The 72089-nt window shown below is 39.6% G+C and overlaps 2 protein-coding genes across 2 annotated transcripts; both read left to right on the plus strand.

Annotated features, from left to right (window-relative positions):
• The first annotated feature begins 10011 nt into the window (after positions 1 to 10011).
• Positions 10012 to 28649, plus strand: LOC122670032 (protein BONZAI 3-like). Its single transcript, XM_043866972.1, has 16 exons — positions 10012 to 10261; positions 13160 to 13207; positions 22279 to 22427; positions 22565 to 22613; positions 23316 to 23372; positions 23925 to 24110; positions 24874 to 25008; positions 25138 to 25199; positions 25335 to 25434; positions 25521 to 25635; positions 25734 to 25810; positions 26342 to 26479; positions 26781 to 26945; positions 27036 to 27149; positions 27302 to 27398; positions 28491 to 28649. Exons 1-16 carry the CDS (start codon positions 10100 to 10102, stop codon positions 28613 to 28615), a joined length of 1779 nt encoding a protein of 592 aa, XP_043722907.1. The 5' UTR covers positions 10012 to 10099; the 3' UTR covers positions 28616 to 28649.
• A 3604-nt stretch (positions 28650 to 32253) lies between these two features.
• Positions 32254 to 60267, plus strand: LOC122668427 (RNA-binding protein BRN1-like). The gene is made up of 7 exons (XM_043864992.1): positions 32254 to 32517; positions 32721 to 32803; positions 56345 to 56396; positions 56599 to 56724; positions 56855 to 56934; positions 59915 to 60097; positions 60211 to 60267. The coding sequence occupies exons 1-7, from the start codon at positions 32343 to 32345 to the stop codon at positions 60265 to 60267; spliced, it is 756 nt and encodes a 251-aa protein (XP_043720927.1). The 5' UTR covers positions 32254 to 32342.
• The last annotated feature ends 11822 nt before the right edge of the window (positions 60268 to 72089 follow it).

A 72089-nucleotide genomic window follows, 5' to 3' on the forward strand; every position in this document is an offset into this window, starting at 1 on the left:
AGCTGTGTCAAATTGAGATTGATCAAAGTTGATTTCGATTCGAATATTTTGAAACAGTGTTACGACCATGTTTAAAACAATAACAACTCAGCCTGATAACAACTAAATGGGGTCGACAACATTGATCCTTGCCCTTCAATCAGCTCTATTCGAGGTTATATCTGATTACAACACCTAAACTATGCATGGCAATCCTCACCACTTCTCCTAGGGTTATTTTAGGTTTGTTGCTGGCTCTTTTAATTCCTTCAATCTAAATCAAATCATTTCTCCATATTGGAGCATCCAAAGGTCTTTGTGGAACATGGTCATACCACCTCAAACGACTTTCTCATAGTTTATCATGTATCTGAGCCACTTTAAATCAGCTCTAATGTGATCATTGTTTACTTTATCATCCCTAGTTTTACCACACATTCATCGCAACATCATCATCTCTACTACATTAAGTTTATTTATGTGAGTCTTCTTAACTGCTCAACATTTCACACCATACATCATAGTCAATTGTATAATTGTCCTATAAAACTGTACTACGATCATGTTTGTTTGTCAATATTGAGGAAAGAATTTGAAAAATCGAATCGTTTGGTTGCCATGGAGTGGGATATCTTGCGAGAAAACCCTTGTTGGTTGCTTAATGGCTCAATGTCTTTCCCATCCTACGCTCTTCAAAAAATTGACGATAAGGGTCACAAAAGATGGGAGAGGGTTCTCTGAGCAAGTGGCATAAAGGACCGCACCTATAAGGTTTAGCAAAACAGTATCATATATTAGAGGGCAATGATGTCATTTAATGTGAGGGGGAGAGAAATAGAAACAAAAATCCTACTGTACCCTACCCCAATGCCTCAGAGAACTGTTTCCTTGAAAAAAAGGGGAAAAGGACTCTGTTCAGGAGTGTGGCCCTTGTGTCTAGACAAAAGATGGGAGAAATGATTGTTTTGACCCTCGTAGAAGTCCCTATTATTGGTGAAGCCTGATTTCTGTCCAGAAAGTGGTTCAAAGTATCTCCGGAGGGTCGTTTCGGCCTCGAAACGAGCTCGGATGGCCTAAAAAGTGCGTTCATTAGTGCCATAGACATTGAGTCGTGTAGAGGTCATTGAGACCTTCAAAACGATATGTATTTCGACATATATTCAGTTTTGGTCTAACCCTGACTGGGTGGTCATTTTTGGGTTCTAGGGGCATTTCTGTACTTTCTAGGTTAGGGTTTCTATATATATTGTTCTTTTCTTTGGGAGAGTAGTAAGTTGAGGGTTTCTAACATTTCAGAGATAGTGAAATTCATTTTGTTGCTCGGCCGTGGATGTAGCTTTCCATCTTGGGGGTGAACCACGTAAATCCTCTGTGTTGTGTGTTTGTGTGTTGCTTCTTCTCTTTCAATTTTTCGTTTTCCCCAGCAAATCACCACTTATGGGCGTTGTTTCTTAACAATCCCGCCCTTGTTGATGCTTCCATGTGTGCTTCCATAGGCTCGACACAAATGCAAGGACCACACTCCCAGATAGAGAGTGTGTTCCCCTAAAAAATTATTAAATTTTAGAACCTGGAACCAACAGTGGTTGAAGTACGTAGGGGGCAATGGTCTTGCATATGGTAAACATGGCGATGAGGCAAGAGATTGGATCACCTACCTGTACGTGGTAGGTAAGGACATTCGTTTACCTGCTACGATAAATGCCCCTCTATGCACTCTTACTGGCAATAGGTGGGATAGATGCCATCACCTAATTAACATGAAGCATACACATACGGGTAGGTGATCCAGACACTCCAAATGGGGTTAACAATAAAGAGAAAATGAAAATAAAAGTTACAAAGTGTACTCTTTCCTCTATGGCTGCTTTGAACAATTGAATCAGGCAACCACACAATTACTATCTAATCTATTTTGTTCTGCTTCCACCAAAAAACAAAAACAAAAACAAAAAACAAAACTATTTTGTTATCTTGTACTGGATGTCACTCCAGTGATTGGCCTAACCAAAGTTGCTTTTGATTTTTTATTCTTTTTAAGGGAAGTAGATCAGGGAGTGTGGCCTATGCCAACACTCCCATGTGTCTATTTCTCTCCTCCTCAAAATAAGGGGCAAAGGTGTCTTTTCAAATGGGGAGGAGAGAGATAGACTCAAGGGAGTGCTGGCATAGGCCACACTCCCGGACAGAGAACTTTCTCCCTTTTTTAATATCTCCACGCCATTAGTGTGGTGAGGCTTTACCACACCCTCTCACATCCATGACTCTCTCTCTTTCATGATCATGTGGTCCCCCTATTGATGAAACTAGTTCCTACGCCATGATTGGTGTGGGCATGAGAGGTTTCCCCCACACTAGCAATATTGGAAACTCTCTCCCAAAAAATAATATGCATGAAATTTCATCCTCAAGTTGGTTTGTCACTTTACCTTAAGGGTGTCAGTTGGTCTGGTTACAATTCGGTATACATTTTGACAAGGTGCAAATCAAAACTAGATAGGAATCAACCAAAACCAGAATCGTTTTGTATTCAATCCGGTTTTTGCAGTTTCTATTTGGTTTTCTTTATCATGTTCACATCCAGTTTACATGCTTTGCAATGCCGGTTTTGGAAAAGGTTTGCAATTCCGATTTGTAGTGTGTTTGATTCTAGTTCACATTCGGTTTACATACGGTTTGTTGTGCTGGTTCACATAGAGTTTCACCTTTGTACCCTTTCATTTGATTCCTTTTACACCTAATTTGAGAGCATGAACAAATAAGTTTAGAATAATTAAAGCTAACCATCTCAATATACATTGTAGATTCTCATACTAGACATTCTAGCTAACATCATAAAATGCCACGTTAGAAATACAGTCTCTTAGAAACACAAAACTAGTCTTTGCTTGAACATAAGATAGTACAAAAAATTGAGTTTATTCATTTCAGTTTTATTGGCTCCTATTCAGTTTAGATTTGTCGGTTTTTTGATGCAAATCAAAACAAAAACTGGGAGGTGAACTTATGAAATTAGAATCAAATAATTTCTCTTAGTCCGCTCAGTTCGATTGTAAAATAGTTGATCGGTTTCGGTTTCGATTCGGTATTCGGTTCAGTTCCATCTTGACACCCTTACTTTATCTGCATTATTAAGCTATTTTTTATGGGAAAATGATGGACATGTTGTCGTCGGTGTCATACACCCTTTCACACTCTCTCTTCTTCTTGACATGTGGCCCCTTTGTATATGAACCATGCAGCACCCTTCCTACACTCCCATTTGCTTAGTGTAGGAGATTCCATTCTATGCTAGTAACATGGCCATCTCCTGCCCATTTTTTATTATTGTAATAATTTTGGAAAAAGATCCCCACATTGTATCCTAAACACACACCCTCTCAAAGGTTTTTTTATATTTATTTTTCTCTTCTGTTTGACCATTGTCGGGCCCTACTAACAATACTGTCACATGTGCTGCCATTAACAATCCATCGGTTGGAGAGGATTCTAAGTAGGGGTTTGTCAGGAACCTTATCGACATACAATACGCTTTGTCGGATGTTGATTGGGGTTTTATTGTCATCGGATTAGCGTTGTCTGATGTGTCACTGATATTGCAAATCTTGTGTTGCACACCATTCATATCGCATTGAATGTCAGCAACAACTAGTTTTTCCATATTTTCTCTCTTAGAGAGACATATATTTTGAGTCAATTTGGATACGTGTTTCCAAGGGGTATATTTCCTCTATAAATAGAGGACGTCCCTAACACTTAGGGTATGATTCTAAGTGCTATTCTTCCTCTCTTTCTCTCTCTCTCTCTCTCTTCATGTGTGTGCGTACATCCAAGGAACACACTTCTATTTTTTCTCTATTTTACCGATTCTTTTTTGAAAGTCTTCTTTGAGTTGGAGCACACCTTTGTAAAACTCGAAAGAATGCAAAAGGAGAGTGCACTACTATGCAGAGAAGCTAAGGGTTGTTTAATCTTGGAGATCAATTAACAGTTGTTATAGTTGCATCATTGGGGGTGTCTATGGTCTTTAGGACAACATAAAGTGACATAATTCAACCAACATCCACCATTGACAAAGTAATGGTTGTAACACCATCGAGTTTGTAGTTTTTTTTTTTTTTGGTAATAAAAATTTAATAACAAAGGAACAAAGTTCCTGAGGAATCCGCAAACAAAGGAAGGAAAATACAAAAAGGAGGGGAATCACCCCATACAATATGATGTTGTAAATGGAAACCCTGAGAGGCAAGACGATCAGCAACAACATTGGCCTTGCGAAGTGCATGCAAGAAGATAACTCTATCAAACTTGAGGGAGAGCTCCCAACAGTTTGAAATAATGGTTGAGATTCTCCAGGGGATTGATTTTGTAGACTTGTTGAGAATGTTAATAACCAGAGGATCATCTCCTTCAATGATCAGGTTCTTGACATGCATGCTTGATGCCATTAGAGGGCAAACCTTACGACAGAGCTTCCGCAACTAAAGCATAGTTCCATCCAATCCCGATAGAGAAACACGTAATGAAAGATGCATTAGGAGATCTGCAAACATCACCTATTGCCGCTTTCCCTAGATTACCAAGACTAGCCCCATCCATGTTGGATTTACAAAGTTGCTTAGGGGAGGAATCTACTTAACAAGGCAACGAATAGGGGCTCTTGGTTGAATGAAACCTTGAACATGATCCCTAGCCGACGCCATAGCTCTGAGGATAATCGCATTGCAGCTGAACCTACCTTGCCTAAAGATCATGTCCCAATAGTTGTTCCAAATATGCCAAATCACATTGTAGAAAAAGGACACCCAAAAGCTTTCTTCTTGACTACTCACATGTTGAGAATTGATTATAGAAATAACTCCAACAATCAAGTTGTGAGTGGAAAAATTGTCATGGAAACCAACCTGATTGCACAAGTCTTTAATAACCGAGCATTCTAAAAATAAATGATTTGCAGATTGATTCGAGTGGTGGCAAATGTTGTATAGAGGGTCAAGGTTGGAACCTCTAGAGTTTAAAAGATCTGGAAGGGGAAGTTTTTGATGCAACATCTTCTAAAAAAGATGTTGGATTTTTGGGGTAGTAGGGAGGTACCAAACCTTAAGCCATAGGAGATTTGAGGAAGGGGGACAACCAGTGATAGCAAGGTTGTAAGCTGAGGCAACGGTGAACTCACCATTAGAGGTGGGTCCCCAAACAAAGCGATCATCTTGGGGAAAAGTAGGAAGAGGGCTTGAGAGGATAATAAATGCTATGTCAAGAGGCCACCATTGAAAAACCTCCTCTCTATGCCAAGACCAAGATTGGGGATCAATGAAATAATCCATTGAATTAGGAGCATTGAGCGGTAGAGGGAAGGGACCAGCGAGAGGGGGATGGTTAGGAATCCAATGATCTAACCAGGGGTTGATGAGGCAACCGTTTCCAACTTGAAAGAAAATTCACTTACGAAGAAGATCTTTGGTGAAACTGACTGACTTCCAGCCCCAAGATGAATTGGTTGGACACTTTGCATGGAGAAAGGATGTAGAGGGGAAATATTTTGTTTTCATGAGAGTGGACCAGAAAGAACGGGGAGAGTGAAGGAGTTCCCAATTCTTTTGAGCAAGAAGGGTTTGATTCATTGGAGCGGATAGTTTGATATTTAAACCTCCGCACCTCTTGGGAAGACAAATGGTATTCCAAGAAATGGTAGGAACAAGAGAGCGGTTACCGCTTGACCAAAAGAAGGATCTACTTGCAGAATCCAAAGCTTTTTTAACAGAAACTAGGATCTTAAAACAAGGCATCGTGTAAAGGGGCATAGAAGATAAAGTGGATTAGACAAGGACAAGCTTACCTGTCGGGCTAAGGAATTGGGATTTCCAATGCTGAAGCTTGGAATTAACCCTGTTGATGAGATTGTTGCAAAGATTCTTTGTCAGTTTACCTCATGTGTACAGAATACCCAAATAGATGTCTAGTGCTGAAGTAGGGATGATCTGAAAATAATCTCTAAGCTGTCTTTTGATAGAGGACTCCACATTCAAACTGAATTGAGCTCTTGATTTATTCAAGTTAATTGCCTGACCTGAAAATTTACCATAAGATGCTAGAACTTCATTAACAACTCTTGCTTCAGTCATCGAGGCATCTCCAAACATAATCAAATCATTCACAAAGGCCATATGGGAAATCCTCTCACCACCTCTGTTAAGTTGAATCCCTTTAATTTTTCTCTCTTGTAGAGGTATAGCAAGCTTGGTAGAAAGAACCTCAGCACACAGCACAAAAAGATAAGAGGATAAAGGGTCTTCTTGTCTTAAGCCTCTAGTAGGTTTGATGAAAGGAAGGGGTGATCCATTCACTGTCAAAATCCATGCTTTCAAGAGTACCTTTTAAGAAACCCCATTCAAGTCTATCATAAGCTTTGTTCATATCCAACTTGAGTGAAAAGAAACCTTTATTGCCTCTCTTGGTGCTCTTAATCTTATGAAGGAATATCCTAGATTTGTCTACCTTTGATGTACCCATTTTGATTGAAAGAAATGATCCGATTAAGGATGAGATGAAGATGATTGAAAATGATACGAGAGACAATCTTATAGATAAAAATGCAAAGACTTACGGGTCTGTATTCCGAGATGGACGAGGGATTATCAACCTTAGGAATTAAAGCAATGAAAGTGTGATTTAGAGATAAACTGAACGAACCAGAAGTGAAGAAATTCTTTATACAAAAACGAGATCTCATGACTAATGGAGGCCTAAGAGCTTTGAAAGAACATGCCTGAGAACCCATCAGGCCAGGAGCTTTGTTGGCCGACATGGATTTCACAGTGCACCATATCTCCTCATCTGTCACGGGGCTAGTCAAAATGATGTTATCTTCATGAGAGACCCTCGCACACACAGCTAAAAAGTAAGAATCATCAATTCTTCGAGCACTCGTTTGGTATAGGTCTTTATAGAAATCCAAAATCACCCTGCCCATCTCTTGATCTTCAAAAAGGTGATCCCATTAGCATTGATGAACCTGATCTTATTCCTAGCTCTTCTTTTGAGGGTAGAATGATGGAAGAACTTTGTATTTCGATCTCCTTCCATACACCAATTAGCTCTCGACTTCTATTGCCACAATAATTCCTCCTGGTGGGTTAGCCTTCGCAAGATAGCAATATGATGTTTTTTTGCTAAACCACTGGTCATCCCTCAAAGATAGTTGAATATCATAAAGAGAGGAGAGAAATTGTTTTTTTAGATTCAATCCTTTGAAAAATATTCCCAACATGATGCTTATTCCAAAATTTGAGTGAGCTTTGCAGCTATTTAAGCTTATTGCTAACAATATAGGAAGAGGAACCTCGAATGTCAGAAGAAGACCATGTCAATGAAACAACCTCATGAAATCCTGTGGCTTTCCAATTGGAAATTTGATCAGTGACAAGAATCAGGGCTTTGTGATCAGAGGATGCTATTGGTTTAATAATTGCTCTTGCATTTGGGTGAAGATTGAACCATCGAGTTTGTAGTTCCAACATTCCTAGCAAGGCTTTGGAGTGACTATTTGGACAATAAGTTTTGGTTATCTTACGTCATTATCATTGTTGCTTTACAACAACAAATATTCTACTTTTTGGTTGTTTTTGTGTCTGTCAACTGTCATTATCATTAATTATTACTTTACAACAACAAATATTTTACTTTTGGTTGTTTGATTGTCTGTCATTATCATTATTACTTTACCATTACAAATATTCTACTGTTGATTGTTTATTACTCGATGAAAAAGAAAAGAAATGAAGGAAAATTTTCTTTCAATTTTAAAATCATATTGAGAATTGTGAATTTTGCCTTATTCTATTCTCACAAAACTTCTTTACAAAAGTGTAAGATTTAGAATATATTTTTGTAGGAAAAATATCCACACTTGTGGCTGTGTGGGGATGCTTTCCCACACCCTCTCACTCTCCATGATACACTGATATTCTTTTTCCTCTTAAGCAACGTGAGGCACAATGAGATATGGAGTGGATAGGGTGTGGGGTTGGGCGAGTTACAAAACAGACGGGGATGGGGTCCGCTGGGCTGGGCTGGGCTGGGCATGTACGGTTGGGTTGTGGTGGTAGAGGGAGGTTGACAGCGAGGAGGAGGAGCATGGGGTGTGGCAGACTTGCAGTGGTGTTCCGATTTGCCCAGTTTGCGATTTTGAGTTTTCTCGTTGTTCTGAACAAAGCTTCAATGCTTAAGGGTTGGGGTCATTTTACCTAAATCTATCAAATGCAAACAAAAAATCAATTTAAAAAAAAAACAGAGGAATTCATCCATCGTCAGTCGATTTTGGAAACCCTTGCAACGTCAAAATCAAAATCAAAATCGGACACATGGGTGGAAAGGATGGGGGTGGGGTTGCGTTGGGAGGAAGTGGGGCAGTGGTGTTTGTTGCTTTTGTGAATGAAAAGAGGATTATTATTTTCTCTAATTCTTAAAGTGTGATAATATGACGATATTAGGTGGAGATATCAATACTTGGCAACTGTTGCATCCAATCATCTGAATTCATTGATAAGGACCGTTGGATGTGGCACTTGCCACCATCCACTTTAAGGAATTGAAGAGGATCATTTTCTGTTGGGTGAGGTGTGGGACTCAAAATAAGAAGATACTGAAGAAATTAAAAAAAATTGAGGATAAAAAAAAGGGTAAACATCAATAATGGAAAGATTTGATCACGAGACCTCACTTCTTAAAGCGGAATCTCATTTGAAAACCCAAGCAAAGGTAAAACGGTAAAAACGCCTTATCAATCCAAGGCGCTGCACATTGTTGCACGCTGCCCGGATTAACAGTATTTTTTTCCGCTTTCATAGGGGGAGACCTCTCTCCTCGTACGAGGAGCTGAGCAGGACTCTGCTCAACCGTCCCTACCTAAAAAGTACTACTTTTATTAAAACAAAACTGATGTGATCATGGCTCTCGAAAAAGGGTCTCCTTTTGCAAGTCTGTCTCACACTCTCACTTGGGTGACCCATTTCATTTTCATATTACCTCCATAGTTTTTCAGGTCAGTAGAATTTGATGATTTGGATGAAAAATGGAAATCAACCATGTCCAATCCCAATTCTGAATACTCCAGGGCAACGAATTTTAGAGATTTTGGGACTGAATCGCTGATTTGGTTTTTTGAACTGATTCTAGATCAGATCAGATCAAATTCGCAGAGATTTCATTTTAGATCGTAAAGCTTTCCGAGAAGAATACCTGTTATGACTAATAAGGTGTCTCTTGGATGATGACACGAACTGGTGGCTTTTTGGCTCATACCATACTATACCAGGTGGCTTGCAATCCTTGTTCCAAATGTCAATGGCTTCCGTATGCTCCAGCGCACTAAGGAGGTTAACCATGTAGAAAGACTTGCAGTTTAAATTGATTCTCCACCAACCGCTCACCCTTTCCAGCCGTCCAGGCCCCACTCGAGAGATTTTTCAAAATTTTCGGTCGTCTCCGGTTATTCTGAATATCTGATGGGTGGGGGGGGGGGGGAAATTGAAGTTTGGAACAAGTTACACAGGAAGAGATTCAATAATTCTTCATTTGATTATGTCCATTACCATTCAATACAGTAGGTTTATCCGTTCATGTTTGTTGGTTTTTTTTTTTTTTTTTTTTTTTTTTTTATGGTTTAAATTTAAAAGTCGAACCGTCTCTTTTAAATTTTGAACCGAGGGAAAGCAGATAACAGCACAACATCTCCATTGGTGCTTTGGTTGGTTGGTTTTACTGGTTTTTAGTAAGAAATTGAAGAAAGTGGAGCGAGCCCTAGATTAGACAAGGAAGTGAAATTATTGCTTCCTTTATTTGGAAAGAATTGAAGAAAGTTGAGCGTTTGGTTGCCGAAGATTAGAAATTCTCTACAAGGAAGTGAAATTATTTCTTCCTTTATTTGGAAAGAATTGAAGAAAGTTGAGTGGTTGGTTGCCGAAGATTAGAAATTCTCTACAAGGAAGTGAAATTATTTCTTCAACTCAGTATCAGTTGCAAGAAACCGATTTTCAGGAAACCCTTTTTGTTCACAGACACAGAGAGAGTTTTCAGGAAGCCCTTCTTGTTCGCAAACTCACTGCGAGAGAGAGGGGGTATGGGTGGGTGCTTCTCAGACAGAAAGGGGGGGCAACAGGCTATAGGAGGGGTACAGCAAAGGCCCATCACCGCGAGCGACGCCGGAGCTACTGGACCCAATGATGCTGTTGACTTCTTCTTCAGGACTCGCGGGCTTCATGGTCTCTTCACTCAACTGGAGGTATATTAGTATATATTTATAGATATATGTATACCATTTGTTCGAATCTTTTACCCAACAAGAAAGAGAAAACGAAGACACAACAAAGTTATACCGTCTACCCTTTCACCCGTGGCCCCCTTTGAACAATTGAAGCGAGCGTTACCACACAATTGCCATCTAATCTGTTTTGTTTCTGTCGAAAGGAATCTTGTCCTGGATAGTCACTCCAGCTTTTGCCCTAATTAAAGTAGCTTTGGATCTTTATTTTTTTAAATAAAGATAATATGCAAGAAATTTCATCCTCACCTTTGTTAATCAATTCATCCGTACAATATATTTAAATTATATAACGTTTTCATGTTGTTTGAAATCTTGTGGCTGTGTTTTCTCCATGTAAAATCTTTTGTGGTCCTCGTTAATTTTCTGCTCTGCTTGGGAACAGTAGTAAAAGAAAAGTGGAGGGGAGAAGTAATAGGAGCCAGTTATAATTCAATATGCTTGTTTGCTTGCACATGTTGCCTTGACTTCCTTTGCAATGATTATGCTTAGAACTAGATGCGATTATTCGTCAGGGGATCCTCTCCAGCGTGCATCCGACGGCTGGTAGCACCGGACACGTGTCCCAAGTGCTGCCCAGCCGTCGGATGCATGCTGGGTGCACTGGCACGCTGGAGTGGATCCGGGTCCGGATTATTCATGCTCTTGTCAGGTTGGGTATGGCTATGAGATAAGTTTCATGCCCATCATGTAGAAAAGGACATATGAACTACATGAGATCTTCTCCTAATTGGGAAGCAGAGACGAATGGTCAATGTATGAGAGGTCACTTTCTGCATGTGTGGCCTCACTCTCACATACGTTGGAGATTTGAAACATATTTCTCTATGTTTAGAGGCTGACAATTCTATTGAATTGTACTATATGGTTCTTTTTGCATTAAGCATCTCTAGAAGTAAGACAGAGAAGGCTGATGTGAAGAAAAGAATCCTTCTTTGTCCATGATGATAACTATCTTATTTTTGGCAAATGTTGTGTATTTTTGTATTGCTTGTGGATAGGTGGTGAAAATCTTTGTTCTGGCCAGATAAGCCTGCAAAGGTTCAGCTTGACCTTTTGTGCTTGCTTAACAAACAAATTGTATTTCCAACATTTTTCCTTAGAGACTAGTCCGACCCACAGTTATCAAGGTGGGAAAACGACCATGGTGTTTTAGAGGGGCAAAATTCAAGGCGACACCGCCATGGCGACAAGGTGCCCGCCATGGCGCCCAAGGCGTCCAAGGCGACCAAGGAGCATGGACGTCATGGCAACGCCTTGATAACTATGGTCCGACCCCGTGAGTACTTGTCTAGTGTAGTGCATGCTTGACCCCAGTTAAATCACAACATTTTCAGAATTTTTCTCATCTGGATGAACATTTGTACCAATGATGTGAAATTCTCGTGTTTAGAGTCGGTGGCAGTTTTTTCCTTTTTTTTTTTTTTTTTTTGATAGATAACAAGAGATTTAATTGTTGAAGTACAGAACATAGGATACAACAACAATGAAATACCAAAGCCTAGGACCCAAAGGAACAGACTAAACAATGGATAATGGCCCAAAAAATAGCCTTTCCACCTCCCAACCTAACTGATCGGAAGGAGAGTTAGCTTCTCTCATCATCAAGAGAATAAGAATCCCCTTGAGCACATAAACAACTAGCTTTTCCAATAAGAGACAAAGTATTTCCATGCAGGGTAGTTCTCTGGCTTCCACTTTTTGTACCATGGACTGTTCGATGGTTATAGAGCTGCGTACAAGGAGATCACGTTATTGAGCTACCATACAAGACACTGATAGTATGATATCCTAACCATCAATCTGGCATATTTACTAGATTTTGTACTTCTGCTATAGGCTAACAGCCAATGACTAGGATGCTGAAGCTATTGGTTTGTCTAAGAGGAAGCATGCTTTTGTTTCTATTGCATGGATGCTGGATGGTATGACTCACCCATGCATTGTTTGGCTTCAACCTGGAACAGAACCATTTCATTTTGAATTTCTCCACCATTTGAATGCTCTGGGTAAAAGTTTAAGTTATACTTACTTGAGGCTAATGGATTTGTTGATTAAAAAAAAAAGAAGCCTCTATCATTTATCATTTGGTGATAATTGAATGAGAATGTTTTTTTGCTATAAACAGTATGCAGTCAGTTGTTATGGTGAACCAGAATGAAACCATGTCCCTTACTTATTCATATTTTGGTGATGAATGGAAATGAATCCATTTTTGCATGCATTCAGTTGCTGTAGCAAAACAAAATTAAATAATTTCATACAAGATGGAAATCAATCATGAAATCAATCACGGCCTTTCTTTGTTTAATCTTCTTTTCCATTCCTCCTATGGTTGTATCGTGTTTACTGCAGCCTTTGCTTAACCTGATTTTCTTGTTATTTAGTTTGTTCTATTGAAACCTATTTAGAATTTTAAACAATAACATATCTTGCCCCCTTTAGGGCTTACAATCGCATTTCGTAAAAAAGTATGGGATCTTCTGTGACAATATCTAAGATGATTAGAACTGTAAGGGGAATATTAAACTGCTGGAACATATTTCAAGCTGGTTGATATCACTACAAGTGAGTGTGAAGGTGGTGTTTCTTGATGCTACAATAACAACATGTTTTAGAAGGAACTTCCCCCGCCCCACCTTTCATAGGTAATCTTGCACCCATAGAACAGATTTATATTGGTGGATGTGGGTATGGATTTAGTTTAAATATTGATTTTGTATATCTTTCTGTACCTTCTATTTGTTACCATTGGTTATTTTTTTCCTTTTATCCTCTTTTATACCATTTTCCATGCATTTGGTTTTGCCTTGTTGATTACTGTGCAACAATGGACTTAGTTTCAAACATTCACTGCAGTTATCATTATCTGCTGCAAACTTACTTGATCGGGACATCTTTTCAAAGGTAAACGTTTCCTAACAATGAAATTTTTGGCTAACATTAAATTAAGAGAAACTCCTTAGCTACTATTTTTATCAATTGTTGCAATGTTCCTGTACCATTGGAGGAATGATAGTTTTCTTAATGTATCGTGTTATCTATTATTGGACAACAACAACAACAACTCTGCCTTATCCCAACTTAATGGGATCGGCTACATGGGTCCAGAAGAGGCAAACTATTAAGAATATATAGTAAAGGGAAGTGGCAATCAACATTGACACAAACTATAGGGTATCGGCCCTTATTAGCTACATACCGCATCTTAACTGCCCAACATTCAGCTCTAGGCCTCGAAAAAGGAGTGTAAACCAACAGCATCACAACTAAATGGGGTCGACCTCATGGATCTTTGTTCTCCAATCAGCTCTATTTGAAGACATACTAGAAACAAGGCCTAAGATAAGCATGTCTTTCTTCACCACTTCTCCAATGGTTAACTTAGGTCTGACCCTGGCCCTTTTGGTTCCCTCAATCTGAATAAGGTCACTCCTCCGAACTGGGGCCTTTGGAGGCCTTCGTTGAACATGGACAAACCACCTCAAACGGCTCTCTAAGTTTGTAATGGATCAGAGCTACACTCAACCCAGCTCTAATATGGTCATTCCTTACTTTATCCTTCATAGTTTTCCCACACATCCACCTCAACATCTTCATCTCAGCAACACAAAGTTTATCCAGAAGACACTTCTTCATAGCCCAGCATTCCGCACCGTACATCATAGCTGGTCTAATGACAGTCCTATAGAATTTTTCTTTAAGCTTTAAAGGGATACACCTATCACATAGAACTCCAAACGTACCTCTCCACTTCATCTATCCTATATTTTAATCTTCTAGGTAACGTCATCTTCTATGTTGCCCTCTTATTTACGATTGATCCCAAATATCTAAAGTGCTTACTTTGCGGGATCTCCCTCTCACCGATACTCCTTGAATGAAATTTTCAGCATAGTCCTTTCTAATGAAATAAACTAACTTCTTAGTGCAACCCCAGGTTCCAAAACCTGCTTTAGGGTTGCTATGGGCCCACTAAAATGATGAAATTCTCAAATAGGAGAGCGAGTGGCAATTTTGTAATTTTTGGAGCTGTTCGGCACTTAGATTAAAAGTTTTTATCAATGAAAGGACCAAACTGTAAAAGAAATTTGAAAAAAGGGTTTCTGGTATTTAAAATGAAGTAGGGCTAAACATAATTAAAGTTCTAAATTAGGGGCTTTTGAGTAGTATAGGAAGAAAAGAGTCTTAATTGTGAATAAGAAGACTCTTCTTGATGTAGATTCATCACCCAAATGGGCTTATTTTATTAGGAATAAGTAGGTTGGGATATATATATGTTGGGCCTTTGATCCAAAGGGTTTTCTATATATTAGGCCACTTTAATGAGCCTAAACTAGGGGTATATATGTTGCATACGGGATTAGCCCAATACTTAGTTTATTTTTATGTTTTTTAGTTGAACCGGTTTAAATTGGTTGCATCCAATTGGTTCAATTTAAGTGATCATGTGACTTGGTTAAGTGGTCATGTGATGTAAGTTGGGTTGGATTAGGACTCTATAAGTCCAGCCATGTTTTGAGTCTATTTCTTTTAGTATTTTAGTTTCCTAGTTAGTCTAAGTTGTCTAATAGGTTAAGGATTGGGTTAGGCCTTTCCTTTTTAGTGTAGGAGTCTAATTTTGAGTCTTTTATATAAGGTTGTAAGAGGGCCAAGTATTGAACACGAATTGTGATTAATAAAAAACTCAGCTTTATGCTTGCTGCCTTTGTTGCTGCCTTTGCTCCATCGTGAGTGTGCCTTGTGAGTAATATCAAGGTTGCCTTGTGAGTAATATCAAGGTGAAGGGATTGGTGGATCTCCAATTGACTTCTTGCATCGTGAAGATCGGGAGGACTGCTACTTATCTCCTTGCATCTGGTAGATCGGGAGACCCCATTGTTCATCTTCAAAGCTGCTACCATTGAAGATCTCTTCAAATCCAGTAAGTTTGAATTTGAACTTTGTTTAAACCTTCTTCTTCTCACTCCTACCCTAACTAGGATTCCTCCATAACTTCAAATTTGTCCATCAGTTTCAAACCAAACTTTCAGCATACATCCCTTACATCATTATTGACACTCGATCCAAGTTTCATTAGACCCCCACCACCCTAAACCCTAGAATCCCCTTCTCCTACCTCCATTAGGAATTGTCTCAAATAACCTTATCTTGCTGCCCATCTCACCTAACCTACTTCCATTCACTCAAACATCATAAAACCTATACCATTAGACTTCCCTACACTTGCCTATCATTACCATATAAGGCAACCTAACCTAAACTTAACTTAACCCTAATTTTGACTTAAAATTCAATTCTGCCCAAAATTGCAGAGTTTCAAAACTCATCCAAACCCTAACCTATAAACCACTTTCCCAATATCCAACCCTAATCCTAGTTTTACCTTAAACAGCCCACATCTGTAAACAGTTACAGAATTTTGATCTTACCTGGCTCCTATTAGGCCTTGCCTATATAGGACTACATTACTTCTTCTTCCTCCCATGATAAGAACAATAAACCAGCGATGACTTCCTTAGTCTGCAGCTGAGAGAGCTCACTCGATATAAACCCATTCGATCTGAAATTTTCGGAGGTGATTCCCCACTCATAACCCCCTGTTGAATCCGTCAAGTATAAAGATAAATAAAACTCCTCGAAAATTGATCCGGGCAGTAGGGTAGAAGTCAGCCCTGGCTACAGAATAATAACTCAACCCGCAGAAGTATTGACACCAGATTCACAGGCTGGGTTGCCATTGGGGTAGGTATTAACACACCAATTTTGGAGATGAACAAACTAGGGATGAGGGAAATTGATCAAATCCCTCTGAGTCCTGTGGTTCAGTAGTAGCAGGAGGAGGAAACAGAATGTTAATAAGAACAGGAAAGAAGGATAAAAGAAGAAGAAAAGAAGAAGGATAACAGTGGGATAGAAACAAGGGAATCGTACCTGATCGGAAAGAAAGCTTGATGTTTTGGGGGAATTGAGCTTGTGTCAATGAGACACCAGCCCAGCTTTATTTATAATTGAATGATATGAGGTACAAGTACAATAATGGCCCTAGGGCAACACTAATAAACCCTAATGGACAATTATACCCTTTTACCCATATTACAACACTCCCCCTCAAGTTGGTGCATAGATATTAAGCATTCCCAACTTGCTAACAAAAGGATTAAAACTCTTAACACCAACTCCCTTAGTAAAGACATCAACTAACTGTACATTTGACTGAACAAATGGAACACAAATAACTCCTTATTCCAGCTTCTTCTCAATAAAGTGACGATCAATCTCAACATGCTTAATTCAATCGTACTGGACTGGATTATATGCAATGCTGATTGCTGATTGCTGATTTACTATCACAGTATAGGTACATAGGCAGCTCAATTTGGACACAGATTTTGAAGTAGACCTTGAAGCCAAAGTAGTTCACATATGTCATGAGCCATAGCCCGAAATTCAGCTTCTGTACTGGACCGAGCAACTACAGTTTGTTTCTTTTGCTCTGCCAAGTAACAAAGTTGGCACCAACAAAGGTGCAGTACCCTAAGGTAGATCTTCTATCATCTGGACAGCCGGCCCAATCTGCATCAGTGAAGGCCTCAATATGCAAATGATTGTGAGAAGAGAAGAAAACACCTGAGCGGATTTCGAGTATCTCAAAATTCTATATACTGCCTCCAGGTGTGATGAGTGAGGATCATGCATGTATTGACTCACCACACGAACATGCTCTGATACCATGTTTGCTATCGTTTCACCTAAAAGCTCGAACTGTTGGGAAGGGCAGCGTAAAATGTATACATCAACACTCCCCCGCACATGCAGGCCAAGATCCCATGGTCCTTACACGTGGAGCTCACGCGGTACCGAGGAAGAAGAAATGTCGGGAAAAGTTTTTTGATGCACTTCCTAGGAGTCGAATACTCGACCTCCCTGCTCTGATACCATGTTGTTTTTGGGTAATTGATCTTATGTCAATGAGACACGAGCCCAGCTTTATTTATAGTTGAATGATATGAGGTACAAGTACAATAATGCCCTAATAAAGTAATAAACCCTATATATATAAGATAAAAAATCATAATCCCAACCTAAAACAGATATAAAAACTGAATCAAACTAGGAAACTACTACTAATAAAACTCAAATTACACGAATAACCAAAATTCCCTACCAATATCTATTGGCAAGAATCTTGGTTTGGATCCGACTCCTCTTGGTTGGGTTTCCAGATCGGATCATGCTGGTCCTGCCACGCACATGCAATTGCATCACCTTCCACTCATTTGAATTGCATCTTTCTCTTGTAGGACTTTGGGTCAAGGACATCACAGTGAAAAGATGAAGGAGAAAAGAGATTGGGTAAATTACTCCCTCCCTCCCCTCAATGATGCCCGAATGACAAACCCCACCCCTGGGTATTGGGTAATAACTCTCCCCTACTATGAACTCAAAAGATTCTCTCAACCGTACCCATTCAGTGAAAATTGGCTGTTAAGTGTTAAAAAAGCAATGGAAAAGACTATATTACCCTCTGAGACTCTCTTAAAACATTCAAGACGAAGACCATCTCTCTCCTCATCTATCATCTCCATCGTCTCCACTCCACTGGAAAAGAGGAGCTGAAATCACCATTGCTGCTTCACAAGTACCTGCAATTGCTTCCGACTTGGACCTGCAACGATTCCAATACCAGTTCCACAACTCCGTAGATAGATTGTGTAGTGTTTCAATTGCGAAGGTCGTTATGAGTTATCAGGGAGCAACGCAGTTTCTTATCCTCTTGTCTGCATCTCCTAACTCCAAAATAAGCCCCAAAATGGCATTGGCTCACCCCATTTCTCTCCCATAACACACACCCACCTCCCTCCTACACTCCAACTTCATTCCTCCTCCACCTTCTTCTCTTAAACCCTTCTAAAAAAAAACAGAAACCAGAGCCCAACCCCTTATTGGGCTCTTATTGGGCTCTCATGTCAAATAGGGTCGTTTCAATATTACCCTTCTTGCCCCATACTGTAATCCTCACCATTCACTGTTCTGCAAATGTTTTTTTTTTTGGGTGAATAAATAAATTCATTACCAAAGGGGAAAGAAAGAAAAACAAGGGGCTCCGAAGGGGAGAAAGAAAAATAAAACAGCAAGCCCAAGCCTTAGCTAAAGGTGGCTAGAGCAACTAAAGAAATATTGGAGAGACCCCAGGAATCAACAATGAGCCTGTTCTGCAAATGTTGAATCACATGAAAGAAGAAAAAGGAACAAAAAAACCAGAAACAAGGAAGAAAAAAGGCCCTAAAAATATGCACCGATTTGGGAATGGATTAATGGAGAGACATAGAGAGGGGGAAGGAAACAACTGACTCCTTGTTCTATCCCTTGAACGTTGAGACTCGAAGTCGAGTAGACTCTTTGTCAGAGCAGCTCTGTAATCGAAAGCTCGAGCGGTGGAAGAGATCACCAAGACCAGGATTAGAAGGTACCATTGCTGCACATATCTCGGAATTCTCAAGAGTTCTTGGAGTTGGAGTTGCTTTTTCTTCAGGGAACCACAGTCTCTCTCTCTCTCTCTGAAACCCACTACCTTCTTCATCACCATCTCCTGCTCATCACCCAAAGTTAAAATCGTCCGAATTTTATCACTGGACAGAAGCATTGTGAAGCAGAACAAGATCCGTTTTGTCCAGAAACTCAAAACCCTACTTCTCTCCAAACCCAAACACTACTTCAGAGAAATGTCAAATCTAACTGATCTCTATCTTAATGTCAATAACCTCTCTGGAGTTTTTTATCAAAAAAAAAAACCTCTGGAGCATTCCGCCTGAAATAGGAAATATGACTTGTCTCCAAGGTTAGTTATATTCCAAAACTTCTTAGGAAAAATAGTCATTCTTGGTTTGACTGTAATTTCCTTGTTAGCTTTTTTTTTAGAACGATTAAGCGTCCATGGTTAGTTGCAAAGCTTAATGTCATGATTAGGAAGCTTCAGTCCTGCCAATAGTCTAGTGCCGGCATGAAATGGAACAGTTTCAAATTTCTTTTCTCTTCTTCTTGCAGGCATTATGGTTATGAACTAACCATTGATGTTTTCGCCTTTCGGTAGAAGCTAAACTTGATAATCGGTAGCTTTGATCTTGCTTAGGAATTTCCGCTGACCTTCATAATCGGTAGAAGATAGACGTCAAAAGGGGCTGAATTTGAAGCGTTTCTGCAGAGTCGATGGAGGCTGAGAACTAAGAAGAGGGGCGAGGTGAAGGAGCTTAGACGAGAGGCCATTTTGGGGTTTAAATGAAAATATTTTGGGTGATGTCATCCCTTAACAGCCATTTTTTGACTGAATGGGTACGGTTGATAGAATCTTTTGAGTTCAGGATAGGGGAGAGTTATTACCCAATACCCAGGGGTGGGGTTTGTCATTCGGGCATCATCGAGGGGAGGGGGGAGTAATCTACCCAAAGAGATTTTGGGAGGGGACTTATTCAATCACCTTTTGCCCTTCCACCTCTTTGATTGCATTGGAGCAACATTTAGAACTTGAAGGGATTAGGTTTGAGTGTCGCTATTATATCTATACCCGATTGGATCCAGTTTTCGGAATACTGCTTCTACGATAGTGTCGACAGTTCCAGTTCTAGTCCTAACTTTAGTTTCAGTTCTTCTAGTTCCAGTTCAGAGTATGAGTGAGTCCGAGTCCAGTTCTTCTTCTAATTCTTCTGAGTCTGATGTAGACGATGAATTTGATTCCAATGAATTACTTTTTTCCGGTTACATTGTGCCTCTTACTTTCTTACATTAATGAGGACAAAATGTTTAATGATCCTTCCCGATCTCTTAAAAATAATACAACAAACTGAAGAGAAAAGATCTCAACCTATCCCTGAGAGCTTTAAAAACATCAATTTGGGATCATCAGAATTGAGGAGGGAAGTAATAAGCTAGGGTCTGATAATGTTCTTAACGGTGGTATGGATGCTGGCTGATTGGTATAGCTCTAGGGCTAAAGGTGTTAACAGGTTATGTGAAAGAGAATGATAGTAGGAAGGTTCATAGATGGTTAGTAGGAGGTTGGCAATGATTTTTATGTCAGAGTTTGAAATTATATTATGGGAGGTTAGGGTTTTAAAACTGGGGAGGAACTGGTTGTTTTGTGTTATGAAAGGCAGTTGTGAACAGAGAAATAAGAAAAGAAGTAGAAGAAGAAGAGGAAATTAGAATTACTCGCTAGAACCACTCCTTCAGCACTCTTGGCACCACACCTAGCACCATGAAGGCATCTCAGTGTTGTCAAAGTTTGAAATAAATTTAAAATCAACAACAAATTAAAGATGTTCTTCAATAGAGGTTTAAAACCGAAGGATATGCTTTAATGTCAAGCTCCATTTTGTTCTCCTTCATTGACTCAAAGTTGATATAAAGAAAACAGAAATAATATTAAAAAATCCGAGGACATCTCATTGGGCTCAAACTGACAATGCAGAATGAATCTAACGTAGGATGAAGAAAACAAAATAGACAAATAAAAACTTGAAATTCAAGTTTCTTGAAACATCCATATCAATCTAGCAGTACATTAAAAAGCTCAACTTATATTTTTCTAAATAACAGGAGAGCTTTATTAAAGAGATGGCCAAGATACTATTCAAGGGTCGGTTCATATTAAATAATTTAAAATTCAGCAACCAGAGAGGTCAGACATCCCTGCTGCCCTACCTCATGTTTGACTTGTTTTGATCCATGTGACACAAATGTATTTCACCTTTGTCTAAGGGGCTTTATAGAATTGCTGTTCTAGCAGCTTATCTCTATCATCTACCATCCAATATTATTTGGTTGCTCATTTTTGCAGAGATGTTTGAAACCTAAATGGATTCCATTGCAGTTGTCATCTTCATCCTTAGAACTAAAAAGTCTAGTGTGTTATATATATGAAAAAAATATGTTCAAATTATATACCACTGCCATGATTTTGAGTTTGTTTCATATGCAAATGGAGCATCAATCTCTTAAAGAATCACATATCGTTTGCACAAACTACTTTGAACTAAGTAGATGAGCCTTCTTATCACCAACTCTATAAAGTAAGTTTTGAACAAGGTATAGTTGTATACAAACCATATCATGATCTAAAAGCTCCAACCTCTTAAAACAAGCTTTCAGCTTCTTCAGTGAATGATGGATTTGCTACAGCCAACCACTAGTTTCATCCTTGACAGCACATTTCATCGTAATCTCTCTAATTTCCCTTTCTTTCTCATATGAAAAGTCTTTATTGATTTGTATATCCGCTTACTTTCCACTAGTTGCTTTCCTGTGTCTCATTGATCTGGATTTATGTAAGGTAGATACCATTTTACGTTAATTGATGACAAGTACAGATTTGAGATTCAGTTTTTAGTTCAAGTGATTGTTGGAACATTTCATAAAAATATATCAATTCATGTCTAAATGCCATAAATAAATAAAAAATATGGTTCATAGTTTTAATTGGAACATTGAAACTCATTTCATCTTAAATACGAAGGTTTGATAGGATAATGATGCAGATAATAATAAGAATTGAATGGTGTAAGTCTGATGCTTGCAAAAGGGATCTGGACCTTGGATTCATTGTTCAACCGAAGATCCAAACTGGATTGCAGGATCGAAACTGTACTTAGTAAGATTTTCACAATAACAATTCTCAGATACACAGTCCAATTTTATATTTCTTATGTTCAGGATAATACTCATTGCTTATATATAACTGTCAGTCGTGCAAGCTTCTATAGCTAATGTTTCATCTTATTGTGTCATTATTCCTTTCTATCTGTAGCTGTATATAATTTAGTCCAATTGAATTGTGCGTGGTTTATCTTTGAAGTATATTTCATGTTTCTTTACTCCTCTTTCAGACTGTCACTACTAAAGTGCACATGTTTGGACAGTTGCTTGATTGTCATCCAGTTCCTATTGATACATCTCCCTCTCTCTCTCTCTCTCTCTCACAGAGTGACCCCATTGCCATAGTGTATGCAAAGAAAAGGGATGGAGCACTTGAGGAACTCGGTCGTACGGAAGTAATTATGAACACACTTGACCCTGTTTGGATCAAAAAAATTTCTATCGCTTATCAGTTTGAGATTGTTCAAACATTAGTGTAAATTTCTCATCATCCTCGAAATCGCTTATTATTTGTTCAGATTCATTCATATGGTTTTGGTATTCCATTTTATCCGACACTTTATCCTTTTACTCAAAATTTCCCCTTTTTTATGTACGCATCTCATGTTTCAGGTTTCATGTGTATGATGTTGACACCAAATACCACAATTTACCTGTGAAGGTATCTTATGTTTTAGTTTTGATATAATATTTTACTTGAGTCTGAAGTGAACTGAAATTTTCTCAAGGTGAGAGTATTCACTGTGTATGGAAGAATTTAGACCAATTTGTTTGAAGTTGATTGATGGAAATTCCTTTGTTGTCAGGCATTAAGTTCAATATTTGAAACATGATATACAAGTAAGAAATATTTATGTGTGAACAAATTCTTAAAACTTACTTCACTTACACAACACCAAAGTTTAGCTGATTTTCTTTTAAAATTTAATAATTAAGTGTCATAGATTTTAAATAAATTTGGATAAGTATAAATATTTTAACCAGTACTAGAATTCTGGCAGTCAAGAAGGATATGGCAGAGTTGTGGTTGCAAGATTTGCAAAGTTGAAGCATATCTGCATGCAAATGAAATTTCATTTCAAGAGACACTCTCTCTCTCTCTCTGTCTGAAAAAATATATGTTTTTTTCCCCGGAAGGAAACACATTTTCTTATCTTCTAAACTAAAACATCCTGGGAAATTAATAAGTATGGGAATTACATATATTGACCACAAAGAACTGTTCTGTTTTAAAAGCAGTGCATAGCAGTTGTAACTATAGATATTCTTTTATCTTGCTAAAGTCAAGATTTTATCCTTGGTAATAGATTACTAATGTTTCATAGGGTGAAGTTTGGACTTATTGCATTTTGTTTTCCTGCAGATGCTGAGGTTGAATGAGCAAGAATTCCTTGGAGAAGCTAGTTGTGTTCTATCAGAGGTAAGTTGTCGTATATTCTTATGGTTTGACTTGAAAATTCATGAATGATATTGCAAATAGTTCACTCTGTAGAATTGCTCTTACATGATGACATGTTGTGCTCGGAAGAATTTAGACTGTTGTGAACTTCAGAGCGGGTAATAGGCTTATAGAAAAAAATTGTTTTTGTAGTCAGCCCTCATTGGTTGAAAGAGTGCTGCATTACCTCAATGTCAGTAAGTGGTTTTGCAACATTTCACCTATAGTAGCGTGTTGTAAACATGTTTTGTTTCTGTAGCACGCAAAAGAAGATTTCATCTAATTGTTAATTCATACAATAATTGTATGTATGCAATAGTAGTGTCATTAATTGAAAACTACGTTTAGTTTTTGAAGTAGTATTTGTTCCAGCACTGGATTCTGGCATTCTTATTTATACCCATGCAGCATTGTATGTGTGTACATACTATGTAGTAACAAATGCAAATTATTTGTGTTTCGCTGACATCCTTGAATTAGAACTAGTGGATATGTTCATATTTACATTTTTATTTTTTTTCTTCCTAATGGCAGATAGTGACTAAACAGAGTAGGAGTTTGACGCTTCATCTTCATAATAGAAATGGACATGGAGCCGGAGGCATGAAAAGATTGGGGACACTTACTGTCCATGCAGAGGAAACAAATGCTTCGAGGGAAGCTGTTGAGATGATACTCCGTTGTTCTCACTTGGATAACAAGGATCTCTTCTCCAAAAGTGTATGACCGACTCCTTTTAAGATTTTTGTATTTTTCAGTGGTTTATAGGCATTTTATTCTTACAACTATTGTCAACAACATCATTATTACTGTAACTATTGTTGTTATTAAATTAAGGAGGCAGTTTTCCAGAGCAGCACATCCAGTATGGAATCCATGCAGGGCACAAATGGGGCTGATATTTTGTGACAGATAGACGGATAGACCCCAAAGGCCCAAAGTCATGAAGTTGACCAAGTGGCAAAATAAAGCTTTGAAAATCCAATGGAAAAGTGAGAGTTATTGAAAATAATGGATGGTTGAAAATACACAGGAAATTTGCCACTGCATTTGAGGATGTAGGATTGATTTGAGCCTGAAATTTTAAACGTGGCCAATCCAGACCATTTCCTACATATCGCATAATTGGATTTGCCACATCACCTTTCCACGTAGCACAACTAGGTTTGCTGTGAAGAGATACCCTCTTGATTGCACAGTCCAGAGAAACTTTTGCCTTGGAATAATAATTATGATTATTTCTCTAAGAAGTGTATGACTATTATCCTTTTAAGATTTTACATTATTCAGTGGTTTATACGAATTCCTTTCTTTTAACTGACACCATCATTATTTTCATTGTTATTATCAAATAAATTTTTATTGTTGCTTTGCAAAGTCTCTATAGGGGACACCAATTTGGCCCCCTAGAGAACCTTCCCGCCTATCATTGTCATTCATTCTTGTTATCATCATCATTATCTTTTCTTTTTTTTTCATGTAGGACCCATTCTTAAGAATTTCTAGAATCGTTGAGAGTGGCGGTGCTATTCCAATTTGCAAGACAGAAGTGGTTAATAATAACTTAAATCCGACTTGGAAGCCTCTCCGGCTCACTATGCAGCAATTTGGAAGCAAGGCAAGCTTCTTGTTTTTCTTGTCACTCCAATAGATAATAAGATGGGTGTTTGTGTTATGTATCCTTGAAAATCTGGAAGTACTCTTCTGTTGTGCAACTTACCCATGGCAATGTGTCAATTCTGTGTAGGATACCCCATTGGTTATAGAGTGCTTTGATTTCAATGACAGTGGCAACCATGAACTTATAGGGTAACTGATGAATGCTTTGTACTTATTACTCTAACTCTAATTTTCTGCCTTACTTTTTGCGCGCTAATTTTCTGCTTCCTTTTTGTGCATCACCTCAAACATAAATTACCTTGTTTTGATTTGACCTTTCATCAGAATACTTCAAAAATCAGTGGCTGACTTAGAGAAACTCTATGAGGAAAAAACTGGATTGAACTTTCATTTACCGTCTTCTTTTCGCCATGGCCATGAGAAGGTTGTTGTTTGATCTTGGAAGGTTAACTAACCACATCTTAAATTAAGTTGTCATGTTTAACCAGTTTTGCAACTATTTGTCTACAGATTCTGAAGGGCCAAATATTTGTGGATGGGTTTTCTGAAAAAATGATGTACAGTTTTCTGGATTACATTTCTAGTGGATTTGAGCTTAACTTTATGGTTGCTATTGACTTCACAGGTAGATAACTTCCAATTGTGTCACAACATATTTTCCTTTTGTTACTTCTTGTTTGTAAACTTGTTCTGTTGATGATTTTAATATTTTTCTTTCTCTAGCTTCAAATAGAAATCCTCGGGACCCACAATCTTTGCACTACATTGATCCTGAAGGTCGATTAAATGCTTACCAACAGGTGAGAGATCAGATCTTGTTTCATCTGTGTTTACAAAATGAGGGTCCTATGGGACCCCTACTTGGTGAGATCCCCTAGCAGATTTCCGATTGAAAGATTTAGTTATTAAAACATTGATAAAATTAACAAATAGATATGTTCACAAAATATTTGCAGTAATTTTATATTTATTTCAGAATTTTCTTTTAGACATTATGAATTCTGGATTTTTTTGTTTTTGCATTGCATATGTCATTTTATGTAAGTTTTTGCATGATTTTGATCTTAAATGAATAGGATAGTTAGGTCATGGTTAGAATATTAATCATGTTTTCTATATTTTAAATATTTTATTTTACATTATTAACATTGTTGTGCAATACTCTTGGTTAGCTAGCTCAATTCCTTTAGCCTGGCGCCGTTGCCTTTGTGATATGATCACTTTGTTTTGTTATAGGGCTATAGATTCATTTTATAGGATTCCAGTTTTTCATTGACCCTATGCATCAATGTTGTAATTATGTTTCTAATTGTTAACCGACTTCAACACAGGCTATATTGGAGGTTGGAGATGTCATCCAATTTTATGATTCTGATCGTCGTTTTCCTGCTTGGGGTTTTGGTGGAAGATTAAGTGATGGTGCAGTCTCTCATTGTTTTAATTTAAATGGGAACGCTAGAGATAGTGAGGTGAGCCGTCACATTTTGATTCATTTGCCCATTCTACTTTTGGAGCTGTTGAAGCTGAGATGCTAGAGATTGTGGACCTGTGCAGTGTTTAGTTCTTGTGTGGGTCCAATAATCCTGTGTTACAAATATTACTTTCTTAGTAACTCAGCTCTGCAAATTGTTTTTTTTTTCTTATTGCACGAATATTTGTGGTAGTGGCATTTTGCAACCCCACCCTACACTCTCTCTGCGTTTAAATTGTCTAGTTTGGATGAATCTGGATAAAATTTTGATTAGCCAGTTGTTGCAATTCACTTGACAGGTTGAAGGGGTTAATGGAATCATGTCTGTCTATGCAAACACACTACGCACTGTTGCTCTTGCGGGGCCCACATTATTTGGACAAGTTATCAATAGAGCTGCACAAATTGCTAGCCAGTCTCTCTCCTATAACCAGAGCAAGTACTTTGTTTTGCTCATCATTACGGTAAAGAATGAAACAGCATCTAGTTACATTTCTATTTTGACTTCCCTTATTTTGTATATGGGTAATAAAATAGGCCATGATCTTTTTCAGGATGGAGTGCTTACAGATCTTCAAGAAACTAAAGATGCTCTTGTAAGGGCATCTGATTTACCATTGTCCATTCTTATAGTTGGAGTGGGTGGTGCTGATTTTAAGGAAATGGAGGTACCAATAGCATTCTTATTGAACTTCTAGCCTCCAAGTAATATCCTATTTCCATGTGTTCCATTGGTTGATGGTCATGGAATTTCCAACCATTTAATGGTTTAGTGGACAGAATCAATGTAAATTATATTAAGTTTATTGTATTTTGGCAGATACTTGATGCTGATAAGGGAGAAAGGTTAGAAAGTTCTACAGGACGGATAGCCACACGTGACATTGTACAGTTTGTTCCAATGCGTGAAGTGTACGGTGGGTATTTAAGTATTTATTTCTCTACTACCCTTTTCTGGTTTGTTGTTAATGCCCATGTTCAGATCATAATGTGTGCTTGAATCTGGGATCAAATCCAATCTTGCGTTTATTAGAAGTGAAAAAGAAAACCAACTTTCAATGTTGAAGTTTATTTCTCAGACAATTCTGCATGATATCTTTTAAATTTCTAGCGAACTGGATGAATAATTGTCAAAGAGCAAGATCAATGTACCTGTCTGCATAATGACATCAAGGTATAATAGTAGAATATTTACAACACCGTTGCTTCTTCGTTTAATACTAACTACAGGAGCCCAAATTTTGGTGTCAAGGACCTTCATGACTTGTACATAGGGGAGCGGTAAACTAGCTCCAGCTCATGGTCCAAGGAGGTTAATGGGGCTAGTATTTGTGATCTAAGGAGTGATGTGGTTCATGTGACTTATTAAGTGTTTACTGAATTACCATTTCAATTATTCCCTTGGACATTAATGGAAATCATGCTGATTACTGAAAAAGGGGAAAGAAAAGGTTGGGGGGATTGTCGGAGGAGAGAGAAAACTAACATCCTGGTACAGGGTAGGATGGTATGGGTACTAGGCAACTTAGTTTGATGTTTGCTTTAATGGAATTGTTTTATTATCTGAGATTCTTCCATATTTACACAGTTATTATCTTGAAATCTTTTATTTTAGGGAACAACTTCTTGTCACCAAAGTGGTGAATTAAGATGTTGCAACCTTCTTTGAAATGCCTCTTGTCTTATTCCCAGAAGTTATTTAATGCATTATTTAATATAGTTTTTATTTATGTGAAATGGTTGGATTTACCTTCATTGAAAGGAAGTGTTATACTAGTAAGGTTAAAAAAATAAAGTTACAATGTTATTGTAACCAACCTTCGTTATAACAAGATTTTCCCTTTATTTTAATATAACCCAACTTCGTACAAAGACCTGAGTACTAGGCGATGTAATTTGATGCATGTGCTTTAATAGGGTTCACCTATACTTAAGTAGGTATACTGCAATTTTATTTTATTTTATTTTTATTTATACCCTCTTTGTAATGAGTTTTTTCTTATGTATAGGTGGACAGATTTCTACTGTCCAAGCTCTCTTGGAAGAACTGCCTGAGCAGTTTTTGACGTACATGCGGTGCAGAGACATCAAACCGCGAATTGCTGATGAAGCCCACACTTCAATCTCAGTATAAAGTTGATAAATCATCAAATGGTTGTATATAAAAACATGAATAGATGGGAAAAAAAAATGCTTTGAGGACAGTAACCAACCAAGAGAATTGGTGGGTTTGGTTAGATTGAATTTCAAATTTAAATTTAATCATGGATTAAAAGATTAGAATTGTTGGCTGATGATTAATTCTGATTTCAAAACCCTTTTTTGAATAGGCAATGAATGCATTTATATCTTTCTTTTTGACAATTTTCCTTTTTTTTAGTCAGTAAAATAGGAGAAAATCAATGAAATTTACCTCTTGTAATTAAATCTACAAGGTGTAAAGATATGTGGAAATGTTTGTTTCTTCTTCTCGTATTTATTATTTAGGGTTCCAGCGATTCGTAACCAATTTTAATCCGATTCAAATTGGAATTATTGGAGAATGATCTTGTATCTGGTTGTGGGTTTCAAACCATGAATTCAATCATTTACCATGTCATCTAATGGCATACCTTCCCAAGAATGTCCAGGCATCCCCTTTATAGTGTTATGTGTTCTCTTGGTAGTTTTGGATAATTGAGAATCTCTTCACGTAGAGATTGAACTCTTTTATTAGCATGGGGAAAGGCATTTTTGACCCGTACTGGTGATACAGGAGTTCAGGGTCACTTCACGGTCAAGGTATTCTTCCTTCGACAAGTGCTTAACGCTTTTGTAAAAAATAAAGAGTATAGAAGGGGAAAAAGGACTAAGTTTCCCTCAACCACGTTGAATGGGATCCCATCCAACACGGGGCGGGAGAGGGTATTATGAGGATATTTTGGAACGTACAAAAATCCTAGGAGGGGTTTGTGAATCCTATGATGGTGGGTGAACCGTCCTCTATGGTTGGAGGGAAACTTAGTCCAGGGAAAAATATTCAGGGAATGTTATTTTGATTTCACTTAATTGCGAGGTATCTTTAGTGGAAATTAGCCTTGTAATTCGGTCTGGCCTGTAATGGTGAGCACAAATCATACACCTGAACTTAATTCATTTGCTTGGGTACCTCATCAGTTTTGCCGTTAGGGCTTGAGTTTGGTCTAGTTGCAAGGGAAATAGAGGGAAGGAAAACACAATTAAATAAAAACTAAAATAAAAAATTTTTGGTAAAAAGAACTCTGTCTGGGAGTGTGACCTACGCTAGCATTCCCATGAGCCTATTTCTCTCCTCCCCATATGAAAAGACAACTCTAACCTCTTGTTTTAAAGAGGAGAGAGATAGACACATGGGAGTACTCGCATAGGCCACACTCCTGGACAGAAAACTGCTTCCCAAAAATTTTATAATCACACCTATTATTGTTGTGTTATAAGCTCCAAAGATTTGTTACCAAAAAAAAAAAGTAATTAACTCCAAAGATTATTAAATTTTACGGTAAAATTAATTAAATTTAAGAATAAAAACAATTTTATTTGATCATTTTAATTACTATATTTAATAAAAGTTGAACACAATTATAATTATAAAAAATATATATATATATCATTATCATTTTTATTCTGAACTCACTTCCCTTCCCTTTCTCTTCCCCTCTCCCAACCCCGCCTTTCCCCCACCCCCAAAAAAAATGGTATGTACTTCATGTTTAGGGGAGAGCAAACACTAAAGTGGTCCCGCACAGGAATCTTGTTTGGATAAGCCAATTCCGATCCTCTTGACCAGTTTGGCCAATCTTGTTTGGAAAAACCCTAGGTGCTTTGAATATGTCAATCTGGAGGCCAATTCAGTTCGAAATTGGGACTGAACTGAATCCTAATTCCGGGTTTTTAAACCTTGATCTGCTTCCCGGCCCTCCTTTACTTTGTTTTTCCACTCTCTCTCATTTTTTTTTTCTTGGGGTACAGCCTATGATGTTTTAATTACTCTAAAGATTATTAGTTTTGTATGCTCATACGAATTATGGGAAGGAGGAAGCAAGCCCCCTCCAAAAAAAAAAATCATGGTGGCAATGAATTGAAAAATTAAGCTGTGACCAAATAAAACCGATTGTTAAACTAATAATACCGAGTCAAATGAATAAAATTGATTAAGCTGAATAACGGAACCGATTAAACCAATTACGAACTGTATACCAAACCGAAACAAACTGGTAATAAACACATGAGTACATGACCGGAACCGATTGCAAACCAAATAACCAAAACCAGTTATCAATCGGTTTCGATTTGGGAACTAAAAATCTATTTATAATTGGTTCTGTTTCTATCAATTTGAAAACAATTTGAATTCAAATTGAACAAACCAAACCGTTTAAACTAGAAACTAACTAATTAATACCCTTATGGTGCACATTAAGGGTATCAATTGGGATGGTTCCCGGTATTTGAGACGTGTGATATGTGTCCATACCAATACCGGTACTAAAGGTGCCAATCCCAGTATTTAGTAAATGGGACCAAACATAGGTCCGAGTTCCAAATATTAGTAGGATGGGATAGTATCAATTCCTAAAGGGTTCTAGGCTCGATAAAAAAGGGAGAAGATCTTCAATGGTTCCAAATGGTTTCATTATTCGAAAACAACTTAGAATACGAAATTAATACAATTTACATGGTTTTACTTCTTCAAACTCCCTAAAATTATATGTAAGTTTTTCAACGTCTAAGAAATTTTTTTTTTGGATGAATTACATCTAAAAATTAATGAGGCTGAAATAAATAAAACAAGTTTATAGAAATATAACTAAAGGTCCATTAATTGAAACTCAAAAATAAAAAAAATACTCAAGATAAAATACCACTAAAATACATCAAATTATGCGATACAAGAATATTATGAAATATACCTTTGGAAGGGTACTGAAAGTTTTAAAAGTTCTGATATCTAAATGGTATTTCGGTATTGGTACCATTGGGAATTCCATCCCAAAACCGTCCTGTCCCATTTATTATTCGGTATCAAAATCAGATTTCAATATCGTCTCGTTTATTAATGGGACAGTTGGACGATCTAATATAGGGTTGTAGCGGGGCGGTTCTTGATAGTGGTCCCAAATAGACTACACAAGGAATTTTTATCGTATGCGGTTCCCTGACCGATGTCGTTCCCTAGTGCGTCTCACAAGAGGGGGGTGAATCCCACCCGGGTAGAGTGTTCTATCAAGTGCCCCAGGTGGGTCCCACTCCTCCTCTTGTGAGAGGCACTAGGGAACCGCACCGGTCAAGGAACCATAGATGATAACGATTCACTTCCCAAGTCCAATTTCTCTGCTTGTACATGCTGGTGTACATACATGTGAGAGGCAACCAATTATCCTATTTTTGCCATTTACAAGGGGAGGAAGGGTATTTATGAGAATAAAATAAATATATGATTGACTCTCAAATGTACGATCACCTACACGTACGGATGATCCATGTTTAGACTGCAGAGTCTTTAAAAATTAAAAGTCAGGTCGCTTGCACAAAGTCGTTCAACGTTCTAACGTAACAGGCAAAGATTGAGATTAACGACAGGGCATTTACGTCATTTAAGGAAAAAAAATTCCAAACATGAATTTATTATGTCTTATCAGGGCAAATTTGGAGGTTGTTTTCGTAGTTATGGTCAAGTCCCGGGGCATTTAGAAGATTCAAAATTATAAATAAAACTTGTACAGACCCAACTTTACCCTCCTGAAAGGTTTCATTTCCAAGTTTTCCAACGAGCGAAGACTGCTTGTGAGGATCGATCCAAAAGAGTTGCAGAGAGTACTGGAAACTGAACACTCTCGGCATTAATGGCGGAAGAAGAGAAAACTCCAAAATCTAGTGGAGAGAGAGAGAGAGTGAAGCTCTTCGTCGGTCAGGTCCCAAAGCACATGACCGAAGCTCAGCTTCTCGCAATGTTCAAGGAAGTTGCTCTGGTGGACGAGGTCAACATCCTCAAAGACAAGTCTACTCGTGATTCCAGAGGTTGAGAAAACTCTGCCTTCAACTCTTGTTCTTCAAATTGTTTCTGCATTTTGTTATCATATGTTCACTCTGGACGAATTGCGAATGCCTGTTCTGAGCGATTTATGCGTGTGTGATTTTGAATGGGTACTCGCGGTTGTTTAAACCCTAGATTGACATTTTAGTTTATTTCTATGTTTTTATATCTGGTTTTCGTTTTACAGGTTGTTGTTTCTTGACATGTCCGTCCAGGCAGGAAGCAGATAAGGCAGTCGATGCGTGTCATAACAAGCGAACGCTTCCAGGGGTGAGTTGAAGTCTCATCCGTTTTCATAGGTGATGTGGTTTTAGTCGTTATGTTGACAGTCTCATTGTTTTTTGATCACTTGAGAGTACTGACACTGTATTTAAAATTTTTTTTGGCGGGGGGGGGGGGGGACTACACTGATCTGTTTGCTATGAGCCGATATTGTAAGGTTTGAGGTTTTCCTATGGGAGTATGGGTTGAGCTTAGGGTTTGATTGTTGTTTAGTTGAATGTTGACTTTATGTTCTGATACTTGTGGCTCGAATTCTTGTACCCTTTTCGAAGCTTGCCCCACTCCAACATTTTTTTGTGGCTACCCGAAAGGGATTTGGTGTGAGGTCTGTGATGGTAGCATAGGGCTTGGACCGATAGGTATGACACGACCCGATGGATCGACCCAACTTGGAGGAGTATTCGTTTTGTTTTATTATCTTATTGTGTGTAAGCAAGTGAAAAAGTAAGATTTGGGGGTTTCCGAGTTAGGGTTTTCTGGGGAGAGTTCTTGTTGCGATTTTTGGTGTTCTTGAGAGGTCTCCACTGTACTTCTCTTCCATTACACAGTGAATCATCTTCAGCTTCGCTCGTTGATGTAGCACATCGTGTTGGTTTGCGAACCACGTTAAATTTCTATGTCATCTTTGCTCTGTTTTTGTTTCTTTGTATTTCTTGGTGTTTGTGTTAACATGTTCCTTTCAGCTGCAGTTTGTTGAAGTATGAGAAGTGTTGGGGGAATATTCCCACATCGGTTATCCCTGGGGCCTGTCCTCTCATATACTTGAGTCCCTCCACCCAATAGTTCAAGCTTTTGGGTTGGATGTTTACATGGTATCAATGCTGGTTTCTCTAGTCCTGGTGCAATGTTTCCAGACTTGCTTTTATTCATTTGTGCATGTGTAGGCAGCACGACGGTTCCATCTTGCCTACACGTGGGGGAGTGTAGGGAGAATAGTCCCACATTGATCACCCTTGAGACCTTCCAACCTCTCATATACCTAAGGTTCCAGGTTTCAGTTTCGAGCCTGGTTACAGCCAAGCTCGAAACTGAAATGTTTTTACTGAAACCAAAGTTTCGCTTGAAACTTGTACTTTATTCCCCCTGCAAATTATGATTGTTGGTTTTGAGGGCCAAATGGCCAAATTAGGTCATGAAACTTCTAGGACACCCTATTTTAGGCCTTCTGAACATAGCGGAACCATTACAAACTCCTACCCAAAATAGTTGTTTGACTTCGGACCTAGATTCCAAAACAGTCCCAAGTTTCTAAAACAATGTAGCGAATCCCGCATTTTAGTGGTTTTGATCCGGGCCGGAGCTAGTTTTGGAATCTTGGGTCTTCAACTTTGAATCTGGCACAGATCTTCCAACTACATAGCAGATAAAGTTCGCTTGCCCAGTGGAAAGCTTGCTAATTTGTTGATTGATGAAAGGCAAAGCAACAATTTCCTCTCGTGATCTGTGGTCGAGATGCTATCAAAGACCAACCAGATCATTATTCAGTTTGAGGATTTCGTATTCATTGAATTTCTGTTTCTCATATTGTGATGATGATTCTTGTGAAGTGTTCAAATCTTCTCAACACATTATTAACTTGGGTCTAGAGTGGTTAGAAGAATGAAAAAGGCGTTGTTGATTGTGATAGAAATTTGCACCCTACAACCTTCTCACATGTGCTAGGCATTCATTTTTCAAGGATTGATTGACAAAATATGCTTGTAGTCAAAGACAGTGATATCGACAGTGCAGCCTTAGGACGAGCCGAATGGATCTACACAAGAGTAGGATAGTTCGGATGTGGGACAACAAGTACTGGCCAAGGAAGATGAAACGATTATTATGGGTGAAGATACAATAGACTCTACTGCAATACATTGAGTTCATTCTTTCGCACAATTTTCCAGACGTGGATGCTGCCCCAAAGCTTTATTTTTGGATTTTTTTCAAGTTGCAAACAAGGAGTCGATAGCCTCTATTCAAGTATTTTTATTCTTGCCCTTCTACAAAACTCGTGGTTGAGTTTTTCTCAACACTGGGGGAATTGATTTAAGATCGGTTTCATGGGTCGGTCTAAACCCATTCGAGAACCCAGATCGAGAATCGGGTAATGTAGACCAATCACAAGTGATAACTATTCTACAAGAGGATCGCACACTTCTGTTCCAGCAACAGAAAATACTTCGATCGGTTCTCAGATTTGTAGAAATTTTAGACCAATAAAATTAAAAAAAAAGAAGGAAAGAAGAAGATAGGGTAGTTTATCTTAGATTCAGGCCTCTCACCCATGGCCTCTCATCGTATTTTGGTCTCTCACTAATGGTATCCATAGTTCGAGAACTTGCAAGATCTCGGCGAGTTTCTTGGTTTTTTGAGAAACCAAGACGAGATAGGATACGATACAAAATTGTGGAATTCCGTGAATATTGGCTTGATCAATGTGACCATAGCCGTGCTTTATTTATAATATGATAGTGAACATTCTAGAATAGGTATAAGGATATAATTACCCCTAGGACAATTTTACCCTTGAACCTATATTACAACACTCCCCCTCAAGTTGGTGCATACATATCAAACATGCCCAACTTGCTAACTATAGGAAAAAATAACTTAGGACTGATTCCTTTGGTAAGGATATCAGCCAACTGATTACTAGATTGAATAAATGGAATACAAATTAGCCCTTGTTCCAACTTCTCTTTGATGAAGTGCAGGTCAATCTCAACATGTTTGGTACGATCATGTTGAACCGAATTGTGCGCAATGCTGATTGCGGACTTGCTACCACAGTAGAGCCACATAAGAAGATCAATAAACATCCCCAAATCTTGAAGAAGCCTCTTGAGCCAATGAACTTCACAAATCCCCTAGGCCATAGCTCGGAACTCAGCTTCAGCACTAGATCGAGCTATAACAGCTTGCTTTTTGCTTCTCGAAGTAGTTAGGTTTCCTCCAACAAATGTGCAATACCCAGATGTGGACTTCCTATCATCAGGACTACTGGCCCAATTTGCATCAGTGTATGCTTCTATCCGAAGGTGGTTATGAGGAGAGAACAAGACTCCTTTTCCAGGAGATGACTTAAGGTAACGGAGAATTCTATATGCTGCTTCCAAGTGAGAAGAGTGAGGATCATGCATGTATTGACTGACAGGCTTACAACAAATGTGATATCCGGCCGGGTATGTGAGAGGTAGATCAATCGGCCAAATAGCCTCTGATACCTTTTGGAGTGGGCTGATGTGGGACGGTGAATTAACACGTCGTGACACCTTATCTAGAATTATGTTAAAAACTATTTATCCACCCGTGTCCCCTTTTAGATAGTCCTTTGTGTTAGAGCTCCTGTATGATATACATATTGTTTCCTCACTTTACTACAAGGCCGGCCTTTTAGAGGAAGCGGTTCCAACATGGCATCAAAGCCAATTCTCTGATCTAGGTTATACAGAACTTCTTTCCATCACTTTCTCCCTTCTTTTTTTTTGGATGAATAAATAATTCAATTACCAAAGGGAGAAGAAAGGAGGGGGGGGAGAGGATACAAGCAAAAGCTGACCCCACCCCTACCAAAAAGCAGGGACAACCCAAAAAAACGCTAAAAAATAATAAGCCAGATAAACCAAAGAACCAAAGAACCAAGCCCGGCTCGAAAAAGGCTGACTAACCTGGGTCAATAGGCTCACCGCTTTGAGCAATGAATCTATAATCTAAATGGAAAGGCGAATTCAATTCAGGGGCGGCCAAGGAGTAGGAAAGGTAGGGACGCTTCTTAGGGAAAGGAGGGGAATTGAGGTTACGGCGACGGAAAAGGCGAAGAGAAGGGGAGGCGGCAAGGAGAAGAAAGCTGGTAGGGGAGGGATCTGGGCCATTTAAACCGGATGGGCCAGAAGGGCCAGACAAAGAGGCGCAAGGGGAGGGATCTTGGCCACTTTCTCCCTTCTTTTCTCTCTCAATCTCTCTTCTTCTTCTCTCCTTGGTTCTTCAAGGGCAGCACTAATGAGGTGATCATATTATGATCTGGATGCTGCCCTCCATCCCACCTCAACATAGATGATCTGAATATATATTTTTTCTTCGATAGCTGCTGCCTCCCCTCTTCTGCGATTTTTTGGATTGCTTCTATCTCTTGAAAATCAATCCTATATCAGTTTGGGGGATTGATTGTTTACTTTGGAGCTCAACTAGCAGGCTTCGGACAACATCTATTAAGTTACTTCATCTACAATTGAAGACCTTCCTTTTATCGATCTCAACTGTCATGGTTTTTTGGAAACCCTGACACTATATCGATCTTAGGGTTTCAGCCATCTGATTGGGGAGATTTTTTTAGGGAAGCCTTCCCTATCCTATTGGTGCACTCGACCTTCATTCCAGCCCCTTTTGTTGTAGATTTTTGAAGATATCAAGTTCCCAAAATTTTTGATCGATTTTGCCTATATCGATCTGTTATTTGCTTGGCTGGCTGCATTATGTCTGATCTTACCACGGCTACCTTTAGAGGTGATGGTCAGTCCAGGACTGAGTTCCTTCCTTAAGCTGCTGCTATTAAACTTGATGGTACAAATTACTTAATATGGGCCAGATCTCTCTCTTTGACTGTGGCTGGAAGAGGACTCACTGGCCATCTTATTGGCACCTCTACACAACCACCTGATGAGGGTCCTCTTCAGGATCGATGGACTGCTAATGTTGCTATGGTTATGTCATTCTTATTGAATTCCATGCAACCTGACCTCTCTAGTCAGTATCTTCTCCTTGAAACAGCCACACAAGTATGAACTGCTGCCAAGGAAACCTATGGACAATTAGGAAATGACGCTTAAGTTTATGAGATCCGTATGATATTCCATGCCACTACACAGAAGGAGTTGTCTGTCTCTAAATATTATGCTGCCCTCAAGAGCTTATGGCAACAATTGGATTACTACTCTCGTTTCCAGCCTTCTACTGCTGCGGACATTGCTGCCTATCGAAAATATGTGGACCAGATTCGTGTTTATGATTTCTTAGCTGGTCTTAATGCTGAATACAATCCAATTCGTGAGCAAGGTCTTGGTCGGGTTCCTTTCCCAACATTGGAGTAGGCTTTTTCTTTTGTTCACACTGAGGAGACCTATCGGGCTGCTATGTTCACTCCTACGGTTGAGAGATCAGATTTACAAGCTGCTGGTTCCAGCCTTATTCCTAAATCTAAGAGTAATGCTTCGGCTGCTTCAGCAAAAGAGCCTGTAAAGTGTGAACATTGCAACAAACCATATCACACTAAGGCTAATTGCTGGAAATTATATGGGAAGCCTACTGATTTTGAGGCCAAACGTGGTCGTGGTAAAACTAAAAACAAGGCTAATCACATTGAAAGTGTAGCTATAGCCCCCACTGCTGAACATGGTCTCTCCCAAGAAGAATTATTGGCTTTCAGGCGTATGTTACAGACTTCCGCTGCCTTTACTACATCTCTTCCTGCTAGTTACTCCACTCCATCAGGTTTCCACTTTGCTCGTTCAGGTTTTTCTTTTCTGGTCATGGTGCATTGGTTGTCTCCACTCCATGGATCATAGACTTTGGTGCCACTGATTACATGACAGGTTCTTTTAGCCTTTTTCATACCTATTCTCCTACTTCTGGCAAGGATAAAGTCAGAGTGGCTGACGGCTCCCTCTCATCGGTTTCTGGGAAAGGATCCATTAGCTGCTCACCTTCTCTTACCTTGTCTTCTGTTTTGCATATTCCCAATTTCACTACTAATCTTCTTTCTATTAGTGGTCTTACTAAAAATCTAAATTGCAAAGTGAGCGTTTTTAGCATTTTCATAAGATGGTTCAGACCCAATTTAATGCCACTCTCAAAGTCTTGAGAAGTGACAATGGGACAGAGTATATGGACGGTCAGTTCCAAAAATACCTTGCTGCCCATGGGATTTTACATTAGACCAGCTGTGTTGATACTCCAGCCCAAAATGGTGTGGTTGAGAGGAAAAATTGCCATCTCTTGGAGGTGGCTAGAGTACTTATGTTTGCTTAACATGTTCCCTCCTTTTATTAAGGGGATACTATCCTCACTGTGGCCTATTTAATTAATAGGCTACCCACTCGGGTTCTTGGTTCTAAGTCCCCTGTTGAGCTATTACATGGCTCCTCTTCTTTTATTGTTCCCCCTAGGGTGTTTGGTTGTGTTTGTTATGCTAGGGATACTAGATCCCCTGGTAAACTTGAGCCCCGTGGTCTCCGCTGCATTTTTGTAGTTTACTCTGCTACCCAAAAGGGGTACAAGTGTTATTATCCTCCTGCCCGATGTACCATGGTAAGTATGGATGTTGTCTTTCATGTGACTCTCCTATTATTCGTCCCCACTTCTTCAGGGGGAGAGTTCTAGTGAAGATGTGTTGACCATAGACCCCCCTTAGGTATGTGCATGATGAGTCTGCCCTTATTTCTGCTCCTGTTCCTCCCTCTTCTTCAGGGGGAGATGTTCCTATACAGGGGGAGGTTCCTGCTCCTGTTCCTCCCTCTTCTTCAGGGGGAGATGTTCCTACACAGGGGGAGATTACCGAAATTCCTACTGAAGGGGAGATCACTCCAGTCCCGAAAACCATTGGTGAATTTCAGCGGAGGATTGATGCATCCAATTTGAAGGTTTATACAAAGAGCAGAACCAGACATAAGCAGCTTCGATCCACTACAACACAAGTACCCATCCAACTCCGGATCCAGAACCTACTTCTCCACCTGGTAATACTTCTTCTCTTGACCTACCTATTGCCATTCGCAAAAGTGTTAGGGCTTGCACTCAACACCCTATATCTAATGTTTCTTATGATTCCCTTTCTCCATCTTTTCGTGCTTTTGTTTCTTATCTTTCTTCTGTTCGTATTCCTCAAAGTTGGCAGGAAGCTCTTTCAGATGGAAAGTGGAAGGCAACCATGATGGAAGAAATGGATGCCTTGAAAAAAAATGACATATGGGAGCTTGTGGTTCTTCCACCAGGGAAAAGGACTGTTGGATGCAAGTGGGTGTTTGTAGTGAAACAGAAGGTGGGTGGCACTGTGGATGGATATAAGGCACGACTCATGGCAAAAGGGTTCACTCAGACTGTAGAAACAGATTTGAATTAGGTTAATGCTTGGATGATTAGTTCATCCCAAGCACATTGTATTTATAACTATAATGAAATAGTAAAAATAATTACATAAGCAATGTGGGATTAAACCACATAAGAAACTAACAAATAATAAAGGAAAAAAGTCCAGAATACCCCCACGGTATTCTGGCCCAATATAACTAACACTCCCCCTCAAGTTGGAGCATATATATCATGCATGCCCAACTTGACTAAGATAGGATGAAACAGCTTGCTACTCTATCCCTTAGTGAACACATCAGCTAGCTAATCAGAAGACTTCACAAAGGGAACACAAACGAGGCCAGCTTCAATCTTCTCCTTGATGAACTGTTTGTCAACCTCCACATGTTTCGTGCGATCATGCTGGATAGGGTTATGAGCAATACTAATAGCCGCTTTATTGTCACTTGACAATAAAGCATCATTGGAAGATGGACAGCAACACCAATATCCTGCAATAACCCTCTAAGCCATAGAAGTTCACAAATTCCTTGTGCCATTGCGCGGAATTCGGCTTCAGCACTAGACCTTGCTACAACATTTCGCTTTTTGCTCCGCCTCGAAAGGTTTCCACCCACAAAGGAACATTAGCCAGAGATAGATTTCTGTCGGAGAACCAGCCCAATCGGCATCAGTATAGGCTTTAACCTTCAAGTGACCATTGGCAGATAGAAGAATTCCCTTTCCTGGAGCAGACTTCAAGTACCTCAAAATACGACGGACCACATCCATATGAGAGGAATATAGATCGTGCATGAACGACTCACCAAACTCACAAAGAATCGCAATGTCGGGCGTGTGTGGGAAAGGTAGATTAGTTTGCCTACTAACCGATAGCACCCTTGTCAACCAGCTCACCCTCTTTCTCCTAAGTTTTGTAGTAGCTTCCATAGGAGTATCTGAAGGATGACAGCCAAGTAGCCCTGTCTCAGTCAATAGATCAAGGACATATTTTCTTTGAGAAAGAAAGATGCCCTTTGAAGATCGAGCAACTTCTATCCCTAGAAAATATTTTAGGGGACCAAGGTCTTTGACCTCAAACTCACGGCCAAGAAGAATTTTCAAATCCCTGATTGCAGCATCATCATTACCAGTGATCACAATATCATCCACATAGACTACGAGAAGAGTAACCTTGTCACCAAGTCGTCTGATAAACAAAGTGTGATCAGCATTGCTCTGCGTGTAACCTGCTGAAATCATAGCCTTATGAAATCTACCAAACCAGGCCCTGGGTGACTGCTTCAAGCCATAAAGGGCACGCTTCAATTTACAAACCTTGCCCTTAGTCCTGTCATCAAAGAAACCAGGTGGAATGTCCATATATACCTCCTCCTCAAGCTCCCCATGGAGAAAGGCATTGACATCTAATCGTCAAGACCCCACCCAAGATTTGCAAGACAAGATAATAACACCGACAAAGTGTTGAGCTTTGCCACATCGGTGCAAAGGTCTCCTGATAGTCAACTCCATAAGTCTGAGTAAACCCCTTTGCAACCAAACGTGTCTTGTACCTATCCACCAAACCATCAGCCTTCTGTTTTAACTACGAAGACCCATGTACAGCCCACTGGTTTTTTCCCTGGAGGAAGAGCCACAAGATCCCACGTATTATTTTTGTGTAGTCTTCTCATTTCTTCCAACATTGCTGTCTTCCACTTTCCATCTGTAGATGCTTCCTGCCAATTTCTAGGAACCGAAACAGAGGAAAGAGAAGATACAAATGCACGAAAAGAGGGAGAAAGAGAGTTATACGAAACAAAATGAGATATGGGATGTAAAGTGCAAGTCCTAGTACCTTTGCGAAGTGTAATAGGTAGGTCGGAAGGAGAAGGATTACCAGGAGATGTAGGATCTGTGTTTGGAGCCGGCAATTGGATGGGTACTAGTACTATAGTGGGATGCAACTGCCCTCTTGTGGACCTTCCCCTTGTATAGGTGATCATGTTGGAGTTGTCAATTCTCTTCTGAAATTCACCAATAGTTCTCTGGACCAGAGTCTGCTCCCCCTGAGTAGGAATATGAACAACCCTATTTTCTATGGTCTCCCCCTGTAAAGGATTCCCATTAGATGAGGGAGGAACAGCCAGAGGTTGTTGGGAGGTCTCCAAAGTAGGATGGGCAGCATCCAAGGGTGGATGGGAAGCATCCAAAAAGCGCTGGACAGCAGCCGTGGGTGGTAAAGAGGGCTGGGCAGCCAGAGGCTCCTCAGGTAGAGGAATCTCGAAAGCCACATCTTCACCAGCACTCTCCCCTGAAGAGGTGGCGAAGAATAATAAGAAAGGGACTCATGGAAAACAACATCCATGCTAACCATGGTACGGCGGGAAGGGAGATGGTAACATTTATTGCCTTTCTGGGTTGGAGAATAACCCAAGAAAATACAACGGAGTCCTCGAGGTTCAAGTTTGGTGGGAGATTTAGTGTCTCGAGCATAACACACACAACCAAACACCTTAGGAGGCACAATAAAGGAGGAATTACCAATTAAAACATCAGAGGGGCTACGGGAGTAAAGTACCCGAGATGGCAGCCTATTGATGAGATAGGCTCCCGTGATAACCGTATCCCCCCCATATCGAGACGGGACATTCCTCGCAAACATTAAGGCTCTGGCCATTTCTAACAAGTGGCGGTTTTTCCTTTCTGCCACACCATTCTGGGCAGGGGTATCAACACAACTAGTCTGATGAATGATGCCATGGTCAGCCAAATATTTTTGAAATTGTGATTCTTTATACTCTGTTCCATTATCACTTCTCAATATTTTGAGAGTAGCCTGGAACTGAGTTTGGACCATTTTATGAAAGTGTTGAAAGCATGAAAAAACTTGATTTTTGGTGTGCAAGAGATAGACCCATGTGTTCGTAGAATGATAATCAATGAAAGATACAAACCACCGATGGCCAGAAATAGAGGGTTTACGATTAGGGCCCCAAACATCAGAATGCACTAATTGAAAACAAGAAGAACTTCTTTTATTTGAAATAGGATAATTTGAACGTGTCTGTTTGGCCAGAACACACGCCTCACAAAAAAAATCATCCTTAGTATATAGGGTGACCAAACTAGGAAATAAATGTGCTAAAATTCCTAAAGGGGGGTGACCTAACCTAGAGTGCCACTGGTAGAGTTCAGAAGAGACCATGGAGTTCCGGTGTAGTGGAGAAGGTAATGGTGGTGGAGAGAAGCGACCATCATCAAGCAGGTACAGCCCACCGTGCACTTTACCCAATCCAATCGTCTTCCCAGAGGCCAGATCCTGAAACACACAATGAGAAGGAAAGAAAGTAACTTTGCAGTTAAGATCACGAGTAATACGACTAATGGAAAGAAGGTTAGTAGTAAAATTAGGAATGTGCAAAACAGAAGTTAAGGGAAGGGTGGAGGTGCAGTTGATGATTCCCTTTCCAGAGATAGCTGAAAGAGAACCATCAGCTACCTTGACCTTGTCCTTCCCAGAAGTAGGAGAGTATCGATGAAACAAACTAGAGGAACCGGTCATATGATCTGTAGCCCCAGAATCTATGATCCAAGGATGGGAGGCTATAGAAGCACAATGACCGCCAAAAGGAATACCTGACTGGGCAAAGTGTGAACCTGAATGAGCGGAAGAATTGGCAGTAGCTGATGTAGTAGAGGCAGCAGCAGCGGAAGACCTCAGCATACGTCGAAATGCCTGTAGCTCATCCTGGGATAGACCAGGGTCAGTAGTAGGGTCTGTAGTAATAGTCTCAGTCTGATGGGCCTTGGGCTTTGTCTTGGTCTTGGTCTTGGCAGCCCGTTTTGCTTCAAAGTCAGCTGGTTTCCCATGAAGTTTCCAGCACCTCTCCTTGGTGTGATATGGTTTGTGACAGTGCTCACAAACAACGGTCCCTGTAGTAGAATCACTAAGAGAAGCAGTGCCAATAGGTGTAGGAGTAATGGGGGCAGCAGCCTTGAGAGCAGATCTGTCAGTAATAGGAGGATGTAACATGGCAGCCCTACGGTTCTCCTCAGAAGAAACCAATGCATAAGATTGTTCAAGTGTGGGAAAAGGTATATGGCCCAACACTTGAACACGAATGGGATCATACTCCATCTTCAAACCAGCTAAAAATCATAGACTCGATCTTGTCCACATGTTTCTTATAAGAGGCAATATCGAGAATCGTAGAGGGGTGAAAATCGGAGTAATGATCCAAGCTGTTGCCCACAGGCTACGAGAGAAGCATAGTAGTCCGAAAGAAAGGTCTCCCTGAGTAGTGTGAAGGACCTTCTTTCGAATTTCATAAACTTGGGCATCATTGCCAAGCTGTCCCTAGGTCTCCTTGCAAGCAGCCCAAATCTGGTCGGTAGTGTCCAGAAGAAGAAAATTATGCTATAAAGCTGAAGTCATAGAGCCTATGAGGTAGGACATGAGAACACCATTATTGGCCAGCCACTTAGTCTGATCAGGGCCTTTATCACTAGGCTTAACAATAGTGCCATCAATATGGTCAGTAAGGCTACGGCCAGAAATGGCAAAGGAGGCTGATCTGGACCACAGAAGGTAATTTGAGCCATCCTGTTTGATGGGGTTAGGTGGAAAGCTGTGATAATTTGTCTTGTGATTGCCATCATGAAGTAAGTAGCGAGAGAGTTGGTAGAGTCACCCATACCGGCAGAGAGAAGGCCAAACAACTTCAAGTAAAGTCCCAAACAAATAGAACCAGCAGCCAAAGAGAACCTTGATCGATTATGGTTTTTAGGGTTTTGAACAAAACCCTAAAGTGATGGAATCGATGGATGAGCCTAGGCTGCAATAAATAATATCAAAGTGGCTGAAAGACTGAGGTAGAGAAGTCCTTAATAAGAGAAACACATCTGCAGAAAAATCAGATCCAAAAAAACAGGTGCAGCAGCCCAATATCGATAGAGTTAGGGTTAAAAAAACCATGTAATGATGAGATCGATCTCAAGGTCTTCACACACCAAAAAACAGATCTGTAGAAGCTGATATAGCTGTCGAATGAGCCCTTATAAGTGAAGAAAACACCTGCAACAAATCAGCAACAGTGGGCAGCAATAACCCTAAGATCGATAGATGTTAGGGTTTTGAAAAAAAACCCTGATAATGGAGGAATCGATCTCAAGGAAGTCTTCAATCTTAAGGAATAATTTCTGAACCAATAAAACAACAATTCTGCAGCAGCTTCTGGTCTTCAAAGAGAGGAGAGGAGCCCTTGTATCTGATGTTGAAGCAATCTCCAAGAAGGAACTGAAGAACCAATATCGCAGCAGTGTTGATTGGAGTCTATCGAACAGAATTACAAGTCATAAATGAGGTAATGGGGGCAGCAACTGGATCGCATGATTACCTCATCAGTGCTGCCCTATATGGGAATGAAGAACAAGGGAGAAGAAGGAGAGAACTAGAAGAGAAGAAGATCGAGAGAGAGAAGAAGAACAAAAATCGAGAAAAATTGGTGTCCCTAGTTCGAAATCTGCTCTGATACCATGTAGAAACAGATTTGAATTAGGTTAATGCTTGGATGATTAGTTCATCCCAAGCATATTGTATTTATAACTATAATGAAATAGTAAAAATAATTACATAAGCAATGTGGGATTAAACCACATAAGAAACTAACAAATAATAAAGGAAAAAAGTCCAGAATACCCCCACGGTATTCTGGCCCAATATAACTAACACAGACATATGGGATTGATTACTAGGAGACCTTTGCCTCTGTTGCAAAGCTGAATACTGTCCGAGTTTTGCTATCTTGTGCATCAATCTTGGATGGGATTTACAACAGCTGGATGTGAAGAATGCTTTTATCAATGGAGAACTTGATGAAGAGGTGTATATGGATGTTCCATCAGGGTTATCTTGTGAAACAAACCAAGGCAAAGTGTGTAGATTGAAGCGTGCACTTTATGGGCTGAAGCAGTCACCTCGTGCTTGGTTTGTCTGGTTTCACAAGGCCATGATTTCTGTGGGCTACAAGCAGAGTAATGTTGATCACATTCTTTTTATAAAGAGGGTTGGCGAAAAAATCACTGTTCTTATAGTCTACGTTGACGATATTGTGGTCACTGGCAATGATGGTGATGAGATCAGCTGTTTGAAGGCCTTTCTTGGACAGGAGTTTGAGATTAAGGATCTAGGAAAGCTAAGGTACTTTCTTGGGATTGAAGTTGCCAGATCTTCTAAGGGCATCTTTCTCTCCCAAAGGAAGTATGTCTAGATTTATTGACTGAAACTGGTTTGTTAGGATGTCACCCTTTAGATACTCCTATGGATGCTAATGTTTGTCTTAGAGAAAAAGAGGGTGAACCTGTTGATAAGACCGGTACCAAAGACTAGTGGGGAAGTTGACTTTTCTCTCACACACGTCTTGACATTGCTGTTACTATTAAACTTGATGGTACAAATTACTTAATGTGGGCTAGATCTCTCTCTTTGACTGTAGCTGGAAGAGGACTCACTGGCCATCTTACTTAATGTGTGCCAAAATCAATGCCTGGACGCCTAGTTGATGTTGCCTTGATTTTGGACCCTCTCCAAGCCTTGGGTTGCCTAGACGCCGTGACAACTATGATCTAGATACATGGTCAGAGGTTGCTTCAGCGACTTCACGTAGTTAATTAGATTCTTGACCATATCGATCAATTGTTGAAGGGATTTTTGTTCACCTGTTGGGTTATTGCTTGGAGTAGCCATAACTCTGATACCAAATTGGTGAAAGACCAAACTTGTAGTAATTACCGACCTAATTTCACAAAACATGATCTAAAAAATACACTCAGATCCCAAAGTCAACTCAAGGTCTACACGATCAACAAAAGTGTCAACCTTCTCAGATGGAGATCAAACTTGAGATTTTTAATCCTCACGATGAATAGTATCACCCTTTAGACAATGAGAATGTTTGGATAAGTAATTAGAAAATTTTGACTTTTTTGTGAAGAACTATGAAGAATAGTTATTTTGAAATTAAATAAAACCTGGCCCATAGAATTGCCCCACATTCAATTTTGGGTCTAGTTGGATATTCGTAGTCTATTTATTTATTTGGATTTATCTTCTACTCTTTTGTTTTACTTTGAATAGGCTAGCTAGTCGTAAAGTTCCACTTATGCTCCAACTTTAGAGTTAGAATAGGAGGGGTTTGATTTCTTTTTTTATACCATGTAATTGCGATAGAGTCGTCAGATTTGAAGAATGAAATACTAAAGTGTTTGTGAATGCTTGCATGGCTAGAGTGATTGTTCAATCTGTTGTATTAGATATATTGATGTGTCCATCAAACCCAATTTAATTCGATTAAATTAATTGTTTCAATTCTCTTTCATGTGCTTGTGATTATTTCAATAATGTGCAATCTCCCAATTTTACCGTTACTTATTTACAACTATGGGCAGACTTGGGCACTCTGTTCTATGGTTGCTGCATTATATATTTCCCTAATAGAGATTAGCATGGAAATTTAAATGTGGACACTTAATTGTGTTGAATATTGATTCATCAAAATCCCCGATTTGGTTTACCACCTTCTATTCAAAAGGGGAATTTCAGGTAGTTTTTTTTCCCGTACCTAAGAGGTACTTATTGTTGCATTTATATTTTATGCAATCATGGTGTTCCACTGGTTGATGTCTACCGATATGACTGAGTACACATTGGACGCTCGTTGTGTGGGGTATATACGTGAATGGGGGGGGTGATCCTCAATAGGGTTTCCGCACCTCGAAAGGGTGAACATCCAAGTTGTGAGTTGTTGGACTATGATTGATCAGAATCCGGGGCCTCGGTAATATTAGTTTTAATATTATTATTTGAAAGGAGTTTCAAATATTTGATTAGTCATTGGTCCTGACACTCACTATTTGATTTACAATGCGTTTGTTTTTTGGCGGGTTATTTTATTCCATACTTGTGAGCGTGTATTGTGGATGTTGATGATGCGGGGGTAAAGTGTAATGTAAATATCTACCTCAGGGGGTTTCAGGTTGGATTGTCCTTTTATGCAATTAAGGACAACTTAATGGTCAGCCTTTAGGATCACATCACGTGGTTCAATCTCGTCAGTTTATTTAGAATCTTCACGATAGGGTTTTTCTATAAAAGGGATGCCTTAGCCCAATTTCAGTTGCACACACAATTTTCTTTGTTTGGTTAAATTTGAGAGGTAGAGAGAGAAAGTCTTCTACTTCCTCAAGAGAACATGAACAAAGGTGATTTGGGGCTTGAAGGGAATCAATAAACGACGATCGAGTACACGTGCTGTAATCCTTTGGAGGAACGTACCAGTAGTGCACATAGTTGTCAAGGCATCGCCTAGGCGCCGCTAGGCATCCAGGCAGATTTCTAGGTGCCTAGTCGGCTGCCGCCTTATTGTAGGACGCTTTGCATTGGTTTATGTTGAATTGTGTATACCAGAATACTGTGGGGGTATTCTAGTCAATTAACAATTGTATTTTTACTTTCTTTGTACCTCCTAGTTAAGTCGGTTGTACTAGGGGTATTTTGGTCATTAGTATGTAATCTCTTCTATTATAAATACAAGGCTTGTTTGCTCATATTGATCACTCAAGCAATTACTCTCTAATTCAGATCTGCTAACATGGTATCAGAGCAGGTTTTGGATTAGGGCAGTCCCTTTTTCTTTCCATTCTCGATTTCCCCTTCTCCTTCCTTTCATTCTCGAGCTCTTCTTCCCCTCCCTTCCCTTTTGTTCTTCATTCTCCCACTAGGGTAGCACTGATGAGGTGATCTACAGATCCAGTTGCTGCCCTCCATCACCTCATTCAATGATATAATTTTTTCAGATCGATAGGAGCTTGTACACTGCCTGCGATATTTGAAGACTTCAAGGTTTTTTTGGATTGATTCAATCTACTCTTTCAAGGGATCTCTCCACATTGTTGAAGCTCAAGAAGTGCAACAGCCTCATATGAGACAAGATTCTATCTCCAGCCATACTGCGGCTTCTCTCCCTAATCGATTATTGCTCTTATATTGTTTTTTTTTTCAAAACCCTGCAAATATCGATCTTAGGGTTTTACTTCTTTGCTGATGCTGGTTTTTGGAAGAGTGATTCAGCACTGCTATAAGTACACTCGAGCCAAGTTTCAGCTCATTACACTGGTTTATTGATTGCTCTCTACCCTACATCGATCTTACCAGAATCAAGTTTTTTTTTTCAAAACCCTGAAAAAGTCGATCTAGGGGATTGCCCCATCTGTTGCTGCTAGTTTTTGGGGACAACCCTTCCTACATTTAAAGAGGTTTCTCCTCCAAATTCCAGCTCTTATCTTGGAGTTTTTATTGGGTTTCTCATCATCACAACCACTCTCTGTGATTTGGGTTTCGCTGCTAAATAATGGATGGTTCTGAGATCTCTACTGGAACTTCTGCTGCTGATGGGTATGGTAGTCATGACACCCGTGACCTTCTCCCTAATCCTATCAAGTTGGATGGGAGCAATTACCTGATATGGTCTCGCTCTGCCTACTTTGCCATTGCTGGCCGTGGGCTTACTGGCCATATTGATAGTACTGTTGTTAGGCCAACTAAAGCTGCTCCTCTTCTGAATAGGTGGATCTCCAATAATGTTATTCTAATGTCTTATTTTATTGGCTTGATTTAATCAGACCTTGCCAGTGGATTTCTTCTTCTTGATACAACTGCTTAGATATGGTCTGCCTGCAAGGAAACATATGGACAACTTGGTAATGATGCCCAGGTTTATGAACTCCGGAAGAAAGTCCTTCATACTACTCGGGGGGAATTATCTGTCTCCGAGTACTATGCTACTCTTCGCAGCCTCTGGCAACAGTTGGATCATTTTTCTGATTACCATCCCTCCACTCTTGGTGATATTGCCTCTTACAAGAAGCATATTGACAAATACGGGTCTCTGACTTCTTGGCTGGATTAAATGTGGATTATGATCAGATTAGGGTTCAAGTGTTGGGTCACTCTCCTTTTCCCACACTTGAACAATCCTATGCCTTGGTCTCCTTTGAAGAAAACCGTAGGGCTGCTATACTCCATCCTCCACCCACCGAATGATCAGCTCTCCAGACTGCTTCCTTGGCCATCCCTGTCATTGCTGGAAACTCCTCTTCTGCTGATTCTACCAAGGGCATTGTCACTTGTGAGCACTATAATAAGCCCTACTGTACCAAAAAAAAGTGTTAGAAACTTCATGGGAAGCCAGCTGACTTTGAAGCCAAACAGACTGCCAAGAAGAAACCAAACAAGAAGGCCCATCACTCTGAGTCTGTTGCTACAAACCCCCCTACTGACACTGGTCTTTCCCAGGAGGATCTACAGGCATTCCTACGTGTGCTAAAGTCTTCCACTGCTGCTGCTTCTACTACATCAGCTATTGCCAATTTCCCCTACTCCTTCAGGTTCAAACTTTGCTCAGTCAGGTATTTCATTTGGTGGTCGTTGTGCTTCTGTAGCTTCCCATCCTTGGATCATTTATTCTGGAGCTACAGATCACATGACCGGGTCATCTAGCCTTTTCCATCGCTATTCTCCTACTTCTGGGAAAGATAAAGTCAGGGTAGTTGATGGTTCCCTTTATTCCATCTCTGGAAAAGGAATCATCAACTGTACTTCATCTCTTCCTTTGTCTTCTATTTTGCATATTCCTAATTTTACTACTAACCTTCTTTCTATTAGTAGTATTATTCGTGATCTTTACTGCAAAGTAACTTTTTTTTCTTCTCATTATGTTTTTCAAGATCTGGCCTTTGGGAGGTCGATTGGATTGGGTAAAGTGCACGGTGGCTTGTATTTGCTTGATGATGGTCGCCTCACTCCACCAACATTACCTTCTCCACACTAGAACTCCTTAGTCTCTTCTGAAATTTACTAATGACACTCTAAATTAGGTCACCCTCCATTAGGAATTTTAGCAACTTTATTTCCTACTTTGGCCAAAAAATGTGATACTGAATTTTTTTGTGAGGCTTGTGTTCTGGCCAAACAGACACGTTCAACTTATTTAGTTTCAAATAAAAGGAATCCTTCACTTTTTCATTTGGTGCATTATGATGTTTGGGGCCCTAGTCGTAAAACTTCACTTTCTGGTCACCATTGGTTTGTTTCCTTTATCGATTGTCATTCTAGACAGACATGGGTTTATCTTATGCACACCAAAAGTCAAGTTTTTTCATGTTTTCAACATTTTCATAAAATGGTCCTAACTCAGTTCCAGGCTACTCTCAAAGTTTTGAGACGTGATAATGGCACCGAGTATAGGGAAACTCAATTTCAAAAATATTTTGCTGATCATGGGATTGTTCACTAGACTAGTTGTGTCGATACCCCAGCCCAAAATGGTGTGGTTGAAAGGAAGAACCGCCACTTGTGGGAAGTGGCCAGGGTGTTAATGTTTTCACGCCATGTTCCCTCTCAATATTGGGGGGATGCTGTTCTCACTGTAACCTATCTCATCAATCGGTTGCCTTCCCGTGTTCGTGACTCCTGCAGTCCGGCTGAGATTTTACATGGGAGTTCCTCCTTTGTGGTTTATCCCAAGGTGTTTGGTTGTGTGTGTTATGCCAGAGATACGAGATCTCCTGGCAAACTTCAACCTCGTGGGTTGCGGTGTATTTTTTTGGGTTACTCTCCAACCCAGAAAGGTTATAAGTGTTACCATCCCTCTTCCCGTCGTACTTTGGTCAGTATGGATGTCGTCTTTCATGAAAGTCTTTCCTATTATTCATCCCACATCTTCAGGGGGAGAGTTCTAGTTCTAGTGAAGATGTGTTTGTGTTTCCTATAGCTGCTGCCCCATCTCCTTTGGATGCTGTGCCATCTCCTATTGCTGCTGCCCCATCTCCTATAGCTGCTGCCCAGCCTCCTTTGGCTGTTGCCCCTTCATCTGAAGGGATTCCTTTACAGGGGGAGCTTGTTGAAAATAATGGTGGTAATGTTCCTAGTCAGGGGGAGTGGACTCCAGTTCAGAGAACCATTAGTGAATTTCAGAAGAGAATTGACAACTCCAACTTCATCACCTATAAAAAGGGATGTTCCAAAAGAGGGCAACTTCAATCCACTGTAGCGCCACTACCTATCCAGTAGCCGACTCAGGATCCAGATCCTTCTCCTCTTGGTAAGTCCTCTTCTTCCGACCTACCTATTGCTCATCGCAAAGGTACTAGGATTTGCACCTAGCATCCCATTTCTCGCTTTGTTTCTTATAGTTCTCTTTCTCCATCTTTTCATGCATTTGTGTCATCTCTTTCTTCTGTTTTCATTCCTCAAAATTGGCAAAAAGCTTATACAGATGGAAAGGAGAAGGCAGCAATATTGGAAGAAATGAGAGCATTGAAAAAAATAATACTTGGGATCTTGTAGCCTTTCCTTCAGGGAAAAACCAGTGGGATGTAAATGGGTGTTTGTGGTTAAACAGAAGGTCGATGGGTCTGTGGATCGATGTAATGCATGTCTGGTTGCAAAGAGCTTCACTCAGACATATGGGATTGACTACTAGGAGACCTTTGCTCCTGTTGCAAAGTTGAATATTGTTCGGGTTTTGCTATCTTGTGCAGTCAATCTTGGATGGGATCTACAACAACTAGATGTGAAGAATACCTTCCTAAATGAAGAACTTGGTGAGGAGGTGTACATGGATATTCCGCTAGGGTTTTCTTGTGACAGTAATCAAGGTAAAGTCTGTAAATTGAAGCTAGCATTTTATGGGCTGAAGCAGTCACATCGAGTATGGTTTGGCTGGTTTCACAAGGCCATGATTTCTGTGGGCTATAAGCAGAGTAATGCTGGTCACACTCTCCTTATAAAGATGGTTGGTGGAAAACTCACTATTATTATAGTCTATGTTGATGACATTGTGGTTACTGGCAACGATGGTGATGAGATCAGCCGGTTGAAGAAGTTTCTTGGGCAGGAGTTTGAGATTAAAGATCTAGGGAAGCCACGGTATTTTCTTGGGATTGAGGTTGCCAGATCTTCTAAAGGCATCTTTCTCTCCCAAAGGAAGTATGTCCTAGATTAATTGGCTGAAACTGGTTTGTTAGGATGTCACCCTTTAGATTCTCCTATGGAGGCTATTGTCCATCTCAAAGAAAAGGAGGGGGAACCTGTTGATAAAGGCCGGTACCAAAGACTAGTAGGAAAGCTGATTTATCTCTCACACACACGTCTTGACATTGCTGTTGCTGTGAGTACTGTGAGTCAGTTTATGCATGACCCCTATTCTTCTCATATGGAGGCTGTTCTTTGGATTCTTCACTACTTGAAGTTAGCCCCTAGAAAAGGCATTCTTCTGTCTCCTCATGGTCACCTATGGATAGAAGCATATATCGATGCTAATTTGGCTGGTTCTACAGATCAGAAGTCTATCTCTGGGTATTGTTCCTTTGTAGGTGGCAATCTTGTCACTTGGCGTAGCAAGAAGTAGAATGTGGTGGCTCGTTCTAGTGCTGAAGTAGAGTTTCATGCTATGGCACAAGGCATTTGTGAGTTACTTTGGCTGAAAGGCTTGCTACAAGACCTTAGTGTACCTGTTCATCTTCCTATGATGTTGTACTATGACAACAAGGCTGCAATCAGCATTGCACACAACCCGGTACAACATGATCGCACTAAGCATATTGAAGTGGACAGGCGTTGCATTAAAGAGAAATTGGAAGAAGGGTTGATTTGTGTTCCCTTTGTGAAGTCTACTGATCAGATTGCTAATATTTTCACCAAGGGATTGTCTGGAAAATTGTTCCATCCTAATTTAGTTAAGTTGGGCATGATTGACATATTTGCTCCAACTTGAGGGGGGAGTGTTGAATTATGTATACCAGAATACCGTGGGGGTATTTGGGTTTGTATTTTTTCTTTCTCTGTACCTCCTAGTTAAGTCGATTGTACTAGGGGTATTTTGGTCTATAGTATGCAATCTCTTCTATTATAACTACAAGGCTTGTTTGATCATATTGATCACTCAAGCAATTACTCTCTAATTTAGATCTGCTAACAGTTTAATTGGTCGAACTAGGTTCTAACACTTATTTATGCTAAATATCATTTAAGTAAATTTCATATTTTCTAAGAACAATATTAATCCAACATGAGACTAGGTGTACCCGAAAATGACCAATTCTAAGAACATATAAACCAAATGTGTGTTTTGATTGTTTCACACGTTTAACTGATATATTAAAAAAATAATGGGAAAAAGAACTCTGTCCGGGAGTGTGGCCTATGCTAGCACTCCCATGAGTCTATTTCTCTTCCTCATATGAAAAGACAGTTCTGGCCCCTTGTTTTAAGGAGGAGAGAGATAAACACATAGGAGTGTTGGTGAAAACCATACTCCCAGACAGAAAACTGCTTCCCAAAAATAATACTGGAATGCGATTTAGGCCTTGGATCGCCTAGTGCCTTGACAACTATGATAGTGCATTCTAGGTAACCTTCAACTTATTATTGAATTATTGTTTGCATGTGTTCATTGGGATCCTGTCTCTACTGAAATTTTGTATCAATATCGTATCATTCACTTTCGCTGCCGCTTACACGATCTTCCCCCTTTTCTTCTTGTGCAATTTCCTCTCTTCCTTGCAACTCTGAGATTCGTCTCTGGATTCGCCCTTCTCCTAACTGGCCCTCCACCACATAGCATACGACCTCTTCTTTGGGCCCAAAACCCTTCTAAGTCCTCTCTCTTCTCCCGTCGTTGGACCTACCTGTCGGCCCATGACTCAAGTGGCTGACCCATCTTTCTTCCCCTAACAAGGCCCAACCACCTACCCTGATGAACCATTAAGACCACTCTAGTGGTTCAACCTTTCAACAACTCCAGCCCTCTGTCATCTCTCTTCCCCCTTCATGTTTACCGTTGGTGTGAGATAGGCTCCCCTCTTATCCGAAGTAGATGTCCCTCCTGAACTATTCCTTTCCTAACAATGAGAAGCTACTGGCTCTTAAGTATGGATATCCATGATCATATCCATTGCCGTGACAACTTCTTGTGATTTGGTGGGCATTCCGTCTTTTATTTTGTGTGCAATCTCTGAAGATGGTATGTATATCGAGTTGTTATTAGGCCTTAGCTAGCTTCAGCCTCCCTTGGGGAGCCACCTCCCTGTTCTTTGTCTATTGTGGTGTCTTTGGGTTCTTCCCACAGTATTAAATCTCGTTTCAGAAGGCCATTTTGGCCAGACTGAAATTTTTGAGATACGGCGAGCCGAAATATTGTATTTTTTCTATGAGTTTTGCTTGGCCATTTTTTAGTGTAAAATGCGAAATATCGAAACGAAATGACCGAAATAACTGAAATTTCGATGAAACGGTGCATTTTTTTAGACCCAAATTTCCAAAAGAGATTACGGAAATTTCACTGTAATATTGCATTTTTTTCATTTTGACATAGCATCTTATTTCGGCCAGGCCGAAATTTTGGAGAATATCCAAAATTTCGGCAAGGTTTTGAACTATGGTTCTTCCCTTTCCCTTTTACAGGTCCTTGCCTCCCCCTCTGTAAAGGCAGGGTCTTTTATTTTTTGTTGTTGTAATGTTTGTTCTCTTTCTTTTGGAAATGAATTTTTTTATTCATCTCCCCCCTACTCTTCCCCCCCCCCCCCCCAACCAAAAAAAAAGTGATTCCTAGTGATAATGCTGCCTGTATATCCTGTCCACACAAAGAGTTATATTTATTTTAGAAAGAACACATTTGGGTGTTCGCAGAGCATGAAGAGGGCTTGTTCTTGAACAAAGCGTCATATTGGGTAGTGATAGAAAAATTTCCCAGCCTGTTGAATTACCAAATCCATCTGTGATCCCTACTTGCATCCGATCCTTCATAACACAGTAGCAAAGTATTGAATAGAATTACAACCTACTTATGAATTCTTTTGAATTGAGTATTCTCTATGACATGCAATTTAGAAAAATTGCATTTTTCTCTTAGCCTGTTTTGGTTGCTTTCAGTCCAATTGACCAACAGTACAACAACAACAAACTCAGCCTTATCCCAACTAAATGGGGTCGTCTACATGGATCCATTCAGAACAAATGAAGTAAAACAGAGATCCACACAAGGGGAAAGGAAAGTAAGAGGAATGAAGAATAAAAATGAAGAAATGAGATAAGAAAAGTGAGAAATGGAAAATAAAAAATGAAAAATGAAAGATGAAAGTAAAAGAGAGAGAGAGAGAGAGAGAGAATCTTTTGCAGCACATTATATTTTTGTTTTACTGAATTGTTTACTTGTTGGCTTATTTGCAGCACATTATATTTTTGTCTTCTCATAACACGTGTAAAAGAGAGAGTGAATCTTTTGCTTTGCCTTGAAAAGAAAATTCTGACCCTTTAAACTGTATATGCTCTTCCACTTACATTTTGCTTGTGTGATGGAACATGACAATATCTGTAATTCTCTTCTCTGATTAGAAATTGCATTTTTCTCTTCTTGTTTAATTCAGGCATTAAGTCCATTACAAGTGAAGTATGCAGATGGTGAGTTGGAAAGGCTAGGTATGAAATTCATTCACAGTTGAATTTCTATATGTCTGTCCTTTTACTTCTTTTAATCTTTCCTGTAATTGTGGTAATGCCTATTTTCGTTTTATGCTGCATGGTAATGTTTTGTTTCACCCCTTCTTTAATTTGCTAGAAAGAGGTACATATAGTTCATTAGAGATTTATTAATTGTGTGTATGAATGTACTTGTCTCCAGAACACAAACTTTTTGTTGGTATGCTTCCAAAGAACGTTTCTGATGTCGAAGTTTCTGCTTTATTTTCCAAGTACGGAACCATAAAAGATTTACTTATTCTGCGAGGTTCTCAGCAAACCAGCAAAGGTATGTTTCCCTTTCATTTCTTGTTTTCAGTAATCATATTAAAGTGCTGAGTCCTATTTGTTGGTTGATTTTCTGCAAATCACCAATAGAAATCTCTTGGTTATCATATTCAATATTGTTTATGGGGCAGGCTGTGCTTTTCTGAAGTATGAGACAAAAGAACAAGCTCTTGCAGCACTGGAAGCCATCAATGGGAAGTACAAGATCGAGGTTTGTGTTTATCTATCATTTTAAATGATTCCTTAGCCCTCAAACATATGTTGTGATGTGTCCAGTGCATCATTTCTTTCTGATTGATCTTGAACTGGTTTTGTTGTTTTTTTTGTTGAGCAAGTTGCCCTTTAAAAATCCTGTGCTGAACCTTGAAATATGTATGTTAACCAAATTTGATTTGGAAAAGAACAAAAGATTTTGCATTAGGAAAATTTTTCCATATCCTTTAGCATTTGGAGCACTAGAAGTCCAGAAGTATTGGTACAGAATTATATTTTATATTTTTTGTCTTTTTCATCGGGGTTTTGGAATTCAGGATCCTGTCTTGGGTTGGCCAATGAGGATCTTGTTCCAGATTTGCTGATCCTACCTGATCCTGAGTGTAAGTGTAAATATGGCTGTTTTTTCTACCTTTTTTATTTGTAGTGGATTGATGATCACTGGATCTGCAACTGGGGATCCCTCTCCGGGTAGACCGAACTGATCACCTGAAACCATGGTGTTCCATGTTAGGTAAAATAACATATAGTGAATTTTATGTTGAATGTTTATGATTTAGTGTAGCTTAATATTAGGCAGTTTGTTTATTCAGCAAAGGGGAAAATGATTAGCACAGTTTTGAACTTTATTGGAACCTTCACTTTTCTCTTCTGTTTTATGGGATCTCTGAGCCATATTCTCAGCATAGGCTTGCTATTGCTCTTGAATACTAATCAGTGGTTTAGAGTTGGGAGACTGGTTGATTTCTTGCACAGTTGATATGCGTTGACTTGGTGTCCAAGGCAACAACGCTCCTTGTTTGATGCAAGAATGGCGACCGCCTAGGCATCGCCTTGTGGCCTTGTGACAGCAGGCCTTATATTATCAGTTTTTTGAAACTTAACAAGTTTACATTGATTTATATTTATTGCTCTGTTTCTTGATGAATATGTTTATATACATCATATGCTTTGTTTATTATATGTTGGTTTTCTCATATTAAATCAGTTCTAACATAAGTATATCACAATGCATTGATATGGCTTCTGTGATGCATATAAGCATAATTATCTAAAATTATCATTGCTATGTTACACACACTGCACGCCTACGATTCCTAGGTGCCCCTCCAACACCTTGGGTTGCCTAGTTGCCTTGACAACTATGATTTCTTGTTTCACCCTTAATGATTTATGTTTTTGATTCATTAATATGAAAATTCAAACCATATATTGTTCATCATGGTTCTATATAAAAATTAGAGTGTAATTTTTACTATGAGTATTGGTAACAACTTCAACTTCACATAAACATGCAGACTTTCTTGCATCTTCGTGGACATTGTCAGATTACTAACTTGAGCTAAAATGCGGTAATATGTTGTGAGACTGGAGGTGTTAAAAGACAAGGTGGATACCAATGATGAAATGTGTTGAAGTGGTTGAAAATACATCATTACTTTTGAGTTAATAACAGAAGCGGGCCTTAATTGAGTGAAATAGGAATTATATTTATCTAGATGAAGTCTAGCAGATTGTCAATGGCTTTATGAGTCATGCCTATTCCTATCAAGGTTCAAAATCTCAGGTTTCGACCAGCCCGAAACCGAGATATGGTCGAAACTAGGTTGAAACCTGGTACTTTTTCCCAGCCAGCTCGAGACTGAGGTTTTGAGGCCCAGAAATGGTTTTTTAGGTTTGATTTTTTGTATACAGCCTATTTTTGACATTCTAAACAAAATGCATGAACTATTTTCACAAAAAATAAAAAATAAACACTCAAAATGGTACTTGTGGTTATTAACTTATTAACTCAAGTTTACTAGTGTATGCTGAAGGATACACTAAATCTGGTATTATAAATACTTAGTTCACATAAAGTTAAAGTACAAGAACACTAAATAATACATGTTATCCAAATAAAGAAAAATGGTGCTTAACAGTCAACACTTGCTCAATTCCATGCGGAGTTTCTTAGTGGATCCAATCCATGAGCTGCGAACCACTGAATATTTCGGAGCTGTTCCTTTGAATGACCACATATGTATCCCATGACATGCTTTGGGCCCAATTGTTCTGATAGTCCATAACTTCCCATCTATAAGCCTCATCATCAACTTGTATAAGATATCCCAACCTAGGGAAGGGCTCACTGTGACTATAAGACGTTGGAGCCAACACACATGACTGGGATGGATACCCGAAGAGACTGCCAACAAAGGATGATCCAGCACTTGACCCATCCCCATATTCACACACTGGATTAAGATAAGTGATGCAGGTTGTAGATGCACCAAACAAAGGAAATATGTGAATAAATCCACAGTTTTTAGCCAAACTCCCACTCTTTGTGTCGAAACCACCGAGTTCTCCTATGTTTCGATCGAAATTTGCGAGAAATGGCAAGTTTCAATTGAAACTTGTTACTTTTAAGTCATGATTTGGTTTGGTTCAACTGGTTTCGACCGAAACCAGTCGAAACCAACCAAAACCTTTGACTTTTTAAACTCCCACTCTGTCTTGTCTCAATGTCTTGTGAAACCGAGATATCTCGATGGTTTCAGTTGGTTTCAACCGAGTTCTTTTTCCATGATTTCTATGAGCATTTGAATGATACAAGTTTGAAAGATATTCAATTGTTCTAACTTCTAACAGTAAATAAGTTTCTTTTAAAAGTTCTTAATCCTATTTTTTTATTCCAGTCGGTTGGATCTCAAGAATGTCTATCCATGTAGAAGCATGTTGACTTCAATTCAAGCTCTGTTTAGACCTTATGTTGAACCAAGCAAGAGATCATGTTAACACCTCAATAACTGGAGCATTCCAACATCTTTATGTTATATGTTGTTGTTGCTTTCATTTTCAATTGGTTTTATACTTTTCTGGATGATCAGAAAAGAGCACAAAACATGCTTTCCATGCTCTTGTTCTGGTTTTGTTGGTTGATTGATAAACTTATGATGTGTTTGACAGTCTGGCTAACAATTCTACTGTTGTAGGGTTCAAGTGTCCCTTTAGTTGTCAAGTGGGCCGACACAGAAAAAGAAAGGCAAACTCGTAAGGCTCAAAAAGCTCAGGCCCAATCTTCTAATGTGGCAAATCTTGATTCCATACGTCAACCTTCTTTATTTGGGGCCATGCCTATAGGATACATTCCACCATATGATGGATTTGGTTATCAGGTTTGTTTCATTATCAGTTATTAGTATCACAAGTCAAGTTATGCAAGAAGTTTGTTGATTTGTGTTTCCTGTTCTTATCATGGAATAAATTTTCTTGTTCTGCTATGTCTTAGTATGAGCTTGTAACTTGCTTTCGGAATTCTACTGAGATCTTACAAGTTACAACTTAGTCATCCTTTTCTCAATAAATAATCTCTCATTGATTTTTGTTTCCTGTGGTTATCCTGGAATAAATTTTCTTGTTCTGCTTTGTCTTGTTTTGAGTTTGTAACTTGCTTTCGGAATTCTACTGAGATCCTTACAAGTTACAACTTAGTCATCCTTTTCTCAATAAATAATCTCTCTCTCTCCCTCTTGCATTTCCTATGATTAAGTCATTAAAAGAGCTATATAAGTTTTTGCTGGCAATCTTTGGTAGCATGCATTACTTCTTTTACATTGTCTTATTAATTGTACAACTCAACTCAACTCAGCTCAGCCTTATCCCAACTAAATGGGGTTAGCTACATGGATCCTTTCCCTCCAATCAGCTCTATTCAAAACCTTACTTGTTACAACTTACAAGGCCTAAGCTATGCATGTCCTTCCTTGCCACTTCTCCTAGAATCACTTTAGGCCTACCCCCAAATCTTTTAGCTCCTTCAATCTAAATCAAATCACTCAATAATGGAGCAGGTAAAGGCCTCCACTGCACATGTCCATGCCACCTCAAATGACTTTCTTGCAGCTTATCATGTATCGGAGCTACTCCTAAATTAGCTCTAATTTGTTCATTCCTTATTTTTTCCTTTCTAGTCTTACCACTCAGCCATCTGAACATCCTCATCTCAGCTACATTAAGTTTATCTATATGTTATTTCTTTACTGCCCAACATTCAGCTCCATACATCATTTCTGGTCGTATGACTTGTCCTATAAAATTTTCCTTTTGGTTTTAAAGGAATTCGTTGATCACACAACACTCTGGACACACCTCTCCACTTTCATCCATCCCATTTTGATTCTTTGTGCAACATCATCCTGTATTTCTCCTCCTTTATTTATGATTCAGCCCAGGAACCTAAAATATTTACTTTACAGTATCTCCCTATTATCAATTTGCACCATATCATTATCGGTCCTATTATTACTAAAGTTACAAACCATATACTCTGTCTTTGACCTTTTGTTCTTCTTATCTGGAAACATTTTGATTCGAGGTTGATCTTCATAACTCCAACTTGGCATTTATCCCTGCTTTTGTTTCATCCTCCAAGACAATATCACCACTTTCACCAGCAAAGAGAATACACCAAGGGATCGATCTTGAAAGTCTCTAGTCAATTCGTCTTTAATTAGTGCAAACAAATATGGGCTTAAAGCTGATCCTTGATGTAACCCAATTGTAATTGGGAATTCACTATCTTGTCCCCCCATAGTTCTTCCACTATTCACCACATCATTGTATATATCTTTAACTATGTCCATATATTTACTTGAAATACTTCTCTTCTCTAATACTTGCAAGTTAACTCTCTGGGGATTCTATCATAAGCTTTTTCTAGGTTAATAAAGTCCATATGGAGATCCTTCTTACATTTTCTAAATCTTTCCATGATTCTCTTGAGTAAATAAATAACTTTTGCAGTCGATCTTCCTAGCATAATGTAGGTACAAGGGATTTTCATATGTATGCCCCCTCTTGATTCGTGATCTGTCCAGTGAACAAGTTTCGAACTCAACGATTTCGCCTTATGGGGCGTCGTCGGGAGAGAGGGATAAGGGTTCTCACTTTTAAGAACTGCTACCTAGATAAGGGTCTAGGACCCATAAATGTGTCTTTTTCAACCTTTTTGCAGGGAGAGAGCCATGTTTTGACTCGACAATGGATAAGGCAAGAATCTTTCCAGGTTTAGGATAAGTTCGAGGTTACATGCTCGGAAGTTATTACACACCAAACCCTGCCCAGCTGGAAGTCGGTCCCTTTCTATTTGGACCAATCCTAATCTTACTATTCCTACTAACTAACAGATGCGTATATAATGAAAACAGTAAATCTAATATAAGCATTACAAATGTGGAATTAAAAATGTTATATGATTATGATAAATATACCAAGTAAGAAAGGATAACATGCTAATATAAATAAAGGATGGGGAAATGGTTTTGGTTATGAATACGGCCGTGCCAAAGCCTAAGTATGTCCGTCTGCCTACGTATCCCCATGGGTTAGGGAATCAGGTCATTCGTAGTTCCACATGGGAATAGTGTCATGCAGAAGAAATTAGGAATATGATAAGTAAAGTTTCGGCAACATTTCTGCATAATTGGGATGATTTGAAATATTGAGGTAATGATCTATGGGATTTTCAACAATGCTTTCGCATACTGAGGGATATCAAGGTAATGGTCTATAGGAAATTTGTGCTTCTGCATGCCAAATGAATACAGGGTAATGGCTTATGGGTAATTTGGCAACGCTTCCGCATGCCAGGGGAATATAGGGTAATAGCTTATGGGTAATTTGGCAGCGCTTCTGCATGCCAAGGGAATATTAGGGTCTGAAGGCCATAATCTAGGCCTCTAAAAATGGAAATGTAATTGAAATAATAATGAGGAAGGAAAGTTACTTGACCAGACCCTTGATAGGATTTACTACTTTTCTTTTGCAGGGTTGTCATGCTTTCCTTCTTCTTCTGTACTCTTCAGGGATTCTTTTGGAATTTTCTCCAGGGCCCTCCTTCTAGAGTTTCCTTTTTTGGAATTTTCCCCTAGAATTTCCTTCCTCTTTTTCTTTTTTTTTTCTTGCTATTTATAGGCATTTTCTCATAGGGAAATCTTCGGGGAAAATATGGGTTCCGCTAGCGAAAATGACCTATGTGCTGGCAAATCACTTGTTTCGCCAATCATTTCTGTGATTTGCTGGCGAATGGCCTTTTTTTCCGCTTGCGAATTTCTAGATTCGCTGGTGAAAAATCCTTTTCGCCAGTGAGTCACAGTTTAGATATTTTTGATTGTCTTTGAGTGGTTTGTTGCCACGCAACTTTAGGGGAAAGTGGTCTTTTCATCATACAGGTCCCTAGATGGTTTAAGGAGGACTCTTTTCTTTTTGCGCTTGGGGGAAGGGAAAAATTGGGTGTCTACACATAAACCAAATTGGTTATCCATTAATATTAGTTTCTTTCCTCGGGCGATTTTCAAATACTTTTTCTCCATAATTTCATAGTATGATTCATAAGTTTTATACCTCTATAGCTATTGCAACTTTGGTTATCACCTTTATTTTCAAAACATTTCATGTTTCAAGATTCATTGAATGGAATCCTATTTACACTTGCTTCGATATATATATATATATATATTTTGATATGGTATAGACTTGTTCTTATACAAATAAAATATTTTCTAAACTATAAATTAAAAAACCAAATATAAAGGAATTCCTATTAAATTTAATAATCAAATAAGATAATTGGAATTGCATTTTTTCTTTAATTTGTCTTTGAATTTCGACTTCTGTCTATATATTTTCTATAGATTTTAATATTTAAAATTTTTTACTTTATATAAAAATGTAGTCCTAGTATGACCTCAAATAGAGCTGATTGGGGATCAAAGATCCGTACGGTTGACCCCATTTAGCTGGTCTTTGTTGTTGTGATGCTGTTTTGTATTCACACCTCTTCGAGACCTAGAGCAAAATGTTGGGCAGTTAAGAAGCGGTACGTAGCTAAGATGGTTCGATGTGGTATGGCTCTAGAATTGGTCTCTATTAACTGGGACAATTGCATTTATCAAAGATTTTCAGTACATCAACAACCCTTTCTACATTTTTTTTGGTAAATGAATATATTATCGAACCCCAAGAGGGGGTAGGGGAAAGAGAACCAATATACAAGAAAGAGAAAGGGGGGGGGGAGAGAGAGAGGGGGGAGGGGAAAGGGCGGCCAACCAGCCTACGCAGAGGAGGTAGGCCGCAGGAGGGCAGTGTCGAGGCCCCAAAAAATCACAATGTGCCTGTTCTTACAGTTATCCATGGAGGGCCTCTGACGGATGCAGCTGAGCTTGGAAGAAACATCGAAGGAGATGGCTTTCCAAATCACGTCGAAAGATCTAGATTTGGAAGTCCATCTCCTAAGGTTTCTTTCCAGCCAGATATGGTGAATCACAGCGCTGAAAACCAGCTTCCCAATAGTGTCACAAATGGAGTTTCCTGGAAAAGTTTTTAGCAACCAGAGCCATTCACGATCAAAAGTTAGGGCCCTTCTACTACGCGGCCAGATGGAGGACATGGCTTTTTTCCAGATGGTGGAGGTGAAGGGGCAGTCAAAAAAAAGGTGGGGGGTGTCTTCTCGGCCGATCCAACATAGGTTGCAGGAGGGGGAGGCGGGGATGGTGCGGTGGATGAGGAAGGCTTGGGTAGGCAGGCAAAGTTTGAGAGCTCTCCAAACAGTGAGGTTATGGCGAGGGATATGGCCAGTGAACCAAACTAAATTGTGCCAGGGGACAGCAGGGCTAGGATCTTTGGAATGGTTCCAAGCAGAAGAGGCGATGAAAAGACCATTGGGAGAGGGAAGCCAGATGACCTTGTCCGCTGGATGAAGGGGAGGAAGCTGCAAGGGGGGAAGAGATGCCCAAAACTGGGAGATGATGACAGGGTTGAGATGAGGGGGGGTCCAAGAACCAGAGGAGATGAGGGAGGAGACCGGGGCATCCTTTGGGAGACCAGAGGAGTAGATGGCTCTGGGGCCAAGGAGATTATAAAGGATCCCAAGGGGATGCCAGGGGTCAAGCCAGAGGGAGGTGGATGTGCCGTCCGCAATGGAAGAAGAGATTCCAAGAAGAGCAAGGGGGCGAAGAGAGAGAATTTTGCGCCAAATCTAAGAGGAGTCAGCGGGGATGCGGACGGTCCAGATGGAGTCAGACACTCAGACTTAAGGAGGTGAGATTGAACCCAAGTGACCCAGATAGAGTCCTGTTTGGAGGCAATTTTCCAGATGAGCTTAAGGATGCCTGCCATGTTGGAGTGACTGATCCGGCGGAGACCCAGACCACCCTCGGATCTAGGGAGGCAAATAGACTTCCAGCTGACAGGGTGGAGAAATCTGGTGGTGTCTTTCCCCTTCCAGAGGAAGGCATAAAGGATGCGCTCAATGGCCTTGATGGTGGATTTAGGGATGCAGAAGATACCAGTCCAGTATATGTAGGAAGCTTGGAGGACCGAGCGGATACACTAAAGTCTGCCAGCATAGGAGAGAAGCTTGCCTTTCCAAAGCTGAAGACGCTTGCGAATGTTATCGAGCATAGGAGTATAATGGTGGCTCGAAAGCCTGGCAGGAATCAGGGGGAGACCCAGGTAAATGACCGGAAGAGAGCCTAAGGAGAAGCCAGTGAGGAGGCGAAGGGTTTCTTTAACAGAGTCCGAGATGCCAGTGAGGAGGCGAAGGGTTTCTTTAACAGAGTCCGAGATGCCAGAGAGAAAGATTTTGGATTTGAGGAGGTTGACACGCAGGCCAAAGAGAGATCCAAAAAGATGGAGAGAGTCCATGATGGCCGAGATAGAAGAGTGGGAGGCTTTGGAAAAGATCATTAGATCATCGGCGAAGGCCAGATGAGAGAGGTTGATGTGCTTGCACTTCAGAAGCGGGAAGATGAGGTGGAGATCAGTTTTAGTTTGGAGGCTCCTGGATAGGACTTCCAGGGCAAGGGAGAAAAGAAAAGGGGAGAGGGGGCAGCCTTGGCGAATGCCAACCTTGGAGCGGAAGAAACCCTTTCTACATTATTTCTTGTAGATCATGAGAACTCTTTTAGCATGTGGGATAACAAGTCGGGCCATGTTTATGCTCTTTCTCGTGTTATAATGTAGGCATTTTAGGTCACGTTTCTTGCTTGAGGATCTCTGTTGTAGGGAAAAACACTTGCCCTCACAATATGGTGAAAGGAAACCTGTTCCTGCTAGCCTATGCCATTTACTTTCTGTTTTGAAGTTTGTGGATCTGCATCCTTATCCTTTTTTTTTCCAATGATTTTCTCACTGCACAATGTCAATACTATGCACTGTTCAGAAATTCTGCTAATATATCAAAATTCTCAACCACAATTTACATCTAAGGAAGTTCGATGGTCTGGTATTTGTTCTTCCTAAAGAATGATGAAGGCATTGGAGAAACGACCATAGAGGAGAAGGATGGGTTGGCATTTTTCTTCAAAGGGTCATCACGGCATTCTAGTGGATAACAATATAGAGTTCCATTGTGGAGCCAACTCATTTGTGGGGAATATTTATTTTCTTGGTCCTTTTTGTTCTTCTTTCCTCCTTTATTTCCCAGTCCTTGTAAGGATGATTAGTCCTAATATATTACTGAAAAATGTAGAGTGGGATAGCGATGCAATATCAAGCATTATTAGCGGAACAGTTTGCAGAAGGCAATTTCCAAGAGTTTTTGTTTAAAGTTTCAGTTATAAATTCAAAATATCTAGTGTGGAGTTTATTCTTAGATGCTTGTCTAAGCTTTGTTGATGCAAAAATAGATGGACAGCACACTTGCTTCAACCTTTGGAGAAAGAAGCCTTATGGTTATTTGATTGAGAAGAAACCTTAAAGACTGGTGATGATGAGAGTTTCTTTTGGGTTACCTGCAGGTTAATGAACATACTTCTTTGGATCAACTGGAAAATAGAAGTGTGGAACTGGATGTGGAGTATGTTTTTCTGTTACAATCTCTCTATGCACCTGTTTTTGCTTGTGATGGCAGCACAGTTGCTTCAACTGAAATTCTTATTTGTTGGCAAGGTTTATTTGGAACATTGTGATCCTAGGAAAAGTGGTTTTCTTCTTTCCTTGTGCAATACATTGTTGTCAAATTTGAATAAAGTCATAGAATATGGAATAGGTAATCTGAAAATCATGAATCTTAGGGTTCTTATTCATTTTTCACAAAAAGTAAGAATTGAATCAAACCATTGGTCATACTTATTGCATATAGTCAGATGATATGATGACCGGCTTATTGCACATGTTCAGATGATATGAATGATGATTGTGTCTACTGGGGATAGATTCCTTTTGAATGGCTAATATCGATCAAAATGGAATTTGGGAGATTAGACTACGAAATCATTGGTCTTTAAATCTGATCGAATTACAATTGAAATTTGGAATCTGATGGTGCAGCAATCGCATCCTTTGTGGATTTATATGGAAAGATTCCATTTGGATGGCTGATATTGATCTAAATGAATTCTAGGAGATTAGACTAAGAAATCGGAAATCTATAAGTCTGATCAGATTAGAATTGAAATTTGAAATTTGATGGTGCAACAGTCGGATCCACTGGGGATTTACATGAAAAGATTCTAGTTGGATGCTTGATATTCATTGTTATTATGTATTGGTGTTTATTTATTATTCTTTCCCTCTCTTCTTTCTCTCTTTTTTTTAATTATTTATTTTTACATATATTTATTATTTATATTTAATTATTTTGATTTTTGTATTATTAGTATTTTTGGTATATGCACTTCATATATCTGAACCCTTTGTCTTTGCATGTAGTATCCTGGCAGGTCCCTCCCTCCTAGGGTTAGTGCTATGCCTGGGGATGCGTCCTCTCAGGCTGCCTCGTTTTATACAGTGGTACCCTTGCCCTTCTCCCATGGGGCAACTGGTGCCTCGACATCGAGAGCGGTGGGTTCACTATGTCCTGGCCCACGTCACCTTCATCCAGGCATGCCTTTTAGGGCCATGCCAAACTGGATGGTGAGTGACGGGGAGAGAGATATAGTGATAGAGTGGAGGGAGGATGTGAGCCTTCTTCCTGACGATATTGATTATGTAAGTATAACTCACATAATTTCCTTCTAAGTTCTACCCTCCCTAGGAAAGCGCTAATGGTCTTGAACTTTTAGGTTGATAGCGATCGCTTCAATGACCTCCTCCAGTCGCATGCGGGGCTACGATTGATGGTTACTCAGCTATTAGTCGCCAGCCGCCGTCAGGTAAATTTATGTTTAGACCTATCATTCTTAATTTAATAAGATTATCTAATGGTTAGTCCTAATTTAGAGTATGATTTATTGCTAGGATGGGAAGATTCAAGAGATGGAGGGAGCACTTTTTGAGGCTCATAGGCAGATTTCTGAGCGAGACACTTTGATTATGCGCCAGAGACTACAAATGGCCGAGTTGGAGTTTGAGATTACCCGCCTGAGGGGGCAGGTAGAGGAGCTGAGAGGACTCTGAACCTTTGATGAGCTGGTGAGGATATCTATGCTGGAGGACCGGGAGGTGAGGCCACCGGTTGAGGAGGTGAGAGGTCAGCATCATGGGTCGACGAGCATACTTCGTAGATAGGTTTTTGGAGATGAGGGAGACGGACATGGGGATGTTAAGAATGATGAGGATAAGGATGATGGGAGAGGAGAGGTTTAGATACACTTTCTTCCTTTTCCCTTTTCTTACGATGGGTAGGATATTCACATGCATTATTTGTTTATATGATTCTTTATTTCATTCTCAAATTTTATGGATGGAATGCATTTCTCTGATGAGTATTGCCTCAGATCTTTAGTCTTTTCGTCATCCACTCATTATATATAGTATGTCAACTGTCTACGTCTAGCCTGTGTAGGATAACGATCAATTACTTGTAGCTTATATAGAATCTCAACAATTCTTAATCCTGGCTCGAATGTCTAGGCACATTTAGAAATAGGATTGCTTGCCTCAAGATGCTCTGACCTTTATGGATATGTAGTTGCGTGGCCGCATGGTCTTACTTGAAGTGATAGGATACTTGGATGAACTCAAGAGTTTTAACCTTAAAACTAAGCAAATATACCTAAACTCAGTCCGGGGCCAGGTATGAATAATGTGGGCTCAATGGACGTACCATTGGGAAGTTCTTAAGCGGGATTAATGAGCTCACGGGAGGAATCACATCAATTTAGAAAGGTGATATGTGAAAGTCTTGGGAATTCACCGGATTAAAGAGCAAAAGAAACAGCTCCTGCCTGTGCTAGAAGCATCTTTGTATAATGACATAGGCAGAGATCTTTCCCCCTCTGTTTTTTTAGGTATTTGAAGGATTTTCGATGAGTAGGAATGTGACTGGATTCGGAGTTTGACCTTCCAAATTGCATTCGTACCCTGAATATATCAGGAATCAGGTCAGAATTCGGAGTTTGTAGACAATATTGTCTCACTCACTGTCTGTCCTTCGGGGACAACCCTTGAAGTTTTTCTGACTTGAGGTGATTGGAGAGTCTTGATATACGTGATTGGATTGGTCTTCGGAGAAAATGCCTCTTGAGCACTGGCTGTTGAATGATTTGGGAAGGAATTACTAGTGACATTCTGTCTCTTAGGACGGATTTCAAACTTCTTCACCTCCAACAAATTCTGAATCTCATGCCTCAGAGTTAAGAAATTGTTCGTGGCATGGCCCTTTTGATTATGCTAATGATAGAATAGGTCAGGATTGTACCATCCTGGCTTTGGTTCAGGGATGGGCTTAGGTTCTGCCTTGTTTATCAACCCCGCCTTAAGCAAGTTATTGTATACGATCCCCAAGGGTATCCCCATTTCTGTGAACTGTCTTCGGATGCAACATGTCTCGGGTAGAATGATCCCTTGTTCTATCACATGATGTAAGAGAAACTGATGTTACAGTATCAACAATAGCCATTTTTGGAGGTTAGGCTTTTTACCTATTATTGGCTTCAGGAGAGTATCATTGAGAACCTGGAAGGTCGTCATGAAAGATACCATCTTCAACTTCTTGTGCTGTGACGATTAGGCCCTCAAAATTTAGAATGGGATGACCACATAGAAACTTCTTGTAGGGTGACTGAAATCCCCTCATTCATCGTCATGCTTACTTGACCCCATTCACTGGGTTAATCCACATCAGGGCTGCTTTGTTGCAGAACCTATTTAAGTATGAAGTGAATCCTTCTTCAAGACGTTGTCTTATAGTTTCAAGCTCTCTTCTAGTTAACTCAATCTCGGTGTTGTAGGAATACTGATGATTGAAGGCTTTCATCATATCTTCCCATTTCCTGGCTTGAGAGGAATCTAGGGCCATTAACCATTGGTGAGTGGCGCCGGACAAAGAGAATTGGAAAGCTTGTCCCAGCTGCTCATCTGTAAATTCACTAGCTCTCAGTTGCCCTAAAGGATCGGAGGTGAGCTCGAGGATCTCCCATTCCATTGAATCTTTTAGAAATCCATTTGAACTTTGTTGGTGACTTGACACAGGGGGAAAAACAGAGTCCTTTAGTGTCAATGATTTGATCTTCGATTCCTTGTTCTTTTCTTTTTTTAAATCAAATGTTCAAGACGGCCAAGGTTTTCTTTCGCTGCTTGGTTGTCTCGACTGGCAGAGGTAACGGGAGCAGTATTGTCAATAACTACCTCATCGGCTCATCTTCATCTTGTATTGTTCTTGGAGGTGGGACGATCTTTGATGTCTGCTGACAAACCTCCTGTTCTTGAAACTCAGTTTTGGTAAATTCTATTTGTGACTTCATCATTTTTGTGCTATCGGCAAACATCTATTCTATTTTAGATACTCGACTTTCCATCGGATCTTGATTTTGCAAAGAAGTATCGTCTTGACTCATTGGATTGTCAGAAGAACTAGGCAATACTTGCGAGAGGTGGATTGGTGAAGAAGGGGTGTGAATAACCTTTTGGAGAAGAATCGCTGTCTTGGATGGTGCAATAGTAGGAACCGATTGAGTTTACAACCCCTTTACTGCCCTGGGAATGGGAAGAATATTGAGATGGCAATTATCATACCCTCTTCTAGGGTTTTAGGGTTTATTTATTCTTGCAAACAATGTTTTAGGCAATGGTTAGTTCATCTAACGGACAATGCCAACTTTTGTTTTGCTTTAATTAGGAATTCCGATATTATGCATGCCATTCTAGTCTATCATTTATACATCTGAAGATAATACGAAATTATCCGGGTTTGGGAATTCAAGATGTTGTGCATTGATGGGTTGAACCCTAATATATATTAATATTGTTGTTCTTCTTCTTCTTGCTTGCTTTTATTATATATATTCTACAATTGATTGGACAGCTACAGTTGCCAAGGGGGTTCAACAAAATGTGCAGTATGGGTATGCAGCAACAACCACTGCAGGAACTGTGTTTAACTTCATGGGTGCCCTTGGTAATGTTGCTTTTGCCTATGCTGGACACAATGTGGTAGTGGAAATCCAAGCAACAATTCTTTCTACACCTGACAGACCTTCCAAGATACCTATGTGGAGGGGTGTGCTTTTTGCCTATATGGTTGTTGCCATATGTTACTTCCCGGTCGCGCTCATCGGCTACTGGATGTTTGGCAATTCGGTGCAGGACCCAAATTAACAATGTTCCTAACCTAGTCGCTAACAAATGTTATCATTGTGGTGTAAACTAGACCGATCTATTTCAATATATGATAGTGCAATTGTGAGAAGTAAATTTTAAAAAGAGTCCCCTTTGACTAAGATCGCACAAGCCATTTTCAGAGGACCCACATGTTGTGCCTTTGCGGATGTAAGCTTTAAGAGGCCCAACACAAACATTGAGTTTCCTCATTGTCAGGAGTAGCGTACAAAACGATATACGTATGACTTGTTATAATGAGTCAGAGGTATGAGATTTTATCCGTGTAAATTCTTAAGGGAATGACCAATTCACCAACAAAGTATTATAGCACAAATCCAATACGCTAGGGATACCCTCGCCAATTGGTTGATCTTCCGTTATGGAAATACTTGATCAAAGGTTGCGATTTACTATAGTGCTAGGACTGTAGGGTGTAGTGCAATTGGCAGAAACGACCATCCACCGATCTCAGAATGTCATAATGCGTCATGCCTCCCCGGGGGCTAAGACATAGTATAGACATCCTCGCCGAGGTCCCATTTCGAAACATGTTGTGGGGGAAACATGAAGTGGGTATCAATTGTATCTCAGAATGCTATAATGTGCCACGCCTCCCCGGGGGCTAGG

Source organism: Telopea speciosissima, chromosome 7, assembly GCF_018873765.1.
Source record: "Telopea speciosissima isolate NSW1024214 ecotype Mountain lineage chromosome 7, Tspe_v1, whole genome shotgun sequence".
In the NCBI taxonomy this organism is placed as follows: Eukaryota; Viridiplantae; Streptophyta; class Magnoliopsida; order Proteales; family Proteaceae; genus Telopea; species Telopea speciosissima.

What these genes read in the sequence shown, in the direction of transcription:
- LOC122670032 (XM_043866972.1), top strand. Translation starts at nt 10,100, where the DNA reads ATGGGTGGGTGCTTCTCAGACAGAAAGGGGGGGCAACAGGCTATAGGA. An exon ending in GAGATTGTTCAAACATTAGT is followed by an intron (nt 22,428 to 22,564) that starts GTAAATTTCTCA and finishes CTCATGTTTCAG; the next exon opens with GTTTCATGTGTATGATGTTG. An exon ending in CTAGTTGTGTTCTATCAGAG is followed by an intron (nt 23,373 to 23,924) that starts GTAAGTTGTCGT and finishes TCCTAATGGCAG; the next exon opens with ATAGTGACTAAACAGAGTAG.
- LOC122668427 (XM_043864992.1), top strand. Translation starts at nt 32,343, where the DNA reads ATGGCGGAAGAAGAGAAAACTCCAAAATCTAGTGGAGAGAGAGAGAGA. An exon ending in TGGTGAGTTGGAAAGGCTAG is followed by an intron (nt 56,397 to 56,598) that starts GTATGAAATTCA and finishes ACTTGTCTCCAG; the next exon opens with AACACAAACTTTTTGTTGGT. An exon ending in ATGGGAAGTACAAGATCGAG is followed by an intron (nt 56,935 to 59,914) that starts GTTTGTGTTTAT and finishes CTACTGTTGTAG; the next exon opens with GGTTCAAGTGTCCCTTTAGT.